Below are 72,089 nucleotides of genomic sequence, written 5' to 3'. Positions count from 1 at the left end.
TGATGCTGCCACCACCATGCTTCACCGTAAGGATAGTGCCAGGTTTCCTCTAGACGTGACTCTTGGCAGTCAGGCCAATGAGTTCAATCTTGGTTTCATCAAGCCAGAGACTCTTGTTTCTCATGGTCTTAGAGTCTTAACCTCTCTAGTGTAGGGGGGCAGTATTTGCACGGCCGGATAAAAAAACATACCTGATTTAATCTGGTTATTACTACTGCCCAGAAACTAGAATATGCATATAATTGTTTGATTTGGATAGAAAACACCCTAAAGTTTCTAAAACTGTTTGAATGGTGTCTGTGAGTATAACAGAACTCATATGGCAGGCAAAAACCTGAGAAGATTCCAAACAGGAAGTACCCTCTCTGACCATTCCTTGGGCTTCTTGGCTCTGTTTATTGAACATTTAGGATCTTTGCTGTAACGTGACACTTCCTACGGCTCCCATAGGCTCTCAGAAGGCGGCAGAACATTGAATGATGACTTTGCAGGCCATGGCTGAAAAACACTAGCGCATTTGGATAGTGGTCGTTCTGAGAACAATGAGACTGGGGGCGCGTGCACGAGCCGACACCATGTTTTTATTTTTTCGTCTTTGAACGAAAACAGGGTTTCCCGGTCGGAATATTATCGCTTTTTTACGAGAAAAATGGCATAAAAATTGATTTTAAACAGCGGTTGACATGCTTCGAAGTACGGTAATGGAATATTTAGATTTTTTTGTCACGAAACGCGTCGGGCGCGTCACCCTTCGTCACCCTTCGGATAGTGCCTTGAACGCATCGAACAAAACAGAGGATATTTGAACATAACTATGGATTATTTTGAACCAAACCAACATTTGTTATTGAAGTAGAAGTCCTGGGAGTGCATTCTGACGAAGAACAGCAAAGGTAATCCAATTTTTCTTATAGTAAATCTGAGTTTGGTGAGGGCTAAACTTGGTGGGTGTCAAAATAGCTAGCCCGTGATGGCGAGCTATCTACTCAGAATATTGCAAAATGTCCTTTCACCGAAAAGCTATTTTAAAATCGGACATAGCGATTGCATAAAGGAGTTCTGTATCTATAATTCTTAAAATAATTGTTATGTTTTTTGTGAATGTTTATCGTGAGTAATTTAGTAAATTCACCGGAAGTTTGCGGTGGGTATGCTAGTTCTGAACGTCACATGCTAATGTAAAAAGCTGGTTTTTGATATAAATATGAACTTGATTGAACAAAACATGCATGTATTGTATAACATAATGTCCTAGGACTGTCATCTGATGAAGATCATCAAAGGTTAGTGCTGCATTTAGCTGTGGTTTGGGTTTATGTGACATTATATGCTAGTATAGTATAGTATATATGCTAGTATGAAAAATGGGTGTCTGATTATTTCTGGCTGGGTACTCTGCTGACATAATCTAATGTTTTGCTTTCGTTGTAAAGCCTTTTTGAAATCGGACAGTGTGGTTAGATTAACGAGAGTCTTGTCTTTAAAATGGTGTAAAATAGTCATATGTTTGAGAAATTGAAGTAATAGCATTTCTAATGTATTTGAATATCGCGCCACGGGATTCCACTGGCTGTTGAGTAGGTGGGACGATTTCGTCCCACATACCCTAGAGAGGTTAAGGTGCCTTTTGTCAAACTCCAAGCAGGCTGTCATATGCTTTATACTGAGGAGTGGCTTCTGTCTGGCCACTGTACCATAAAGGTCTGATTGGTGGAGTGCTGCAGAGATGGTTGTCCTTCTGGAAGGTTCTCCCATCTCCACAGAGGAATTCTGGAGCTCTGTCAGAGTAACCATCAGGTTTTTGGTCACCTCCCTGACCGAGGCCCTTCTCCCCTAATTGCTCAGTTTGGCCGGGTGACCAGCTCTAGGAAGAGTATTCCATTTAAGAATGATGGAGGCCACTGTGTTCTTGGGGACCCATCCCCAGATCTGTGCCTCGACACAATCCTGTCTCGGAGCTCTACAGACAATTCCTTCGACCTCATGGCTTGGTTTTTGCTCTGACATGCACTGTCAACTCTGGGACCTTATATAGACAGGTGGAAACAAGATGCACCTGAAAGCAATTTTGAGTCTCATAGCAAAGGGTTTGAATACTTCAGTAAATGAGGTATTTTTGTTTTTTTACCTGTTTTCACTTTGTCATTATGGGCTATTGATGACACCCCTCTGAAATAAGAGCCTAACCATCAGAAAAAAAACCTCTTCCTTAGCCTACTCCTCCCGCTGCTGCTTGCCTTCGTAAATTTTGATGTTATGCTCCTAACGTTTCTGGTGATGGTGATGCATTGTGCAGACCTCACTACCCTCTGGAGAGCCTTTCGGTTATGGGCGGAGCAGCTGCCATACCAGGCGGTGATACAGCCCGACAGGATGCTCTCGATTGTGCATCTGTAAAAGTTTGTGAGTGTTTTTGGTGACAAGCCGACCATTACACTGGATAATCGCAGCTAGCTAGCTGCTACCGAGTGGCCCAGCCTCGAAGCTAGCCTTGAGCCAGGCCCATCTCCCAGCCTGCTCAGTGGACCCTATGATCACTCGGCTACACAGCTGATTCCTCCCAGACTCTTCACTAAGACGACTAGAAGCCAATACATCACCGGATTCCTGCCGTAAGCTCTGGACCTTTGCACCAGATTGGCTATAGTGGCTAACTCCCTTGTCCCGAAGCTAGCACCAGTTAGCCTCGAGCCAGGTGCTTCTCCCGGCTAGCAAACAAAATTACTCCAGCTACAATAGCTATTTTGCCACTTGGCCTGTACCCTTTGTCAACACGGAGCTCCACCGATCCATCACGACTGGTCTGCCGACGTAATTCCGTCCGATGTGCCCTCAACCGGCCTTTGCAGGACGTCGGTGACGCCCTTGTCCCAAAGTTAGCACCAGTTAGCCTCGAGCCAGGCGCATCTCCCGGCTAGCGTAGTAACGACTACCTAACTGCTTCCCTGTTTCATATATTCCTGTTCACTGAACCCTATGATCACTTGGCTACATAGCTGATGCCTGCTGGACTGTTCATTAATCACGGTACTCCATTTTGTTTGTTTTGTTTATCTGTCGGCCCCAGCCTAGAATTCAGGCCCTGTGTGTAGTTAACTGACCCTCTCTGCCCATTCATCGCCATTTTACCTGTTGTTGTTGTCTTAGCTGATTAACTGTTGTTGTCTTACCCGTTGTTGTCTTAGCTAGCTCTCCCAATCAACACGGGTGATTGCTTTTTGCCTCTCTTTATGTCTCTCTAATGTCAATATGCCTTGTATACTGTTGTTTAGGGTAGTTATCATTGTTTTATTTTACTGCGGAGCCCCTCGTCCCACTCAACATGCCTCAGAGAGCTCTTTTGTCCCACCTCCCACACATGCGGTGACCTCTGTGGTGGTTAATTTCTTTACTATCAAATGAGGAGAGACAAACTTCACACAAGTTAGAGTTATACTTAAACTAAATCTTTAATAATAAGATCTTTACAATAGCAATGACTTATCAACGATTCACCATTTTCTAATGATCCGTTGAGAGTGGCAAAACAAAAGTACAAATATCTTTTATAGCCAAGATACACCCCTTTCAACCTACATGACGAACAACAGATACATAGAATGGTCACAAGGTTAACATTTGTATGAAAGATATCTATAATACATAGCAGACAGCATCTGCTGTGTCAGCAGTTTTCATTGTAAAGACCAGTGTCTGGTCCTCCTACTCCAAACTGGAACCGTCTCTTCCTGGTACGGTATAGAATAGAACCATTAACTCATGTTCTCTGGAATGCTCTTTAGGTTTTATCACCCAAAGACATCGTAAATCTTCTGTCCGTGTTACCTCATAGAGGCCCATCCTCAGTAAAACACACACAATAGTTAACAAAATACTCTATTCTGTCAAATAAAACAACCATTATAATGCAATACAAGCATTATAACATAATCTTGCAATTTCCCTGACACCTCACCTAGCATAACTGGTGCCTCCAGAAATGCAACCTCTCTTATCGTCACTCAATGCCTAGGTTTACCTCCACTGTACTCGCACCCTACTATACCCGTCTGTACGTTATCCCTTGAATCTATCCTACCACGCCCAGAAATCTGCTCCTTTTATTTTCTGTTCACAACGCACTAGATGACCAGTTCTGATAGCCTTTAACCGTTCCCTCATCCTACTTCTCTGTTCCTCGGGTGATGTAGAGGTTAAGCCAGGCCCTGTGTGTCCCCAGGCGCTCTCATTTGTTGACTTCTGTAACCGTAAAAGCCTTGGTTTCATGCATGTTAACATCAGAAGCCTCCTCCCTAAGTTTGTTTTACTCACTGCTTTAGCACACTCCGCCAACCTTGATGTCCTTGCCGTGTCTGAATCCTGGCTTTGGAAGGCCACCAAAAATTATGAAATTTCCATCCCCAACTACAACATTTTCCGTCAAGATAGAACTGCCAAAGGGGGAGGAGTTGCAATCTACTGCAGAGATGGCTTGCAAAGTTCTGTCATACTTTCCAGGTCTAAGCCCAAACAGTACGAGCTTCTAATTAAAAAATTATTCTCTCCAGAAATAAGTCTCTCACTGTTGCCGCCTGTTACAGACCCCCCTCAGCTCCCAGCTGTGCCCTGGACACCATATGTGAATTGATTTCCCCCATCTATCTTCAGAGTTCATTCTGTTAGGTGACCTAAACTGGGATACCTGGTTGTTCTTTAAAAGTAATTTCCTCACCACCTTAAATAAGCACGGCCCTTTCAAAAATGGTAAAACTAAGAACAGATATAGCCCTTGGTTCACTCCAGACCTGACTGCCCTCGACCAGCACAAAAACATCCTGTTGCGTACTGCACTAGCATCGAATAGTCCCCGCGATATGCAACTTTTCAGAGAAGTCGGGAACCAATACACAGTCAGTTAGGAAAGCAAAAGCTAGCTTTTTCAAACAGAAATTTGCATCCTGTAGCTTTAACTCAAAAAAGTTTTGGGACACTGTAAAGTCCATGGAGAATAAGAGCACCTCATCCCAGCTGCCCACTGCACTGAGGCTAGGAAACACTGTCACCACCGATAACTCCACGATAATTGAGAATTTCAATAAGCAATTATCTACGGCTGGCCATGCTTTCCTCCTGGCTACCCCAACCCCGGCCAACAGCTCCGCACCCCCCGCAGCTACTTGCCCAAACCTCTCCAGCTTTTCCTTCACCCAAATCCAGATAGCTGATGTTCTGAAAGAGTTGCAAAACCTGGACCCTCTCTTTCTAAAATTATCCGCCGCCATTGTGGCAACCCCTATTACTAGTCTGTTCAACCTCACTTTCGTATCGTCCGAGATTCCTAAAGATTGGAACGCTTCCGCGGTCATCCCCCTCTTCAAAGGAGGTGACACTCTAGACCCAAACTGTTACAGACCTATATCCATCCTGCCCTGCCTTTCTAAGTTAACAGATCACTGACCATTTTGAATCCCACCGTACCTTCTCCGCTGTGCAATCCAGTTTCCGAGCTGGTCACGGGTGCACCTCAGCCACGCTCAAGGTACTAAACGATATCATAACCGCCATCGATAAAAGACAGTACAGCCGTCTTCATCAACCTGGTTAAGGCTTTCGACTTTGTCAATCACCGTATTCTTATCGGCAGACTCAACAGCCTTGGTTTCTCAAATGACTGACTCGCCTGGTTCACCAACTACTTCTCAGACAGAGTTCAGTGTGTCAAATCGGAGGGCCTGTTGTCCGGACCTTTGGCAGTCTCTATGGAGGTACCACAGGGTTCAATTCTCGGACCGACTCTTTTCTCTGTTCAACGATGTTGCTCTTGCTGCGGGTGATTCCTTGATCCACCTCTACGCAGATGACACCATTCTGTATACATCTGGCCCTTCTTTGGACACTGTTAACAATCCTCCAAACGAGCTTCAATGCCATACAACACTCCACCCGTGGCCTCCAACTGCTCTTAAACGCTAGTAAAACTAAATGTATGCTCTTCAACCGAACACTACCCGCCCGTCCAGCATCGCTACTCTGGACGTTTCTGACTTAGAATATGTGGACAACTATAAATACCTAGGTGTCTGGTTAGACTGCAAACTCTCCTTCCAGACTAATATTAAGCATCTCCAATCGAAAATTAAATCTAGAATCGGCTTCCTATTTCGCAACAAAGCCTCCTTCACTCACGCTGCCAAACATACCCTTGTAAAACTGACTATCCTACCGATCCTTGACTTCGGCGATGTCATTTTCAAAATGGCCTCCAACACTCCACTCAGCAAACTGGATGCAGTCTATCACAGTGCCACCTGTTTTGTCACCAAAGCCGCATATACCACCCACCACTGTGACCTGTATGCTCTCGTCAGCTGGCCCTCGCTACATATTCATCGCCAAACCCACTGGCTCCAGGTCATCTATAAGTCTTTGCTAGGCCGCCTTAACTCAGCTCACTGGTGACCATAGCAACACCCACCCATAGCACGTGCTCCAGGATGTATATCTCACTGGTCATCCCCAAAGCCAACAGCTACTTTGGCCACCTTTCCTTCCAGTTCTCTGCTGCCAATGACTGGAACGAATTGCAAAAATCGCTGAAGTTGGAGACATATATCTCCCTCACTAACTTTAAGCATCAGCTATCTGAGCAGCTTACCGATTGCTGCAGCTGTACACAGCCCATCTGTAAATAGCCCATCCAACTGCCTACCTCATCCCCATGTTTTTATTTACTTTTCTTGCTCACAGCAGTATTTCTAACTATGTGTTGTTGTATGTGTCACACTGCTTTGCTTTATCTTGGCCAGGTCGCAGTTGTAAATGAGAACTTGTTCTCAACTGGCCACCTGGTAACCTGTTGGGGCTAGGGGGCAGTATTTGTACGGCCGGATAAAAAACGTACCCGATTGAATCTGGTTACTACTCCTGCCCAGTAACTAGAATATGCATATAATTGTTTGATTTGGATAGAAAACACCCTAAAGTTTCTAAAACTGTTTGAATGGTGTCTGAGAGTATAACAGAACTCATTTGGCAGGCCAAAACCTGAGAAGATTCCAAACAGGAAGCGCTCTCTCTGACCATTTCATGGCCTTCTTGATCATCTCTAACCAAAACAGGGGATCTCTGGCATGACGTGACATTTTCTAACGCTCCCATAGGCTCTCAGAAGGTGCCAGAAAGCTGAATGGTGGCTTTGCAGGCCCTGGCTGAAAAACATTAGCGCATTTTGTAAGTGGTCGATCTGAGAACAATGAGACTGGAGGCGCGTGCCCAAGCCGACACCATGTTTACTTTCTCTCTCTTTGAACGAAAACAACGACTCCCGGTCGGAATATTATCTCTTTTTTACGAGAAAAATAGCATAAAAATTGATTTTAAACAGCGGTTGACATGCTTCGAAGTACGGTAATGGAATATTTAGAAATTTTTGGTCACGAAACGCGTCGGGCGTGTAACCCTTCTTTACCCATCGGATAGTGTCTTGAACGCACGAACAAAACGCCGCTATTTGAATATAACTATGGATTATTTTGAACCAAACCAACATTTGTTATTGAAGTAGAAGTCCTGGGAGTGCATTCTGACGAAGACAGCAAAGGTAATCAAACTTTTCTAATAGTAAATCGGAGTTTGGTGAGTACCACACTTGGTGGGTGTCAAAATAGCTAGCCTGTGATGGCCGGGCTATCTACTCAGAATATTGCAAAATGTGCTTTCACCGTAACTAGTGGTTTCCTCATTACCAGATATACTACATCCATAACTAGTGGTTTCCTCATTACCAGATATACTACATCCATAACTAGTGGTTTCCTCATTACCAGATATACTACATCCATAACTAGTGGTTTCCTCATTACCAGATATACTACATCCATAACTAGTGGTTTCCTCATTACCAGATATACTACATCCATAACTAGTTGTTTCCTCATTACCAGATATACTACATCCATAACTAGTGGTTTCCTCATTACCAGATATACTACATCCATAACTAGTGGTTTCCTCATTAGCAGATATACTACATCCATAACTAGTGGTTTCCTCATTACCAGATATACTACATCCATCACTAGTGGTTTCCTCATTACCAGATATACTACATCCATAACTAGTGGTTTCCTCATTACCAGATATACTACATCCATAACTAGTGGTTTCCTCATTACCAGATATACTACATCCATAACTATCGGTTTCCTCATTAGCAGGGAGGAGTTTCTACAATCAAATTGCCCTCGTGCCGCAATTTTATTAAACACAGAAAGGGGCCTATATTGGAGACCAGACGTCGTCTGGCACACTGCTTAGAGTTTCAACAACATGAATAACTTATTTCTAGCCTACAATAATCGATTTCACTACTATAGTGAATACTATGACAATTCTTGCTCATTTTAAGACATTTGTCCAACAATTTTAACATGACATTCATGACAGACGTCAATTGTTGTACAACAACATCATGGCTCCGCTGTTGGCATCACCTTTTACAGTGGATTTCTGCTGTTGTGGGCCTTTAATCATCTGTCTGACTTTGTTGTTCACACAGGAGAGAGACGTGACTATCGTGGATCCTCTGGGGAGCCTCAACAACCTCATGATGCTGAAGAGGCAGAGAAGAGTTGCTCCAGATCAGAACACCTCAATAAACACCTGCAGACATCCACAGGGAAGAGAACTCACTGCTGCTCTGACTGTGGGAAGAGATTCACCTCCTCATCAGGCATTAAAATTCATCAGAGAATTCACACAGGAGAGAAATCTTTTAGCTGTGGTCAATGTGGGAAGAGTTTTACTTGGTCAACCAGCCTGATATCACACCAGAGAATCCACACAGGAGAGAAACCTAATAGCTGTTATCAATGTGGGAAGAGTTTTACTTCATCTAGCCATCTGACTCGACACCAGAGAACACACACAGGAGAGAAACCTTATAGCTGTGATCAATGTGGGAAGAGTTTTACAACATCTGACCATCTGACTCGACACCAGAGAATACACACAGGAGAGAAATCTTATAGCTGTGATCAATGTGGGAAGAGTTTTGCTTCATCTAGCCATCTGACTCAACACCAGAGAACACACACAGGAGAGAAACCTTTTAGCTGTGATCAATGTGGGAAGCGTTTTTGTCAATCTGGACAGCTGACAGTGCACCAGAGAACACACACAGGAGAGAAACCTTATAGCTGTCATCAATGTGGGAAGAGTTTTGCTGATTCTGGCTATCTGACTCGACACCAGAGAATACACACAGGAGAGAAACCTTATAGCTGTGATCAATGTGGGAAGAGTTTTACAACATCTGACCATCTGACTCGACACCAGAGAACACACACAGGAGAGAAACCTTATAGCTGTGATCAGTGTGACAAGAGATTCTCCGGTAAAAGACATCTGATCAAACATCAGAAAATACATGAATGAGTTGTTTTATGATATCAATGATATAATCTCACAATGTAGAAAGTTTTAACATTGTACTAGGAGTATTTTAATAGTGTCACAATGTAGAACCCTAAACGTTTGCCCCTGTTCTATTGATTTCAACATGATATGGATATTAGCCTCAGGGGGAAAATCCAGGCTCTGAATTGAAAGAGTTACTATTTATGTGATTTAATAAAAAGTGACTAACAAAAAAAGAGTTGTAACACTTACCATGTTGGTGACCCACTGGAATCAAAATGCAACACTTCAAAATGTAGCGATCTGTTTTCTACAAATTGTCCTCTAACCAGGGGTGTACACATTATTCCCAGATTCCGTGTGATTTTTGAGCTGTTAGTTTTAACAGGACGTGCAACCTCATCTCCCTCCTCTCACACAATTGATTTCAACATGATATCGATGAGTTATGACAAATAAGTGTTGTTCCTTTGTTTAGGGACCCCTAAATTTAAATGCATCACTCCAAAATGTAGCTGACTGTCTTCTGCAGGTTGTCCTCTAACCAGTGAGGTAAAATATATCTCCATTTCCATGTGTTTTTTGTTTTGTTGTGTTAGTTTCAAGAGCAGGTTCAACCTGATTTCCCCCCTGATCGATATAAGATTTGTGTTTTGCGTTTAGCTAGTGCGTTGCTATGGATCTTTATTTATTTTGACTGCACGTTTTTCCGTATTGGAGATGAGTTTTGTTTGGGCTCGTTCCAAGTGGACCAGAGTTCTAGAAGCTAGTGAGTTTTAGGAAGACGAGAGTTCTAGAAGCTAGTGAGTTTTAGGAAGACGAGAGTTCTAGAAGCTAGTGAGTTTTAGGATTCTATAGAAAGAAAAAGGAGAAACAAAGAATCCTATTGTATATTATTATTTAGAAATACGTGTTTTTTCTTGTTTTTAATTGTTGACATCCAGTAGACACCATGTTTATATTGGTGAAGGTGAAGCATTGTAGTTGATTATAATGAGAAATGGAAGTTGTTTTCTGTTGGTGGTGAGCAAACTTTTCCAACAAAAATATAGGATATATTTGTTGTCTTAAGGTGTTACAGGCTTTGGTTTTTCCATTTATGTTTTGAGGTTGGACTTTAGCACGTCTAGCTCGTTAGCACGTCTAGCTCGTTAGCACGTCTAGCTCGTTAGCACGTCTAGCTCGTTAGCCCGTCTAGCTCGTCAGCCCGTCTAGCTCGTTAGCACGTCAGCCCGTCTAGCTCGTTAGCACGTCTAGCACGTCAGCCCGTCTAGCTCGTTAGCCCGTCTAGCTCGTTAGCCCGTCTAGCTCGTCAGCCCGTCTAGCTCGTTAGCCCGTCTAGCTCGTTAGCCCGTCTAGCTCGTTAGCACGTCTAGCTCGTCTAGCTCGTTAGCCCGTCTAGCTCCGTTAGCCCGTCTAGCTCGTTAGCACGTCTAGCTCGTTAGCACGTCTAGCTCGTTAGCCCGTCTAGCTCGTTAGCACGTAGGACGCACTGATTGGTGTCACCTCGTTAGTCAGTATGTGTTACACCTGTGCTGGCTTGTCCATCTCGTTAGTGGGAAGGTGTTTCACCTGAGCTGGTCCAGGTTCTATTTAAGAGTGTCTGGCCCAGTGCTCCAGTTGTCTTGATACATGTGGAGAGTCAACACCTTTAGTTGTTCCACCTTTTTGGTTTACTTCCTGTCTTTAAGTTTGGTGTGGGTTTTTCTTTTGTTTTCCTCTTCTTGGGCAGATTTAGTGGGTCTCATGGTGGGTGTCTTTTAGGTCCCAGTTGTTGTTACTAGTCAACTTTCAGTGGACACTGAGAGCAAAATTGCAAGATTATGTTATAATACTTTTATTGCATCAAATGTTTGTTTTATGCAACACAATAGAGGGTTCTTAAAACTATTGTGTCTGTGTTCTACTGAGGATGGGCCTCTGGGAGAAAACACTGACAGGAGATTTACAATGTCTTTTGGGTGATAAAACCTAAAGAGACTGCATTCCAGAGCATGAGTTAATGTTTCTGTTCTATATGGTACCAGGGAGAGATGACCCCAGGGCCAGACCCTGGTCTCTACACAAAGAGTACTGTTTTTACAGCAGATACTGTCTGCTGAGAATTATAAGTATCTTTCATACAAATCTTAACCTTGTGACCCGTTCTATACATCTGTTGTTGGTCATGTAGGTTGAAAGGGGTGCAAAAGACCTTGGTACTTTTGTCTCATGGCTCTCAATGAATCATCTGGGGGTGATTCGTCGACCAGCCATCATTATCGTAGAGCACTCAATTGATTCACTTTATAATTGTATGTTGTATTGACCTGCTCCCTTATTATTAATTGAATAAAGATTTAGTTTAAGTATAACTCTGACTTGTGTGATAAGTTTGTCTCATTTGATATTAAAGAAATTAACAACCACATTTGGCGATGGGAACGTGAATCTTGACTTGGTGACTGACAACCTGGGTAAATGACCTGGCTCCTGATGACCTGGGTAAATGACCTGGCTCCTGACGACCTGGGTAAATGACCTGACTCCTGACGACCTGGGTAAATGACCTGACTCCTGACGACCTGGGTAAATGACCTGGCTCCTGATGACCTGGGTAAATGACCTGTCTCCTGACGACCTGGGTAAATGACCTGGCTCCTGATGACCTGGGTAAATGACCTGGCTCCTGATGACCTGGGTAAATGACCTGGCTCCTGATGACCTGGGTAAATGACCTGACTCCTGATGACCTGGCTCCTGACGACCTGGGTAAATGACCTGACTCCTGATGACCTGGGTAAATGACCTGGCTCCTGATGACCTGGGTAAATGACCTGGCTCCTGATGACCTGGGTAAATGACCTGACTCCTGATGACCTGGCTCCTGACGACCTGGGTAAATGACCTGACTCCTGATGACCTGGGTAAATGACCTGGCTCCTGATGACCTGGGTAAATGACCTGACGACCTGGGTAAATGACCTGGCTCCTGATGACCTGGGTAAATGACCTGACGACCTGGGTAAATGACCTGGCTCCTGATGACCTGGGTAAATGACCTGGCTCCTGACGACCTGGGTAAATGACCTGGCTCCTGATGACCTGGGTAAATGACCTGGCTCCTGACGACCTGGGTAAATGACCTGGCTCCTGACGACCTGGGTAAATGACCTGGCTCCTGATGACCTGGGTAAATGACCTGACTCCTGACGACCTGGGTAAATGACCTGGCTCCTGATGACCTGGGTAAATGACCTGGCTCCTGATGACCTGGGTAAATGACCTGACGACCTGGGTAAATGACCTGGCTCCTGATGACCTGGGTAAATGACCTGACTCCTGATGACCTGGGTAAATGACCTGACGACCTGGGTAAATGACCTGGCTCCTGACGACCTGGGTAAATGGTGCACGAGGGATCCCTCTAACTTGGGATCTGAGGGAGACCACACTTGGGGAACAGAGCAGATGGACCCACCTTTAATCTGAGTGGATACCACAACTCAAACCTAGTTTTTTTTTTTAAGAATGAGGTGAGCAAAACATGCAAGTGCAGGCTCAGAGTGTGTATTCCTGTGTGTGATATATTTAGGCTGAATATCGATATAAGATATATATCCTGATAAAGTGAGAGCAAATGTTCAGTCAAAGTCAAAGCCAGATATGACATGTCTCAAGTAGTTTTATTGAAAGCGGCTATTTCAGTGAACAGTTGAAAAATCAAATGAATAAATAATAAACAGGGCTCTTCACCTGGTTCAGATTAAATGCTCAGCTGTTCAAATAACAACAACATGTAAACATAAACACTGTAGACCAACAGGACGACCTTTTTGGAAATCAAAGCTCCATAAGGTGCACATTTAAAATTAAATAAAAATATCTTAAACAAAAATAGCCTATAAAATAAAATAGGCCTATCTTTTTCTGAAATAAATATTATATATATTTATGAGAAAAGTCAACTTTTTTTTAGTTTGACAACTTTAAATGGCTTATTAAAATCAAATTACAGATTTCTTCTCCTTTCTAACAAATCCACAGATGCAAATAACGAACATTACAAAATAATAAAATATGACAAACCCTAGTAAGGGCAGCAATTATATATAAATAAAGAACAAAATAAAGTGCTCAGTTTGAGAAAATGTGTTTTAAACATCAGCCTGAGATTACCATTTGCTTTTTGTTAACTCCATTTCTTATCTGAACAGCCTCAACCAGTTGCACAAGAAACAGACTATCAACTCAATAAACATTTTCCCCCTCTTTTTACTTTGATAAACAGTAATGCTGTCTTGAGGTAGACATTAGAAGACAAGCGTGTCCTCCTTCGTTTAAAGATTTTGTGCGAGAAACACCAGCCTGTCAACGGCATCCGGCTTCAGAGATGCTCTGTGGCAGGTCACGATATTGCCACTGCAGCTGAAAACCCTTTCGGAGGGTGAACTGGTAGCTGGTACCAAGAGATACTTTTTTTGCCAGGTGGCTCAGAGCTGGAAAGACAACTTCATGATCCTTCCACCACTTGAGGGGATCAGTGTCACTCTCCACACTTGCTGACTGCAAGTAACTTGACAGTTCATTTTCAATAGCCTCCCTCTTGGTTGGTGGCGCAGTGGTGGTGGCTGTGCGCTGCTTGAAGAAGCTTGCCACTGTCTTAGCTTTTGGTGCCACTGCTGCTTCTCCATCTGCAGGCTCAGGCACAGTTGGCACACGTAGGTAAGGCGGTTGACAGCTGCTCTGATCAGCCAGTAGCGTCTCCACCTCCAAGACAGCTCTGTGCTTCAATGCATCAACTTTTTCACTTGGGATATAGGTGGCCCTGAAGCGTGGATCCACAAATGAAGCCATCTCCAATAAGTGGCTGGGTCAGAATACTTGCGGTTGAGGTACTCAACAATGCTGGTCTTGATCGATTTGCAAAGCTCGCTATCACCCTCTTCACATGCCAGGAGACTGTCGTTAAAAAGGTGCAGCACAGGTTTTACATATGATAGAGTGACGTACTCCTCACCTGACAAAGCATCGGTAAAGTCCTGGAGAGGTTTCAGGACCTTTTGGACTGCTTCTAGGACCTCTAAGTCCTGCCAGGTAGGGACAAGGTGCCTGGTCTTTTTGTCATTAGACAGGACTTTGGCCAGTGCTCCTTCCTGCTCCAGGACTCTCTCTATCATCTGCTGCCTTGATCCCCAGCGTGTGGCAGACTCGGTTATGAGTTGGTGACTTGGCAGACCCAGCTGAATCTGGACTTCAGCAAGATGTCTCCTTTTCTTCCAGCTGTACCAAAAACAGCTTACAATTCTCTTGCACAGAGAAATGGCCCAGGTGACGCGCTTGTCATTCATGCCATGTCCTGTCAGAATCATAAAAAAACTATTAAACAAATGTGCTTATGCGAGAAATTTGACTCCGTTTTCACTTTAACACACTCATACAACTAAGTGCTTTCCAAAATCAAGCTTTAGAAATATTCTACATTAATATTTTCTTGTTTCATAGTTTATTTTTTAAATCAACGCCAGTCCTAACCATAAATATCAAATATTATAATCATTTATTTTGTGAATTTGAATCCTGTAAGTGATTTTTTATGTATTATTATTTGTGTATAATTTATAAATGATGACTATACTGTATGTACATTTACTGATGTTTCGTTCTTGTTGTTGTTCTTAGTATTTATGTTTAGTATTTAATGCTACTTCATATTTCTACTCCACTAAAAACTCCACAATGTTTAGGCCTACCTACGTGTCAACATTAGTTTCTAGTTACTTTGCAGTTGGCTCTTCAATCCAGAGAAAAAACTATAGTCTATCATAATAACTAAATATGTTACCTTGATGATATCAACAGGCTAACCAGCATTTTAAAGTCATAATTACCTCACCTTTACCAGCTGTAACATTAAAGTGGTAAACACATCAATGCATCACTAATTCTTATCCAATAACCTAATAAATATGGTTCTGAAATCTACCATCCTGTATTGTAAGTGATTTTACTTTTAGCACTTTATGTTTTGTGTTTTATTAATCCATTTTTGGCCAAGACAGCAGCATAAAACAAAAAAGTTGCAGACAGACACAAAGGAAAATAATGAAAAACTAATATTTTAATATGTTTTTTTCTTTAAAGTAAAATATGTGAATAGTCCTTAATAAAACACTGCACTCCCCAATAGCCAAGTGTAGTCTGACCGAAGCACTGCATCCTCATCGTTCAGCTCCACCGCTCTGACCACGTCGCTCCCGTTGGCGGTTGTTATAGCAACCGGATGCTTTTCTTGGAGTTTCCCAGCTTGCGTCCTGCGAGGCCTCAGCTATATGCTCACCGGTGTGATCCTGGGGGAAATAACTTGTTTTGGAGACACGACGCTGTTTTCATCTCCCCAGTCGTTGAATGAAGTGAACATGTCACGCTTCATGTAAAGGCTCACATTGTCCTGCTCGACCCACATATCGCTGGTCAACGCCAAAATGGGTCCCGTTAGCGAGCCGGTCAGCAAGGCTCTGCCTGACTTCAGTGGACATTTGTGGCAGTGCTTCTCGTGTAAAGTAGTTGGGAAGCTCATATCTCGGGTCCATAGTTTTCAGTAGCTTTTTTGAATCCGACTTGTTCCACAGTTGCAACAGGGACCATATCTTTAGCAATGTGATAGGACACCGCTTTAGTTATAGTACACCACTTGCCAATTTTCTTTTCATAAAGGCACACTGCGGGAAAATGAAGTTTGCAGTGAGCTTTGTTTCGGGGCTTTTTCGGGTTGTCGACGGCTTGCGGCTGGGGCTTCTGCAGCGCGCAGTTTCACACACTCTTCGTATTGCAGTTTGTGCCACTGTTTTAGGTGGTGAAAAAGATTTGTAGTGCTTCCACCCCTGGCTGTAACTTTTTTATGGCACTGCCTACATATAACGTGATTTTGTTGCTCATCTGATACTTTGAATCCGAACCATCTCCAAATTACTGAGCCAATGCTTTTTCTTTTACTAACCAATTCCTCGTCAAAACGCTCCGCAGACGCTGTTGCTTCCTCCATGTTTGTTGAAGTGTCTGTTCCTGCCCCTCCGCCCTCTGTGCATGAAAGAGGAGGCGCGGGGAGCAGCGCAGAGAGCTCCGGGTCTGCAGCTTGCTTGGAGCAAGGATCAAAGCGTACATTTGAACTATATCGATATATGCGAAATGGTCTAATTTCATATCACATTTAAAATATATATCGATATATTTTTTTATATCGATATATCGCCCAGCCCTAGTCAGGCTGATAAGAACAATTCTTATTTTGTATAACGGGTCACTTACGCTTCGAACACACCGACTGCGTCATTGCATCACTGCTACGTAACATTTTGCGCAGCTACGCAACTATACTGACGCTTCGAACACACCGACTGCGTCATTGCATCACTGCTACGTAACATTTTGCGCAGCTAGGCAACTATACTGATGCAGGCAACTTTTGCAGATGGTCGCATGCGGTTGTACACATGGAGGAGAGAATCATTTTCGCAGTATCCTCAAAACCGTGTCTTTTTGACACAACTGCTGACAGCTACAGGGACATAAACACAAAAAATGCTGCTTGGAGACAAGTGTCCACAATAGTAGGATTGCCAGGTCAGTTTAGTAGTGAGCACGTGCTAGATGTGGCTAGTTAGCTAGCTAGCTAACCTAGCTTGCTAACCTAGCCAATGAGGTGTGTGTGTGAAAGAAATAGTCAAATAAATTATGCTAGTTACTACCCCTGATAACTTTACCAAATAATCATGTTTGAAAGAGTGAGTGTGTATGTCATAAATAGTCCTAGAAATGGTAGATACTACTGTACCCCTGATAATTTGGTCAGATAACCGTGTGTGTGTCTATGTGTACAGTAGGTGACATATCCATGATAGCTATCTAATAACTATAGGTATGCTAGGTAATGGTTTGGCTTATCATGTCTATGTAGAAGAAGACTGGAGGAGGAAGTGGAGAGGACTCAGGGACAGGTATCAGAGAGAGAGAAGGACAGAGAAAGAGAAGAAGAGGTCTGGGTCAGCAGCTTCAGGCCAGCAGCCTTGGTGCTTCTGCCACATTCTTTCTTTTCTGGATCCATTTATTGTGCCTAGGGCAACGAGTGGCAATTTTACAGCCAGACCCTCTACTACATCATCCACAAGTGTTGTCCCCACCGGTGCATCAAGACCCTCAATGTCACCTACAACTGCGACCATCGGTGCAGCGAGACCCTCTACAATGTCTACATCATCCACAAGTATGACCACCATCGGTGCTGCGAGATCCTCTACAATGTCTACATCATCCACAAGTATCACCACCATCGGTGCAGCCATGGAAGACGATGAAATGGAGGAAGCACCTCTGGATCTAGGACCACCTGAGATTATTATGAACCTCACGGAAGTGACCACTGAGGACCTCGTTGAACAGGATGTGGCCGTGGAGACAAACAGAGAGAGAAACGAAGAGGAACAACGTCACACCAGGCGTCATCGAAGGTTCCAGATCCACTCAACTCATTTCAGCAGAGGCTCCTCCAAGCCGTCGAGAGGGATGCAGCCCAACCTGATGCTCACAGGAAGGAGGATGAAGAGACCCTCTTTGCCATGAGCCTGGTGCCACAACCCTGAAGAGGCTGCCTCAGCAAAGAAAAGCAGCAGTCAAAGTTAAAATGTATCAGCTGCTTTTCCAAGCCGAGTTCAATGGTACGTTTTTTTCCTTCTCCACATCACAGGTAGTGTCATAAGTGTTGCCACAGTAAAGTAGGTCATTCTTTACAGTATACTCATGTAGGCTAATTGGTATTTCAGATCAAAGTATTAATATGAGGCAAATGTACAGCTGTTGTTTCTAGGTTAGAAAATATCCCTAAACAACAGTTTACTGTCTAAATATTTTCCTGTCATATTCATCTTTATCTCTGAAATACAAATTCCATGAGTAAACAGCAAGTATTACCAACTTTACTGCACTGTTCCAATATTTATGCCTCTAACTACACTATACAAGCAGTATTTAATTAACATAAATCTCACCTTTTATGGTTTTCTATTATGTTAAGCTTGTATGTGTTGTTTTTCTCTTCCCTTCCAGAGATGGAGTCCATTTAGCCGAGCAGCTCACAGGAAGGACAGGAAGAGGAGAGGAGTTGTCTGGTTGTTGTTCCCTTCCAGAGATGGAGTCCATTTAGCCGAGCAGCTCACAGGAAGGACAGGAAGAGGAGAGGAGTTGTCTGGTTGTTGTTCCCTTCCAGAGATGGAGTCCATTTAGCCGAGCAGCTCACAGGAAGGACAGGAAGAGGAGAGGAGTTGTCTGCTTGTTGTTCTTCCCTTCCAGAGATGGAGTCCATTTAGCCGAGCAGCTCACAGGAAGGACAGGAAGAGGAGAGGAGTTGTCTGGTTGTTGTTCTTCCCTTCCAGAGATGGAGTCCATTTAGCCGAGCAGCTCACAGGAAGGACAGGAAGAGGAGAGGAGTTGTCTGGTTGTTGTTCCCTTCCAGAGATGGAGTCCATTTAGCCGAGCAGCTCACAGGAAGGACAGGAAGAGGAGAGGAGTTGTCTGGTTGTTCTTCCCTTCCAGAGATGGAGTCCATTTAGCCGAGCAGCTCACAGGAAGGACAGGAAGAGGAGAGGAGTTGTCTGGTTGTTGTTCCCTTCCAGAGATGGAGTCCATTTAGCCGAGCAGCTCACAGGAAGGACAGGAAGAGGAGAGGAGTTGTCTGGTTGTTGTTCCCTTCCAGAGATGGAGTCCATTTAGCCGAGCAGCTCACAGGAAGGACAGGAAGAGGAGAGGAGTTGTCTGGTTGTTGTTCCCTTCCAGAGATGGAGTCCATTTAGCCGAGCAGCTCACAGGAAGGACAGGAAGAGGAGAGGAGTTGTCTGGTTGTTGTTCTTCCCTTCCAGAGATGGAGTCCATTTAGCCGAGCAGCTCACAGGAAGGACAGGAAGAGGAGAGGAGTTGTCTGGTTGTTGTTCCCTTCCAGAGATGGAGTCCATTTAGCCGAGCAGCTCACAGGAAGGACAGGAAGAGGAGAGGAGTTGTCTGGTTGTTGTTCCCTTCCAGAGATGGAGTCCATTTAGCCGAGCAGCTCACAGGAAGGACAGGAAGAGGAGAGGAGTTGTCTGGTTGTTGTTCCCTTCCAGAGATGGAGTCCATTTAGCCGAGCAGCTCACAGGAAGGACAGGAAGAGGAGAGGAGTTGTCTGGTTGTTGTTCCCTTCCAGAGATGGAGTCCATTTAGCCGAGCAGCTCACAGGAAGGACAGGAAGAGGAGAGGAGTTGTCTGGTTGTTGTTCTTCCCTTCCAGAGATGGAGTCCATTTAGCCGAGCAGCTCACAGGAAGGACAGGAAGAGGAGAGGAGTTGTCTGGTTGTTGTTCTTCCCTTCCAGAGATGGAGTCCATTTAGCCGAGCAGCTCACAGGAAGGACAGGAAGAGGAGAGGAGTTGTCTGGTTGTTGTTCCCTTCCAGAGATGGAGTCCATTTAGCCGAGCAGCTCACAGGAAGGACAGGAAGAGGAGAGGAGTTGTCTGGTTGTTGTTCCCTTCCAGAGATGGAGTCCATTTAGCCGAGCAGCTCACAGGAAGGACAGGAAGAGGAGAGGAGTTGTCTGGTTGTTGTTCTTCCCTTCCAGAGATGGAGTCCATTTAGCCGAGCAGCTCACAGGAAGGACAGGAAGAGGAGAGGAGTTGTCTGGTTGTTGTTCCCTTCCAGAGATGGAGTCCATTTAGCCGAGCAGCTCACAGGAAGGACAGGAAGAGGAGAGGAGTTGTCTGCTTGTTGTTCTTCCCTTCCAGAGATGGAGTCCATTTAGCCGAGCAGCTCACAGGAAGGACAGGAAGAGGAGAGGAGTTGTCTGGTTGTTGTTCTTCCCTTCCAGAGATGGAGTCCATTTAGCCGAGCAGCTCACAGGAAGGACAGGAAGAGGAGAGGAGTTGTCTGGTTGTTGTTCTCTTCCAGAGATGGAGTCCATTTAGCCGAGCAGCTCACAGGAAGGACAGGAAGAGGAGAGGAGTTGTCTGGTTGTTGTTCTTCCCTTCCAGAGATGGAGTCCATTTAGCCGAGCAGCTCACAGGAAGGACAGGAAGAGGAGAGGAGTTGTCTGGTTGTTGTTCCCTTCCAGAGATGGAGTCCATTTAGCCGAGCAGCTCACAGGAAGGACAGGAAGAGGAGAGGAGTTGTCTGGTTGTTGTTCCCTTCCAGAGATGGAGTCCATTTAGCCGAGCAGCTCACAGGAAGGACAGGAAGAGGAGAGGAGTTGTCTGGTTGTTCTTCCCTTCCAGAGATGGAGTCCATTTAGCCGAGCAGCTCACAGGAAGGACAGGAAGAGGAGAGGAGTTGTCTGGTTGTTGTTCCCTTCCAGAGATGGAGTCCATTTAGCCGAGCAGCTCACAGGAAGGACAGGAAGAGGAGAGGAGTTGTCTGGTTGTTGTTCTTCCCTTCCAGAGATGGAGTCCATTTAGCCGAGCAGCTCACAGGAAGGACAGGAAGAGGAGAGGAGTTGTCTGGTTGTTGTTCCCTTCCAGAGATGGAGTCCATTTAGCCGAGCAGCTCACAGGAAGGACAGGAAGAGGAGAGGAGTTGTCTGGTTGTTGTTCCCTTCCAGAGATGGAGTCCATTTAGCCGAGCAGCTCACAGGAAGGACAGGAAGAGGAGAGGAGTTGTCTGGTTGTTGTTCCCTTCCAGAGATGGAGTCCATTTAGCCGAGCAGCTCACAGGAAGGACAGGAAGAGGAGAGGAGTTGTCTGGTTGTTGTTCTTCCCTTCCAGAGATGGAGTCCATTTAGCCGAGCAGCTCACAGGAAGGACAGGAAGAGGAGAGGAGTTGTCTGGTTGTTGTTCCCTTCCAGAGATGGAGTCCATTTAGCCGAGCAGCTCACAGGAAGGACAGGAAGAGGAGAGGAGTTGTCTGGTTGTTGTTCCCTTCCAGAGATGGAGTCCATTTAGCCGAGCAGCTCACAGGAAGGACAGGAAGAGGAGAGGAGTTGTCTGGTTGTTGTTCCCTTCCAGAGATGGAGTCCATTTAGCCGAGCAGCTCACAGGAAGGACAGGAAGAGGAGAGGAGTTGTCTGGTTGTTGTTCCCTTCCAGAGATGGAGTCCATTTAGCCGAGCAGCTCACAGGAAGGACAGGAAGAGGAGAGGAGTTGTCTGGTTGTTGTTCCCTTCCAGAGATGGAGTCCATTTAGCCGAGCAGCTCACAGGAAGGACAGGAAGAGGAGAGGAGTTGTCTGGTTGTTGTTCCCTTCCAGAGATGGAGTCCATTTAGCCGAGCAGCTCACAGGAAGGACAGGAAGAGGAGAGGAGTTGTCTGCTTGTTGTTCTTCCCTTCCAGAGATGGAGTCCATTTAGCCGAGCAGCTCACAGGAAGGACAGGAAGAGGAGAGGAGTTGTCTGGTTGTTGTTCTTCCCTTCCAGAGATGGAGTCCATTTAGCCGAGCAGCTCACAGGAAGGACAGGAAGAGGAGAGGAGTTGTCTGGTTGTTGTTCTCTTCCAGAGATGGAGTCCATTTAGCCGAGCAGCTCACAGGAAGGACAGGAAGAGGAGAGGAGTTGTCTGGTTGTTGTTCTTCCCTTCCAGAGATGGAGTCCATTTAGCCGAGCAGCTCACAGGAAGGACAGGAAGAGGAGAGGAGTTGTCTGGTTGTTGTTCCCTTCCAGAGATGGAGTCCATTTAGCCGAGCAGCTCACAGGAAGGACAGGAAGAGGAGAGGAGTTGTCTGGTTGTTGTTCCCTTCCAGAGATGGAGTCCATTTAGCCGAGCAGCTCACAGGAAGGACAGGAAGAGGAGAGGAGTTGTCTGGTTGTTCTTCCCTTCCAGAGATGGAGTCCATTTAGCCGAGCAGCTCACAGGAAGGACAGGAAGAGGAGAGGAGTTGTCTGGTTGTTGTTCCCTTCCAGAGATGGAGTCCATTTAGCCGAGCAGCTCACAGGAAGGACAGGAAGAGGAGAGGAGTTGTCTGGTTGTTGTTCCCTTCCAGAGATGGAGTCCATTTAGCCGAGCAGCTCACAGGAAGGACAGGAAGAGGAGAGGAGTTGTCTGGTTGTTGTTCTTCCCTTCCAGAGATGGAGTCCATTTAGCCGAGCAGCTCACAGGAAGGACAGGAAGAGGAGAGGAGTTGTCTGGTTGTTGTTCCCTTCCAGAGATGGAGTCCATTTAGCCGAGCAGCTCACAGGAAGGACAGGAAGAGGAGAGGAGTTGTCTGGTTGTTGTTCCCTTCCAGAGATGGAGTCCATTTAGCCGAGCAGCTCACAGGAAGGACAGGAAGAGGAGAGGAGTTGTCTGGTTGTTGTTCCCTTCCAGAGATGGAGTCCATTTAGCCGAGCAGCTCACAGGAAGGACAGGAAGAGGAGAGGAGTTGTCTGGTTGTTGTTCCCTTCCAGAGATGGAGTCCATTTAGCCGAGCAGCTCACAGGAAGGACAGGAAGAGGAGAGGAGTTGTCTGGTTGTTGTTCCCTTCCAGAGATGGAGTCCATTTAGCCGAGCAGCTCACAGGAAGGACAGGAAGAGGAGAGGAGTTGTCTGGTTGTTGTTCCCTTCCAGAGATGGAGTCCATTTAGCCGAGCAGCTCACAGGAAGGACAGGAAGAGGAGAGGAGTTGTCTGGTTGTTGTTCTTCCCTTCCAGAGATGGAGTCCATTTAGCCGAGCAGCTCACAGGAAGGACAGGAAGAGGAGAGGAGTTGTCTGGTTGTTGTTCCCTTCCAGAGATGGAGTCCATTTAGCCGAGCAGCTCACAGGAAGGACAGGAAGAGGAGAGGAGTTGTCTGGTTGTTGTTCCCTTCCAGAGATGGAGTCCATTTAGCCGAGCAGCTCACAGGAAGGACAGGAAGAGGAGAGGAGTTGTCTGGTTGTTGTTCCCTTCCAGAGATGGAGTCCATTTAGCCGAGCAGCTCACAGGAAGGACAGGAAGAGGAGAGGAGTTGTCTGGTTGTTGTTCCCTTCCAGAGATGGAGTCCATTTAGCCGAGCAGCTCACAGGAAGGACAGGAAGAGGAGAGGAGTTGTCTGGTTGTTGTTCCCTTCCAGAGATGGAGTCCATTTAGCCGAGCAGCTCACAGGAAGGACAGGAAGAGGAGAGGAGTTGTCTGGTTGTTGTTCTTCACCTCCCTCATTGTACCTTTCTTTTCACACACGTCTGTTCCGTTTAAATTCAGTCAATTCATAGTCATTAGTTTATAAAGTCTCGGGATAGCATTCATTATTAGTGTTACATAGATTTCTGAATTGACAGAATTGAAACTCATACACTGAAGAATTCACAGATGCTCTTTTTTAAATGTTTACACGCACACACACCTCTTTCAATAGTTGTATTTTTTTTAAAACATTTTTTACACTTACCGGTCATGTCCTTTCCTGTACTTGAATACTTATTAAATTATGTTTTCATAGTCAGTTGTTTATTAATATCTCATTTAGACTTAATCTGCTCATTTCGTCCCTACACCTTCGCAGATCTACGACAAGATGAAAGTAAAAACACATTCTCTTCCTAATTCATTCTTTTCCCACCTGTATTTTGTCAGGCCAGTGAACATGGTGTTAAACTGTACTATTTGTATGGACCCTAGGTTACCCTTTCCCTTAGTTATCATACTAACTGAATGTCCTATAACCTTAATTAGTGCTCCTGCTCACCTGATGTACCATGCCAGGTGTGTATAATACTGACGTTAATGAGAGAGGGAAGGGGTTAAGGTGTGGTCCTGCTTACCTGATGTACCATGCCAGGTGTGTATAATACTGACGTTAATGAGAGAGGGAAGGGGTTAAGGTGTGCTCCTGCTCACCTGATGTACCATGCCAGGTGTGTATAATACTGACGTTAATGAGAGAGGGAAGGGGTTTTAAGGTGTGGTCCTGCTCACCTGATGTACCATGCCAGGTGTGTATAATACTGACGTTAATGAGAGAGGGAAGGGGTTAAGGTGTGGTCCTGCTCACCTGATGTACCATGCCAGGTGTGTATAATACTGATGTTAATGAGAGAGGGAAGGGTTAAGGTGTGGTCCTGCTCACCTGATGTACCATGCCAGGTGTGTATAATACTGATGTTAATGAGAGAGGGAAGGGGTTAAGGTGTGCTCCTGCTCACCTGATGTACCATGCCAGGTGTGTATAATACTGACGTTAATGAGAGAGGGAAGGGGTTAAGGTGTGGTCCTGCTCACCTGATGTACCATGCCAGGTGTGTATAATACTGACGTTAATGAGAGAGGGAAGGGGTTTTAAGGTGTGGTCCTGCTCACCTGATGTACCATGCCAGGTGTGTATAATACTGATGTTAATGAGAGAGGGAAGGGGTTAAGGTGTGGTCCTGCTCACCTGATGTACCATGCCAGGTGTGTATAATACTGACGTTAATGAGAGAGGGAAGGGTTAAGGTGTGGTCCTGCTCACCTGATGTACCATGCCAGGTGTGTATAATACTGACGTTAATGAGAGAGGAAGGGGTTTTAAGGTGTGGTCCTGCTCACCTGATGTACCATGCCAGGTGTGTATAATACTGACGTTAATGAGAGAGGGAAGGGGTTAAGGTGTGGTCCTGCTCACCTGATGTACCATGCCAGGTGTGTATAATACTGACGTTAATGAGAGAGGGAAGGGGTTAAGGTGTGGTCCTGCTCACCTGATGTACCATGCCAGGTGTGTATAATACTGACGTTAATGAGAGAGGGAAGGGGTTAAGGTGTGGTCCTGCTCACCTGATGTACCATGCCAGGTGTGTATAATACTGACGTTAATGAGAGAGGGAAGGGGTTAAGGTGTGGTCCTGCTCACCTGATGTACCATGCCAGGTGTGTATAATACTGACGTTAATGAGAGAGGGAAGGGGTTAAGGTGTGGTCCTGCTCACCTGATGTACCATGCCAGGTGTGTATAATACTGACGTTAATGAGAGAGGGAAGGGGTTAAGGTGTGGTCCTGCTCACCTGATGTACCATGCCAGGTGTGTATAATACTGACGTTAATGAGAGAGGAAGGGTTAAGGTGTGGTCCTGCTCACCTGATGTACCATGCCAGGTGTGTATAATACTGACGTTAATGAGAGAGGGAAGGGGTTTTAAGGTGTGGTCCTGCTCACCTGATGTACCATGCCAGGTGTGTATAATACTGACGTTAATGAGAGAGGGAAGGGGTTAAGGTGTGGTCCTGCTCACCTGATGTACCATGCCAGGTGTGTATAATACTGACGTTAATGAGAGAGGGAAGGGGTTTTAAGGTGTGGTCCTGCTCACCTGATGTACCATGCCAGATGTGTATAATACTGACGTTAATGAGAGAGGGAAGGGGTTTTAAGGTGTGGTCCTGCTCACCTGATGTACCATGCCAGGTGTGTATAATACTGACGTTAATGAGAGAGGGAAGGGGTTAAGGTGTGGTCCTGCTCACCTGATGTACCATGCCAGGTGTGTATAATACTGACGTTAATGAGAGAGGGAAGGGGTTAAGGTGTGGTCCTGCTCACCTGATGTACCATGCCAGGTGTGTATAATACTGATGTTAATGAGAGAGGGAAGGGGTTAAGGTGTGGTCCTGCTCACCTGATGTACCATGCCAGGTGTGTATAATACTGACGTTAATGAGAGAGGGAAGGGGTTTTAAGGTGTGGTCCTGCTCACCTGATGTACCATGCCAGGTGTGTATAATACTGACGTTAATGAGAGAGGGAAGGGGTTAAGGTGTGGTCCTGCTCACCTGATGTACCATGCCAGGTGTGTATAATACTGACGTTAATGAGAGAGGGAAGGGGTTAAGGTGTGGTCCTGCTCACCTGATGTACCATGCCAGGTGTGTATAATACTGACGTTAATGAGAGAGGGAAGGGGTTAAGGTGTGGTCCTGCTCACCTGATGTACCATGCCAGGTGTGTATAATACTGACGTTAATGAGAGAGGGAAGGGTTAAGGTGTGGTCCTGCTCACCTGATGTACCATGCCAGGTGTGTATAATACTGACGTTAATGAGAGGGGAAGGGGTTAAGGTGTGGTCCTGCTCACCTGATGTACCATGCCAGGTGTGTATAATACTGACGTTAATGAGAGAGGGAAGGGGTTAAGGTGTGGTCCTGCTCACCTGATGTACCATGCCAGGTGTGTATAATACTGATGTTAATGAGAGAGGGAAGGGGTTAAGGTGTGGTCCTGCTCACCTGATGTACCATGCCAGGTGTGTATAATACTGACGTTAATGAGAGAGGGAAGGGGTTAAGGTGTGGTCCTGCTCACCTGATGTACCATGCCAGGTGTGTATAATACTGACGTTAATGAGAGAGGAAGGGGTTAAGGTGTGGTCCTGCTCACCTGATGTACCATGCCAGGTGTGTATAATACTGACGTTAATGAGAGAGGGAAGGGTTAAGGTGTGGTCCTGCTCACCTGATGTACCATGCCAGGTGTGTATAATACTGACGTTAATGAGAGAGGGAAGGGTTAAGGTGTGGTCCTGCTCACCTGATGTACCATGCCAGGTGTGTATAATACTGACGTTAATGAGAGAGGGAAGGGGTTAAGGTGTGGTCCTGCTCACCTGATGTACCATGCCAGGTGTGTATAATACTGACGTTAATGAGAGAGGGAAGGGGTTAAGGTGTGGTCCTGCTAACCTGATGTACCATGCCAGGTGTGTATAATACTGACGTTAATGAGAGAGGGAAGGGGTTAAGGTGTGGTCCTGCTCACCTGATGTACCATGCCAGGTGTGTATAATACTGACGTTAATGAGAGAGGGAAGGGGTTAAGGTGTGGTCCTGCTCACCTGATGTACCATGCCAGGTGTGTATAATACTGACGTTAATGAGAGAGGGAAGGGTTAAGGTGTGGTCCTGCTCACCTGATGTACCATGCCAGGTGTGTATAATACTGACGTTAATGAGAGAGGGAAGGGGTTTTAAGGTGTGGTCCTGCTCACCTGATGTACCATGCCAGGTGTGTATAATACTGACGTTAATGAGAGAGGGAAGGGGTTTTAAGGTGTGGTCCTGCTCACCTGATGTACCATGCCAGGTGTGTATAATACTGACGTTAATGAGAGAGGGAAGGGGTTAAGGTGTGGTCCTGCTCACCTGATGTACCATGCCAGGTGTGTATAATACTGACGTTAATGAGAGAGGGAAGGGGTTAAGGTGTGGTCCTGCTCACCTGATGTACCATGCCAGGTGTGTATAATACTGACGTTAATGAGAGAGGGAAGGGGTTAAGGTGTGGTCCTGCTCACCTGATGTACCATGCCAGGTGTGTATAATACTGACGTTAATGAGAGAGGGAAGGGGTTAAGGTGTGGTCCTGCTCACCTGATGTACCATGCCAGGTGTGTATAATACTGACGTTAATGAGAGAGGGAAGGGGTTAAGGTGTGGTCCTGCTCACCTGATGTACCATGCCAGGTGTGTATAATACTGACGTTAATGAGAGAGGGAAGGGTTAAGGTGTGGTCCTGCTCACCTGATGTACCATGCCAGGTGTGTATAATACTGACGTTAATGAGAGAGGGAAGGGGTTAAGGTGTGGTCCTGCTCACCTGATGTACCATGCCAGGTGTGTATAATACTGACGTTAATGAGAGAGGGAAGGGGTTAAGGTGTGGTCCTGCTCACCTGATGTACCATGCCAGGTGTGTATAATACTGACGTTAATGAGAGAGGGAAGGGGTTAAGGTGTGGTCCTGCTCACCTGATGTACCATGCCAGGTGTGTATAATACTGACGTTAATGAGAGAGGGAAGGGGTTAAGGTGTGGTCCTGCTCACCTGATGTACCATGCCAGGTGTGTATAATACTGATGTTAATGAGAGAGGGAAGGGGTTAAGGTGTGGTCCTGCTCACCTGATGTACCATGCCAGGTGTGTATAATACTGACGTTAATGAGAGAGGAAGGGTTAAGGTGTGGTCCTGCTCACCTGATGTACCATGCCAGGTGTGTATAATACTGACGTTAATGAGAGAGGGAAGGGGTTTTAAGGTGTGGTCCTGCTCACCTGATGTACCATGCCAGGTGTGTATAATACTGACGTTAATGAGAGAGGGAAGGGGTTAAGGTGTGGTCCTGCTCACCTGATGTACCATGCCAGGTGTGTATAATACTGACGTTAATGAGAGAGGGAAGGGGTTAAGGTGTGGTCCTGCTCACCTGATGTACCATGCCAGGTGTGTATAATACTGACGTTAATGAGAGAGGGAAGGGGTTTTAAGGTGTGGTCTTTACTCCCAAATGTCACTTAAATATAGCTTCCAAATGAAGAGAGACAATGATACATAAAGTCATCTGGGGAAAAAATTATATTTTATGGACAACGGTGGATGGTTCTTAAAATAACCTTTGTGTTATTGGGCTCTTCAAAGAGCTGTTTCCCCTCCACGGCAAACTGCCATGGAACTTCACCTGCTGGCGATGAGAAGTAGGTGGTCAGCTTCTCCCTCACCTGGAGTGCCTGTCTGGGGGCGTTGTTGGCACCTGCCCTGGTGACATCAGGTAGGTGACCATTTGGCGTGCCCATCTCCATCCGGAGCGGCTCCTGGAATGACCTCTGCAGGTAGTTGTGGAGAACATGTGGCCTTCACGCAGGCATCGACATTTGAGGGGCTGAGACCAAGCACTCTCCGATACATTCTCCACCGGGCTGCCAGAATCCCAAAGGCGCATTCAACAACTAACCTTGCCCTGGACAGTCGTTTGTTAAAGATCCTTACAGGCTTTGGCAATGGCAGCTGGCGTCCAGCGTAGGGCCTCATGAGGTTGGGTCTTAAAGGGAAGGCCTCGTCGCCGACGACGACGTGAGGAACAGGTCCCAGGTCTTCAGCCCCAGGGAGTGATGCAGGTGGTGGAATCTCCAGGGTGCCATCCTGAAGTGCCTGGCCAAAGGCAGAGTCCCGGAGGGTCCCGCCATCACTTCCCATAAGCACCAACATCGACAACACGGAAACAGTAGAGGCCATCTACTACAGCCAAGAGTACAACTTAATATGTACCCTTGTACACATTGTACAATTTACAATGTGACCCAGTTCAACGGGTCTGAACAGAACTGGGGATGTCAGACATGAAGATGTCTAAACACAACTGGAATATCATTAGTTTGTGATTCATTGTTAATGGATTTTCAATCAGGAACACAGAGGAACAACTTGACAACATAACAATGTGTGGGTGGGTGGAGATCTAATATTGTTTTGTGACAAACACTAAAGCATGATATTCTAATAAATCTACACCCTATTCCCTACGTAGAACACTACTTTAGACCTGGTCAGAAGCACCGTAGTGCACTACGTAGGGAATAGGGAACCATTTGGAACAGAGACAGTAATTCCCCTGAATATCTTTCTCTTCCTCATCTGGTTTGTTGAACAGCCCTTCACTCCTCCCCTCTTCCTCTTCCTCCCTTCCCATTCTATTCTATCAGCCACACCACTAGCTCACCTCCACACAATCCATTTACAAGTTAAAGACACACCTTGGAATAAATAACAAAGGAAAACTATTACTAGATGAAGTTTAGTGTTGGATTTTTTATTTCCCATCACCATAAATCATATTTAATCACTGAACAGTAGCAGACCTAACTTCATCTGTTCCTGACTCTGGATAGTGGATTAAAAAGACCATCAATCTCCAATGATATTAAAGTACTATTCTGAACATTACTGATATACTGGACCCTACTACAGTTTAACCAGCTCAGCTATAGACTACACCAGCGTGACTAGTATCTATGCTGACCCTACTACAGTTTAACCAGCTCAGCTATAGACTACACCAGCGTGACTAGTATCTATGTGGACCCTACTACAGTTTAACCAGCTCAGCTATAGACTACACCAGCGTGACTAGTATCTATGCTGACCCTACTACAGTTTAACCAGCTCAGCTATAGACTACACCAGCATGACTAGTATCTATGTGGACCCTACTACAGTTTAACCAGCTCAGCTATAGACTACACCAGCATGACTAGTATCTATGTGGACCCTACTACAGTTTAACCAGCTCAGCTATAGACTACACCAGCATGACTAGTATCTATGTGGACCCTACTACAGTTTAACCAGCTCAGCTATAGACTACACCAGCATGACTAGTATCTATGTGGACCCTACTACAGTTTAACCAGCTCAGCTATAGACTACACCAGCATGACTAGTATCTATGTGGACCCTACTACAGTTTAACCAGCTCAGCTATAGACTACACCAGCATGACTAGTATCTATGTGGACCCTACTACAGTTTAACCAGCTCAGCTATAGACTACACCAGCATGACTAGTATCTATGTGGACCCTACTACAGTTTAACCAGCTCAGCTATAGACTACACCAGCATGACTAGTATCTATGTGGACCCTACTACAGTTTAACCAGCTCAGCTATAGACTACACCAGCATGACTAGTATCTATGTGGACCCTACTACAGTTTAACCAGCTCAGCTATAGACTACACCAGCATGACTAGTATCTATGTGGACCCTACTACAGTTTAACCAGCTCAGCAGTACCAGAGAGCATAAACCCAGGATAGAGGGGCTGAGTGAATGTGGTCTGGACTCTGTGGAGGAGGGTCATTGTGTCAGAGACACTGTAGAAGGACAGAGTACCTGCCTTGTGATCCAGGTACACTCCTACTCTGGAGGACTGAGGGCCTGATACTTTAGTCACAACATTATTGTGGCTGAAATAATAATCACCTCTACAGCACAGTAAACTCCAGGACTTGTTATTGTATCCAAATCTATTATCTGTCCCTGTTCTGCTGATGTCTTTATATGAGACTGCTGTATAAACATTACCAGTCCACTCCACCTCCCAGTAACAGCGTCCAGACAGACCCTCTCTACACAGAACCTGGTACCGGTTGGTGAATCTGTCTGGATGGTCAGGATATGGTTGGACTTGGTCTGTACAGGTCACCTTTCTGTTCCCTTCAGACAGAGAGAGGCGTGTGTATGCTGTGTTTGGGTCCAGTGTGAGCTGACAGGAATCTGGGAGAAGAGCAGAGACCAATGAGGGGAGTCAGAACAATAAGTTAAGTCAGATACTGTATCTACCCTGTCTTTGATTAGAGCACAGCAGAGATCAAATCAGAGAAATATGAGGAGTCAGATAGATACCCAGTCTTTGATTAGATCTACTATTGCTATATATTTCTAGAGGGATTGTTAGGAGTGGCAGTAAAAAGAGACTGTTAGTTACTTCACAATAAAGAGACTCACATTGTAACAACTGTTCTCTGGTCTTGGGCTCTGGAGGCAGAACAACCTCCACTATATTCACTACAGACACACAAACACATTGACAGAGAGAGGGAATGTTATCATCATACCATATTCCACATGTATATGACTAGTAGGGAACTTTCAATGGTCTAAAGTTGATGTTCTGATTGTTTTCAACACACCTGTAGTGGAGATCTTGGTCCATTCTCCTTTAAGGAAGTCTTCTAGTTTCTCTCTCAGTTCAGACACAGTCTTACTCACATCTCCAAAGTACTGAAGAGGACGGACAACGATGCTGGGTAAGTCTGAAGATACACTGATACTGGAGAGAGACTGATAACTCTGGAGAGAGAGAGACAGAGACAGAGAGAGAGACAGAGAGAGAGACAGAGAGAGACAGAGAGAGAGACAGAGAGAGAGACAGAGGAACAGAGGGACAGAGAGAGAGAGGAGGGACAGAGAGAGAGACAGGGAGAGAGAGAGAGACAGAGACAGAGAGAGAGGGAGAGAGAGAGAGAGAGGGACAGAGGGACATAGAGAGAGACACCGAGAGAGACAGAGAGAGGGACACAGAGGGACACAGAGGGCCAGACAGAGAGAGGGACACAGAGAGAGGGACACAGAGAGAGGGGGGGACACAGACAGAGGGACAGGGGGACACAGACAGAGGGACAGGGGGACACAGACAGAGGGACAGGGGGACACAGAAAGCGGGACACAGAGAGAGGGACACAGAAAGACACAGAGAGACAGAGGGAAAGAGAGAGAGGGACAGAGAGAGAGAGAGGAGGGACAGAGAGAGAGAGAGGAGGGACAGAGAGAGAGAGAGGAGGGACAGAGAGAGAGAGAGAGAGACAGAGAGAGACAGAGAGAGAGAGAGAGAGAGAGAGAGGGACAGAGAGAGGGACAGAGGGAGAGAGAGAGGGACAGAGAGAGAGAGAGAGACAGAGAGAGAGAGGGAGACAGAGAGAGAGAGAGAGACAGAGAGAGAGAGAGAGACAGAGAGAGAGAGGGACAGAGAGAGAGAGAGAGAGAGAGAGAGAGAGAGAGAGAGAGAGAGAGAGAGAGAGAGAGAGAGAGAGAGAGAGAGAGAGAGAGAGAGAGAGAGAAGGGAACAGACAGGACAACATAAGATGAATAGTTTCACATGAAGTTAATTTCATATCACATGTAACAAGACAGTTTAGTTACCTGGAGGAAATGGATGTGATCCTCTGTGTGTGAGAGCTGCTCCAGCTCAGTGCTTCTCTTCCTCAGCTCAGCTATCTCCTGCTTCAGTTGCTCCAGGACTCCTTCAGCTTCACTCACTTGATCCTTCTCTTGGGCTCTGATCAGCTCCTTCACCTCAGAGCTCCTTCTCTCAATGGAGCGGATCAGCTCAGTAAAGATCTGATCACTGTCCTCCACTGCTGCCTGTGCAGAGCGCTGTTAAGAGAGAGAGAGAGAGCGAGAGCGAGAGCGAGAGAGAGAGAGAGAGAGAGAGAGAGAGAGAGAGAGACAGAGAGAGAGAGAGAGAGAGAAGACAGAGAGAGAGAGAGAGACAGAGAGAGAGAGAGAGAGAGAGGGACAGAGAGAGAGGGACAGAGAGAGAGAGAGAGAGAGAGAGAGGAGAGAGAGAGAGAGAGGGACAGAGAGAGAGAGAGGGAGAGAGAGAGAGAGAGGGACAGAGAGAGAGAGAGGAGAGAGAGAGAGAGGGACAGAGAGAGAGAGAGAGAGACAGAGAGAGAGAGAGAGAGAGAGAGGGACAGAGAGAGAGAGAGAGGGACAGAGAGAGAGGGAGAGAGAGAGAGAGAGGGACAGAGAGAGAGAGAGGGAGAGAGAGGGACAGAGAGAGAGAGAGGGAGAGAGAGAGAGAGAGAGGGACAGAGAGAGAGAGAGAGAGGGACAGAGAGAGAGAGAGAGAGAGGACAGAGAGAGAGAGAGAGAGAGAGAGAGAGAGAGGGAGAGAGAGAGAGAGAGAGGGACAGAGTAAGAGAGAGGGACAGAGTAAGAGAGAGGGACAGAGTAAGAGAGAGAGACAGAGTAAGAGAGAGAGAGAGAGGGACAGAGAGAGAGAGAGAGATAGCAGTTAGTTAATAGTATCTCTTCTTGCAAATTCATCTTCTGCACATCTATCACTCCAGTGTTTAATTGCTAAATTGTAATTATTTCGCCACCACGGCCTATTTATTAACTTACCTCCTTTATCTTACCTCATTTGCACAACTGTATATAGACTTTTCTATTGTGTTATTGACTGTACGTTTGTTTATTCCATGTGTAACTCTGTGTTGTTGTTTGTGTCACACTGCTTTGCTTTATCTTGGCCAGGTCGCAGTTGTAAATGAGAACTTGTTCTCAACTGGCCCACCTGGTTAAATAAAGGACTTGTTCTCAACTAGCCCACCTGGTTAAATAAAGGACTTGTTCTCAACTAGCCCACCTGGTTAAATAAAGGACTTGTTCTCAACTGGCCCACCTGGTTAAATAAAGGACTTGTTCTCAACTGGCCCACCTGGTTAAATAAAGGACTTGTTCTCAACTAGCCCACCTGGTTAAATAAAGGTTTCATTAAAAAGTCTGGCAATAACTTAACTTTTCATTATTTAGACAGACTCCTCTAAATAATAAATATAATAAAATAACAAAAAAAAACAGTTAAATGGTAAGTACTATACATAGGTTTATTTAAAAAATAACAATAGAACCTATTTAGTACTATAATGGTATTTACTAACATAATATTATTACTATAATAGTTTCTAAAGGGGTTCTAGGCTACCCTACCCTAGAATTAGGGTTCAGGATAAAACAGGTTATACGTAGGGTTAGAGTTTCTGTACAGCACTTTGTGACATCTGCTGATGTAAAAAGGTCTTCATAAATACATTAGATTGATTGTTAGGTTCAGGGTATTTAAAGAGATAAACTGTATGGGTTTATATCTCTCTTGCTCCTCCCTGTGGTCTTCTGTGGGAACTACATACCTCATTCACCACACTTGATAGGCTCATAATCTGAGGTAGCAACTGAGTCAGAGCTACAAATCAATGATCTCCACCTATCCATTAGGTTTACAACTCAGTGAACCTGCGCAGCATTCTCTCTATTTGATGTCTACGAACCAACAGATTTCAACGATTATCATATTACCCAGCAGCCATTTAGAAACAAATAAAATAAGGTTAGTTAATAATCAGTTACCTGAGGTAAACCTACAAGGAGAGTTAATAATAAGTTACCTGAGGTAAACCTACAAGGATAGTTAATAATAAGTTACCTGAGGTAAACCTACCAGGTTAGTTAATAATAAGTTACCTGAGGTAAACCTACCAGGTTAGTTAATAATAAGTTACCTGAGGTAAACCTACAAGGTTAACGCGGGCTGGAAGAGAATTACTTCAAAACCACAGCAAACAGCTGGGACATATAGTAATATTATATATATAATATTATATCACTGGGCTCCTCTGTGCTAACAAACCCTGTGTACCACCCCTCCCCTGTTTAACCTTGAATTTCGTTCAGATAAACACTTCCACATTTAGCAAAACGAACCAACTCTTTACGGATCTGTTCGGTGGTAATAAACGGAGGCAGATTAGACACCACTACTCTTGTCGAAATCAGCACCAACACAACCCCTCACATAAATCATACTGGTAACTAGCCGGGTAACAAGACTCACCTTTTACATTACCACAACCACCGCCTTGTTCATTCTGGATACAGAGTGTATATGTTCCTCTCCCACCTGTTCACCGACCAGGATCAATAATTCCTCCACACCATTCTCCACAACGCACCTGAAGAGACAGCGTTTCTTCTCCACTCGGTTGAGGACATCAAACTATCCTACTCCCTCCTCAACTCTAACCGATAAACAGAGGAAACCGATAAACAAACCCTCCCACCATGACAAAATACATTTGGAAAATAGGCAAAAGAATAGCTGCACTCTTCACGAATGACAAAACCTCACGTTACCAACTTCTTCTTCTTCTTCTATGGTATAATGGCGGTCCTCAAACCAACGTTAAAGGAGCGTGGCGCCTCCTACTGTGCTGGAGTGTGTTCAATCACGGTTTACACCATTTCTAAATCCTCCTACCTAACTCAGTACTTCTGAGAAAATAAAAAAGATCCCTACTAACTTCTAATAGACCCTCCCCCATCCCCCAAATCCCTTCCAACCCCCCATCCAACCCCATCCAACCTCAATGACCCTACACTTCAATCTTTCCCTCTCTTCAACATCCTTACAACAATATAACAACACATGCTCCACCATTTCATTGACAATACCCTCCAGACACAAACCATTCACATGCTGCCAACCAGATGGAAGGACCAGTTCAATGTACAATGTCCTAAACACAATCGAGGAAACAACACCTCTTCCTTCCTAATCTGACCTTTGAACCTTGGTCCACCGACCTTTCTTTGGAGGGCATATAAATGCCGTCCCTTGTGCTCAGAGTCCCATCTCTTCTGCCACACATCTATCAAAATGTCTCTGATCTCACATTTGTCCTCACCTCTACCCAGTGGAACATTAATATATATTATATCTTGTTTTAAAGTTATTTTAGCTAACTAGTCTACAATTTCATTCCATTCCACACCCGAATGTGCTGGGACTCAGCAGAATCTCACTACTAGACCCATTCTCTCAATTCTCCATAATAACATTAATACCTCCAATAGTAGGTCACTCCTAATAGATTTACCAGATGATAAACTATTCAATACAGACAGAGAATCTGAGGATACTATAACTCTAACAGGCTGTACGTCCTCCACCCACTGGAGGACAACTATTATCACCAACAGTTCAACTGAGTACACTGACAGTTCATCTGTTAGTCTTCTACATATCTGCACATCACATTCAGGAAGGTAAACACCTGCTCCTGTGGGCCCACTATCTGGGCCCTTGGATCCATCTGTGAAAAGAGGTAAAAAAGCATAACAACTTCTACCAATGTAATTGTCAACCAGTGTCCCTTTATCACTGACTTCTGACCCAATCTTTCCTTTTGTCTACCAAGGTTAGATCAACAACAGGATCTGGGAGTAACCATGGAGGAACATCCCCTATCACCACAGAAAAGGGCCAACCTCCAACTCCCTGAAACTACTCTCATCAGCAAGCTTTCCAACTGTCCAACCAAAACCACTGCCTTGTCTACTAGTATATTCCCAACAGTCATCTAGAACAGTAGCAGTGGGATGCTCAACCTCACAGCCTTTCAACCCAATAAGCTAATGACAATTTATTACGTCGTATATCCAAAGGCATCTCACCTGCCTCAACTGGACTATAATATAAATACATGATATTATGGGATACAAAATGGGAAAAGGGGAAATTATGATAATACTAAAAAACACCCTTCTAACTAACCCTACACTCATTAAAACCCACTACCCCATTCCACTACTTTGACCCTATCTGCTCCTGCACCAGGCCAACTAACCCTACACTCATTAAAACCCACTACCCCATTCCACTACTTTGACCCTATCTGCTCCTGCACCAGGCCAACTAACACTACACTCATTAAAACCCACTACCCCATTCCACTACTTTGACCCCATCTGCTCCTGCACCAGGCCAACTAACCCTACACTCATTAAAACCCACTACCCCCATTCCACTACTTTGACCCTATCTGCTCCTGCACCAGGCCAACTAACCCTACACTCATTAAAACCCACTACCCCCATTCCACTACTTTGACCCTATCTGCTCCTGCACCAGGCCAACTAACCCTACACTCATTAAAACCCACTACCCCATTCCACTACTTTGACCCTATCTGCTCCTGCACCAGGCCAACTAACCCTACACTCATTAAAACCCACTACCCCATTCCACTACTTTGACCCTATCTGCTCCTGCACCAGGCCAACTAACCCTACACTCATTAAGACCCACTACCCCATTCCACTACTTTGACCCTATCTGCTCCTGCACCAGGCCAACTAACCCTACACTCATTAAGACCCACTACCCCATTCCACTACTTTGACCCTATCTGCTCCTGCACCAGGCCAACTAACCCTACACTCATTAAAACCCACTACCCCATTCCACTACTTTGACCCTATCTGCTCCTGCACCAGGCCAACTAACCCCACACTCATTAAAACCCACTACCCCATTCCACTACTTTGACCCTATCTGCTCCTGCACCAGGCCAACTAACCCCACACTCATTAAAACCCACTACCCCATTCCACTACTTTGACCCTATCTGCTCCTGCACCAGGCCAACTAACCCTACACTCATTAAAACCCACTACCCCATTCCACTACTTTGACCCTATCTGCTCCTGCACCAGGCCAACTAACCCTACACTCATTAAAACCCACTACCCCATTCCACTACTTTGACCCTATCTGCTCCTGCACCAGGCCAACTAACCCTACACTCATTAAGACCCACTACCCCATTCCACTACTTTGACCCTATCTGCTCCTGCACCAGGCCAACTAACCCTACACTCATTAAGACCCACTACCCCCATTCCACTACTTTGACCCTATCTGCTCCTGCACCAGGCCAACTAACCCTACACTCATTAAAACCCACTACCCCATTCCACTACTTTGACCCTATCTGCTCCTGCACCAGGCCAACTAACCCCACACTCATTAAAACCCACTAGCCCATTCCACTACTTTGACCCTATCTGCTCCTGCACCAGGCCAACTAACCCTACACTCATTAAAACCCACTACCCCCATTCCACTACTTTGACCCTATCTGCTCCTGCACCAGGCCAACTAACCCTACACTCATTAAAACCCACTAGCCCATTCCACTACTTTGACCCTATCTGCTCCTGCACCAGGCCAACTAACCCTACACTCATTAAAACCCACTACCCCCATTCCACTACTTTGACTCTATCTGCTCCTGCACCAGGCCAACTAACCCTACACTCATTAAAACCCACTACCCCATTCCACTACTTTGACCCTATCTGCTCCTGCACCAGGCCAACTAACCCTACACTCATTAAAACCCACTACCCCATTCCACTACTTTGACCCTATCTGCTCCTGCACCAGGCCAACTAACCCTACACTCATTAAAACCCACTACCCCATTCCACTACTTTGACCCTATCTGCTCCTGCACCAGGCCAACTAACCCTACACTCATTAAAACCCACTACCCCATTCCACTACTTTGACCCTATCTGCTCCTGCACCAGGCCAACTAACCCTACACTCATTAAAACCCACTACCCCATTCCACTACTTTGACCCTATCTGCTCCTGCACCAGGCCAACGGCCTGGGAGGACGGGACACCACCACTCAACACACCCTGGAACTCTTCTGAAGTCAAATCTAGTATGACCAAATACTTCTCTGCAGCTGCCACCAAAACATATTTTTTTTCAGTGATTTACATTCCATTTCTGCGGTACAGTTGATAACCATTTGCTATGAACACTAAGAAGCCAACCTTACTGAAGCATATATCACTGGTTGGCCCATCCCTCTGTGCTGTCACAGATCTACTACTCACAGGGATCCTCTCAGGATCCTTCAGCCTTGACCCATCCTCCTCTACTTTCTTCACTGCCTCAGCAGTGACAACCTGTTCCCAACAGTGGGGTCAGTGGGATTGGATAGGGGCCCCTCTACCTCTCTCTCTCTCTCTCTCTCTGACTGGAGGAGACAGGGTGAAATGGTGTGTCTCCTCTGGTCAACAATACTCACCTTGAGAGACTCCACAGCCTGTTGGAGCTCCTTCAGCTCCTTCTCTCTCTCCTGGAATCTCTGCTGGACCTTCTGCTGACTCATCCCCAGCTGCCTCTGTGGAGAATCACTCTTCAATGAGCTATCAAGCTTTATTAGTCCAGTAGATCAATAGTATAGTAATGTGACATAGGGCCCATAGAGAGGAAGGTCTAAAAAATGGATGGTCCATTTACTAAATGATATTTATTTGTTGCTATGTGAATGATTATAGTTTTTATGGTAGGACTACATGTATCAACAGGTTGAGACTGAACTTTGGACTCATAAAAGGGCATTCAGAATGATAATAGTGTTTGACATTATAAAATGGTGATACATTTAGAGAATCTGGGTTGACATATCAATATACTCAAGGTTTGTGTTCATATTTGTTCTGCTGAGGATTCATTTCATTTGAATGATCTCATATTCAAACAGCCTTAGTTCCTACTGTATCTTTAATTCTTTGTTTATCAGACAGTCACCAACAAGTTGTTCTGGTCTTACCTGTTTCTCAGTCCTCTCTGCTGCAGCTGACACTGTATCATGGCCTTTATGTTCATCCATCACACACTGATAACAGATACCCTGCTGATCGGTACGACAGTAAACCTCCAGCAGTTTGTCATGATGAGAGCAGATCTTCTCCTGTAGTTGTGCGGTGGCTTTGACCAGCTTGTGCCTCTTCAAAGCAGGAGATTCGTAGTGAGATTGGAGGTGAGTCTCACAGTAAGAGGCCAGACACGCCAGACAGGACATGAGGGCTTTCTGCTTTCTGGTCCCAGTGCAGAAATCACACGCCACATCTCTAGGTCCAGCATAGCACAGAGCAGGAGGGGGAGCAGCCTGGAGTCCTGTCTTCTTCAGTTTCTCCACCACCTCAGCCAACATGTTATTTTTCCTCAGAATAGGCCTTGGAGTGAAGGTCTCTCTGCACTGAGGACAGCTATAGACCCCTTTCAGAACATCCTGATCCCAGCAGCCCTCAATACAGCTCCTACAGTAACTGTGTCCACAGGGGATGGTGACTGGTTCCTTCAGTAGATCCAGACAGACAGAACAACAGAACTGGTCCTGGTCCAGCAGAACTCCCTGTTGAGCCATTTGGACGGTTGTTCACTCTCACACAGACAGACGACACAGAGACTCAGATCAGTTTCGTTTCCTCAGAAGAGAGTTTGTGGGAGGGGGAGGGATTTCCTGGTTCTGCCAGAGGGGTGGGGTTAGAGGGAGGGAGGGGTTAGAGGAATGCAGGAAGAGAGAGAGGAACTGCATGCAACAGCAAGAGGGAGACAAATAGTCTTGTTCCTTGGTTAGAGCCCTTAACATGGAATAAATGAAATAATGAATCTTAAAATGTGAGTTATTAGAATATAAATGGTAACAGTTTCTATGAAGTACATATTATAATTATTTTAATGACCTTTATAATGCCTTATAATACACTTATGTGTTCTAATAAGCAATAAGGCCTGAGGAGGTGTAGTATATGTAAGGAATGCGGACCTGGTGGCAGTGAAGTCAGACGCAGGAGAGCAGAGATAGGTAATAGCCGGAGCAGTTTAATACAAAACGAACCTACATGGGTACAAAACCCGATGCGCACCAGTAACAGAGTACAAGCACTTACAAACAAACAATTCCACACAAGGACATGGGGGGAACAGAGGGTTAAATACACAACAATTCATGATGGAAATGGAAACCAGATGTGTAAGAAAACAAGACAAAACAAATGGAAAATGAAAATTGGATCGACAATGACTAGAAGACCGGTGACGCCGACCGCCGAACAAGGAGAGGAAATGACTTCGGTGGAAGTGGTGACAGTATATGGCTAATATACAGTACCACGGCTAAGTGCTGTTTTTAGGCACGACGCAAAGCGGATTGAGAATTATGTAACACTTTCAAAAAATACAATCAAATAAAAATGTTATTGGTCACATACACATATTTAGCAGATGTTATTGTGGGTGTAGTGAAATGCTTGTGTTCCTGGTTCCAACAGTGCAGTAGTATCTAACAATACACCCTAATGTAAATGTCACAGGTGTCGTAGGGTTTAGACCAAGACGCAGTGGGAAAATGTACACTCATCTTCTTTTATTAAAGGACAAAGAACAGGCCAGTAAGGCACAAAGCTATACACAGCAACAATCTGCCACAAAACCCCCATGACAAACAAACTCCTAATTATAGGACCTTCAATCAGAGGCAACGATAACCAGCTGCCTCCAATTGAAGGTCCAACCCCAATTAACTAAACAAAGAACTACAATAGACAAGACAGAACATAGAAATACACTAACATAGAACATAGACTAACAAACCCCGGACCACATAAACCAAACACCCCTCTACCTAAATACATAGCCCGAACCACATAAACCAAACACCCCTCTACCTAAATACATAGCCCGAACCACATAAACCAAACACCCCTCTACCTAAATACATAGCCCGAACCACAGGATGCCTATTTAAAAACACTTTTTCAACATTTCAAGATAGCAGTTAGTTCAGTTTGATCTTATTAAAGACAGCTGTATCATTTTTTTATTCATTTTGACATATTTTTTGGGACCACTTTTTTTGCACTATGTTTGAAGGCTGTCAGCTTCTTCTCAGGAAGAGAATCACTTAGCCTTTCAACTAATTTTCAAATGATAGGATGCCTATTTTAAAACACTTTCTCTACATTTCAAGATAGCAGTTAGTTAATTTTGAGCATATCAAAGACAGCTGCAACTTTATTTTATTAATTTTCACAATTTTCTTTTTTTTACCCCAAATTATTCTAAGTCCACAGTCTCTGTCATTGAACTATGTTGAGCCGTGTGCCTGGTGATTGAACAGGTTACCAGGTGGGTTTTTGAATATAGTTCTTAATGGCTTCAGTGGTGTGCTGGGGTCCATTGCTTGCTAAGGGGGAACCTCCCACCCGGGTTCAGCCAACAGGGGGCGCACCCAACCCCTCTAGTAAAACTGAATGTCTCTCTCTCTCTCTCTCAGGCTATGAAAAAAAGCCCCACCTCCTCTCGCTCAGCCATTCTAACAGTGGAAGCCAGGATCTGTGAGAAACTATGATAATAAACTGTGAACAATAATGAAGCCATGTTTGTCTTGTGTGAGTGAGGATGTATTATTTAATTGTGTGATAAAGTTATCACAGAATTAAAGTTATGTAATACATCCTCTGTTTCCTAACTGAATAAACATTTTAAGATAGCAGTTGGTTCAGTCTGATCATCTCATGTACTGTTGGAACTTTATTTTAATCCTTTTTCACTATTTTAGTATTTTTTTTAAATGACAAATTCCAGAGCCTCTGTATACATTTTTACACAGTTTTTCCCCCACTCTCTACTTTGTACAATGACAGAGAAAGTGGGACTGTCGTTTTTCTGACAAGTTCTCTCATTGATCTCAGGTTCAGCCACCAGGGGGCACCCACCCTCCATGAAAACTTTCATAGGCTCTCTTTCACTCAGTAATCATGTAACAAGTCGACAGGCTCCCAGAGGCAGGGCAATCAAAGGCTCCAAGTCACTGAAGTGCCCATCAGCCCAGCCATTGGTATTATTCATACTGTTTAAATAAAAACAGAGGTCTTTAAACTCTTGAATATCTGAACTTGATACAGAGAAAAACAGGATGAGAGAAAGGAGGTTATGAACAAGACAAAACTATTTTTTATAGCATCATAAAAATGTTATTTTTATTTTTTTATTTACAGTCAATTCTCTAAAAAACCAAAAGGGAATTGAGCACAAGGCAGATTAGCCGTTCTCCCTCCCAACAACATAATCCAATTATTTTTAGGGACTTTTCATCGTATATAATATTTATTTATTTATTTATATATATATATATATATATATCAGTGGCGTGTGTTCATTTACAGGTCAGAGCTTAAGGCAAGAGCCACATTCCAGCACCTTTAAAATGTACCCCCGCCCTCCCTCTCTTCCTTCCCTTCCCTCCTTCCTTCCCTCTCTCCCTCCTCTCTTCACTCATCCTTCCTCTTTTCCCCTCGTTCCTCTCCTTCCTTCCCTCTCTCCCTCCTCTCTTCACTCATCCTTCCTCTTTTTCCCCTTCCTTCCCCCCTCTGCCTCCTTCCTTCCCTCTCTGCCTCCTTTCTTGAAATAATCAATGAATCAGATATGACTGAAAAAATGGAGTTCAAGCTTTTACACTTTCAAGTTGTGTCAAGTCAGTGATGTCACAAAGGACAAGGAGAGTAAGAAGGAAGGAAGGAAGGAAGGGTGCTTCTTTATAGTGCTGGGGTGTGACCCGGTGTTCATCTTGCTGTCCGGAGAGAAACTGAACCCATCTCAGAGGATAAGTCCCAAATGGCACCCTACTCCCTATATAGCGCACCACTTTTGATCAGATCCCCATGGGCCCTGGACACAAGTAGTGCACTATATGAAGGCAATAGGGTGCCCTTTTGGGACGCAAACATGGTAACACACACAGCCGGCCCACTTCTCCCTCCCCATCTCCTCACCCACCCCGCTTAATAAAACCCAACATCAAAAAACAGGGAGAGAAAAATTCTAGATTAAGAGAGAAATGAATCAAAGAGAAAGAAGTCTGTCCATCCTCTCGTTCGCTCGGCCCTCCCTCTCGCACGTTAGAAGGTGTTCACATCTTCTTTCTCCATTAAACCCTCTTTTTATTCTTTATGTTCAGGTAATAGTTCTCAGTCCTCCCCTCCTCCCTCCGGTTTCATTTCAGAATACAAGAGGAGTTCACATATCTGTTTATCCATAGGTATCCGCTTTCACCATTGCCCACGGCAACAACCAATCATCAACGATAAACGGGCAGTTAGACACAAAAACGCATCTGAAATTGCAAAAAGTGGAAGTTGTACTCCCGGTCCCCACCGCTAAGGGGGGCTTCTCCTTATTACTGTACCTCACCTCAGTCTCCTTCAAGTCTCTGGAGCTCACATCCTGGTCTGGGGTCTCTAATCAGAGGGGAGGGAGGGAGGGCTACTCCTTATTACTGTACCTCACCTCAGTCTCCTTCAAGTCTCTGGAGCTCACATCCTGGTCTGGGGTCTCTAATCAGAGGGAGGGAGGGAGGGCTACTCCTTATTACTGTACCTCACCTCAGTCTCCTTCAAGTCTCTGGAGCTCACATCCTGGTCTGGGGTCTCTAATCAGAGGGAGGGAGGAGGCTTCTCCTTATTACTGTACCTCACCTCAGTCTCCTTCAAGTCTCTGGAGCTCACATCCTGGTCTGGGGTCTCTAATCAGAGGGAGGGAGGGGGGCTACTCCTTATTACTGTACCTCACCTCAGTCTCCTTCAAGTCTCTGGAGCTCACATCCTGGTCTGGGGTCTCTAATCAGAGGGAGGGAGGAGGGCTACTCCTTATTACTGTACCTCACCTCAGTCTCCTTCAAGTCTCTGGAGCTCACATCCTGGTCTGGGGTCTCTAATCAGAGGGAGGGAGGGAGGGCATCTCCTTATTACTGTACCTCACCTCAGTCTCCCTTCAAGTCTCTGGAGCTCACATCCTGGTCTGGGGTCTCTAATCAGAGGGAGGGAGGGAGGGCATCTCCTTATTACTGTACCTCACCTCAGTCTCCTTCAAGTCTCTGGAGCTCACATCCTGGTCTGGGGTCTCTAATCAGAGGGAGGGAGGGAGGGCTTCTCCTTATTACTGTACCTCACCTCAGTCTCCTTCAAGTCTCTGGAGCTCACATCCTGGTCTGGGGTCTCTAATCAGAGGGAGGGAGGGAGGGCTACTCCTTATTACTGTACCTCACCTCAGTCTCCTTCAAGTCTCTGGAGCTCACATCCTGGTCTGGGGTCTCTAATCAGAGGGAGGGAGGGAGGGCTACTCCTTATTACTGTACCTCACCTCAGTCTCCTTCAAGTCTCTGGAGCTCACATCCTGGTCTGGGGTCTCTAATCAGAGGGAGGGAGGGAGGGCTTCTCCTTATTACTGTACCTCACCTCAGTCTCCTTCAAGTCTCTGGAGCTCACATCCTGGTCTGGGGTCTCTAATCAGAGGGGGGTGGGTGGGCTACTCCTTATTACTGTACCTCACCTCAGTCTCCTTCAAGTCTCTGGAGCTCACATCCTGGTCTGGGGTCTCTAATCAGAGGGAGGGAGGGCATCTCCTTATTACTGTACCTCACCTCAGTCTCCTTCAAGTCTCTGGAGCTCACATCCTGGTCTGGGGTCTCTAATCAGAGGAGGGAGGGAGGGCTTCTCCTTATTACTGTACCTCACCTCAGTCTCCTTCAAGTCTCTGGAGCTCACATCCTGGTCTGGGGTCTCTAATCAGAGGGGGGAGGGAGGGCTTCTCCTTATTACTGTACCTCACCTCAGTCTCCTTCAAGTCTCTGGAGCTCACATCCTGGTCTGGGGTCTCTAATCAGAGGGAGGGAGGGCATCTCCTTATTACTGTACCTCACCTCAGTCTCCTTCAAGTCTCTGGAGCTCACATCCTGGTCTGGGGTCTCTAATCAGAGGGAGGGAGGGCATCTCCTTATTACTGTACCTCACCTCAGTCTCCTTCAAGTCTCTGGAGCTCACATCCTGGTCTGGGGTCTCTAATCAGAGGAGGGAGGAGGGCTACTCCTTATTACTGTACCTCACCTCAGTCTCCTTCAAGTCTCTGGAGCTCACATCCTGGTCTGGGGTCTCTAATCAGAGGGAGGGGGAGGGCTTCTCCTTATTACTGTACCTCACCTCAGTCTCCTTCAAGTCTCTGGAGCTCACATCCTGGTCTGGGGTCTCTAATCAGAGGGAGGGAGGGCTACTCCTTATTACTGTACCTCACCTCAGTCTCCTTCAAGTCTCTGGAGCTCACATCCTGGTCTGGGGTCTCTAATCAGAGGGAGGGAGGGAGGGCATCTCCTTATTACTGTACCTCACCTCAGTCTCCTTCAAGTCTCTGGAGCTCACATCCTGGTCTGGGGTCTCTAATCAGAGGGAGGGAGGGCATCTCCTTATTACTGTACCTCACCTCAGTCTCCTTCAAGTCTCTGGAGCTCACATCCTGGTCTGGGGTCTCTAATCAGAGGGAGGGAGGGAGGGCTTCTCCTTATTACTGTACCTCACCTCAGTCTCCTTCAAGTCTCTGGAGCTCACATCCTGGTCTGGGGTCTCTAATCAGAGGGAGGGAGGAGGGCATCTCCCTTATTACTGTACCTCACCTCAGTCTCCTTCAAGTCTCTGGAGCTCACATCCTGGTCTGGGGTCTCTAATCAGAGGGAGGGAGGGGAGGGCTTCTCCTTATTACTGTACCTCACCTCAGTCTCCTTCAAGTCTCTGGAGCTCACATCCTGGTCTGGGGTCTCTAATCAGAGGGAGGGAGGGCTTCTCCTTATTACTGTACCTCACCTCAGTCTCCTTCAAGTCTCTGGAGCTCACATCCTGGTCTGGGGTCTCTAATCAGAGGGAGGGAGGGAGGGCTACTCCTTATTACTGTACCTCACCTCAGTCTCCTTCAAGTCTCTGGAGCTCACATCCTGGTCTGGGGTCTCTAATCAGAGGGAGGGAGGGGGCATCTCCTTATTACTGTACCTCACCTCAGTCTCCTTCAAGTCTCTGGAGCTCACATCCTGGTCTGGGGTCTCTAATCAGAGGGAGGGAGGGAGGGCATCTCCCTTATTACTGTACCTCACCTCAGTCTCCTTCAAGTCTCTGGAGCTCACATCCTGGTCTGGGGTCTCTAATCAGAGGGAGGGAGGGAGGGCTACTCCTTATTACTGTACCTCACCTCAGTCTCCTTCAAGTCTCTGGAGCTCACATCCTGGTCTGGGGTCTCTAATCAGAGGGAGGAGGGAGGGCTACTCCTTATTACTGTACCTCACCTCAGTCTCCTTCAAGTCTCTGGAGCTCACATCCTGGTCTGGGGTCTCTAATCAGAGGGAGGGAGGGAGGCTACTCCTTATTACTGTACCTCACCTCAGTCTCCTTCAAGTCTCTGGAGCTCACATCCTGGTCTGGGGTCTCTAATCAGAGGGAGGGAGGGAGGGCTACTCCTTATTACTGTACCTCACCTCAGTCTCCTTCAAGTCTCTGGAGCTCACATCCTGGTCTGGGGTCTCTAATCAGAGGGAGGAGGGAGGGCTACTCCTTATTACTGTACCTCACCTCAGTCTCCTTCAAGTCTCTGGAGCTCACATCCTGGTCTGGGGTCTCTAATCAGAGGGAGGGAGGGAGGGCTACTCCTTATTACTGTACCTCACCTCAGTCTCCTTCAAGTCTCTGGAGCTCACATCCTGGTCTGGGGTCTCTAATCAGAGGGAAGGGAGGGCTACTCCTTATTACTGTACCTCACCTCAGTCTCCTTCAAGTCTCTGGAGCTCACATCCTGGTCTGGGGTCTCTAATCAGAGGGAGGGAGGGAGGCTACTCCCCTTATTACTGTACCTCACCTCAGTCTCCTTCAAGTCTCTGGAGCTCACATCCTGGTCTGGGGTCTCTAATCAGAGGGAGGGAGGGGCTTCTCCTTATTACTGTACCTCACCTCAGTCTCCTTCAAGTCTCTGGAGCTCACATCCTGGTCTGGGGTCTCTAATCAGAGGGAGGGAGGGAGGGCTACTCCCCTTATTACTGTACCTCACCTCAGTCTCCTTCAAGTCTCTGGAGCTCACATCCTGGTCTGGGGTCTCTAATCAGAGGGAGGGAGGGGAGGGCTACTCCTTATTACTGTACCTCACCTCAGTCTCCTTCAAGTCTCTGGAGCTCACATCCTGGTCTGGGGTCTCTAATCAGAGGGAGGGAGGGCATCTCCTTATTACTGTACCTCACCTCAGTCTCCTTCAAGTCTCTGGAGCTCACATCCTGGTCTGGGGTCTCTAATCAGAGGGAGGAGGAGGGCTTCTCCTTACTTACTGTACCTCACCTCAGTCTCCTTCAAGTCTCTGGAGCTCACATCCTGGTCTGGGGTCTCTAATCAGAGGGAGGGAGGGAGGGCTACTCCTTATTACATGTACCTCACCTCAGTCTCCTTCAAGTCTCTGGAGCTCACATCCTGGTCTGGGGTCTCTAATCAGAGGGGGAGAGGGCTACTCTTATTACTGTTACCTCACCTCAGTCTCCTTTAAGTCTCTGGAGCTCACATCCTGGTCTGGGGTCTCTAATCAGAGGGAGGGAGGAGGGGCTGACCCTTATTACTGACCTCACCTCAGTCTCCTTCAAAGTCTCTGGAGCTCACATCCTGGTCTGGGGTCTCTAATCAGAGGGGAGGAGGGAGGGCATCTCCTTATTACTGACCTCATCAGTCCTTCCTCTGGAGCTCACATCCTGGTCTGGGGTCTCTAATCAGAGGGAGGGAGGGAGGGCTACTCCTTATTACTGTACCTCACTCAGTCTCCTTCAAGTCTCCCGAGCTCACATCCTGGTCTGGGGTCTCTAATCAGAGGGAGGGAGGAGGCATCTCCTTATTACTGTACCTCACCTCAGTCTCCTCAAGTCTCTGGAGCTCACACATCCTGGTCTGGGGTCTAATCAGAGGGAGGAGGGCATCTCCTTATTACTGCCTCACCCAGTCTCCTTCAAGTCTCTGGAGCTCACATCCTGTTCTGGGGTCTCCTAATCAGAGGGAGGGAGGGCATCTCCATATTACTGTACCTCCAGTCTCCTTCAAGTCTCTGGAGCTCAGCATCCTGGTCTGGGGGTCTCTAATCAGAGGGGAGGAGGGCATATTACTGTACCTGACCTCAGTCTCCTTCAAGATTCTCTGGAGCTCACATCCTGGTCTGGGGTCTCTCTAATCAGAGGAGGGGAGGGCATCTCCCTTATTACTGTACCTCACCTCAGTCTCCTTCAAGTCTCTGGAGCTCACATCCTGGTCTGGGGTCTCTAATCAGAGGGAGGGGAGGGCATCTCCTTATATCACTTTTCACCTCAGTCTCCTTCGTCTCTTGAGCTCACATCCTGGTTCTGGGGGTCTAATCAGAGGAGGGGGAGGGCTTTCTCCTTATTACTGTGCCTCACCTCAGTCTCCTAGTCTCCTGGAGCTCACACATCCTGGTCTGGGGTCTCTAATCAGAGGGAGGGAGGGAGGGCTACTTTCCTTATTACTGTACCTCACCTCAGTCTCCTTCCCAAGTCTCTGGAGCTCACATCTGGACATGGGGTTCCTAATCGGAGGGAGGTATCGGCGTCATTTGTAGTCTGCAAGTCTGCGGGAGCTCATCGTTTCTAATTAGATGGAGGACTGCTCATTTGCACCTGCACCTCAGTCTCTTCGAGCACAATCCTGTGGGGACTCTTATCAGAGGGAGGGAGGGAGGGCTACTCCTTATTCACCATGCCTCACCTCAGTCTCCTTCCAGTCTCTGGAGCTCACTCCTGGTTCTTGGGGTCACTCTAATCAGAAAGGGAGGGAGGGAGGCTACTCCTTATTACTGTACCTCACCCTCAGTCTCCTTCAAGTCTCTGGAGCTCACTCGGTCTGGGTTCTCTAATCAGAGGGAGGGAGGGCTTACTCCTTATGCACTGTACTCTCACCTCAGTCTCCTTCCAAGTCTCTGGACACATCCTGGTCTGGGGTCTCTAATCAGAGGGAGGAGGGCTACTCCTTACCACTGCCTCACCTCAGTCTCCCTTCCAGAAGTCTCTGGAGCTCTTCCTGGTCTGGGGTCTCCTAATCAGAGGAGGAGGGAGGGCATCTCCTTATCTGTACCTCACCTCAGTCCCTTCAAGTCTCTGGAGCTCATATCCTGGTCTTTGGGGTCTCTAATCAGAGGGAGGGAGGAGGGCACTCCCTATTACTGTTTACCTCACCTCAGTCTCCTTTCAAGTTTCTGGAGCTCACACCTGGTTGGGGGTGCAATCAGAGGGAGGGAGGGAGGGCTACTCCTTATTACTGTACCTCACCTCAGTCTCCTTCAAGTCTCTGGAGCTCACATCCTGGTCTGGGGTCTCAATCAGAGGGAGGGAGGGAGGGCTACTCCTTATTACTGTACCTCACCTCAGTCTCCTTCAAGTCTCTGGAGCTCACATCCTGGTCTGGGGTCTCTAATCAGAGGGAGGGAGGGTGTTGTGTGTGAAATCCCCAGCCATGGTGGGATAAGGTAGAGTTCATATCTCTTTCTCTCCCTCTCCTCCTTTCTCAATCTCTCTCTCCAGAAAAGGTTCTCTTCAAAGATGACCATCAAGTCGCTCTGGAAGTTGATGTCAATGGTGTCCGCCATCTGTAGAGAGGGGGATGAGAGACAGAGCGAGAGAGAGAGGAATTAGATGCAGTGTTAATCTTTCCCATCTCTTCTCAGCTAAACTACCTCTCCTCTGTATTATTGTAATATAACTGAATATACATAATATAACAAGAATATACATATATTAATACGTATCTTTATGATGATTCTCTCCTCCTCTCTCCTGCTATACTAGTATAACATGTTAGTATTATAGTAGTATTACTGCTATAGTATTACCACTCGCTAAACATATGTTAGTATTATAGTAGTATTACTGCTATAAAGTATTACACGCTCTCTCCTACTATACTAGTATAACATGTTATTATTATAGTAGTATTACTGCTATAAAGTATTACCACCTCTCTCCTGCTATACTAGTATAACATGTTAGTATTATAGTAGTATAACTGCTATAAATAATACCGCCTCTCTCCTACTATACCAGTATATCATGTTAGTATTATAGTAGTATTACTGCTATAAAGTATTACCACCTCTCTCCTGCTATACTAGTATAACATGTTAGTATTATAGTAGTATAACTGCTATAAAGTATTACCGCCTCTCTCCTACTATACCAGTATATCATGTTAGTATTATAGTAGTATTACTGCTATACTAGTATAACATGTTAGTATTATAGTAGTATTACCGCCCTCTCCTGCCATACTAGTATAACATGTTAGTATTATAGTAGTATTACTGCTATACTAGTATAACATGTTAGTATTATAGTAGTATAACTGCTATAAAGTATTACCACCTCTCTCTGCTAGAAAAGTATATTATGTTAGTATTATAGTAGTATAACTGCTATAAAGTATTACCACCTCTCTTCTGCTAGAAAAGTATATTATGTTAGTATTATAGTAGTATAACTGCTATAAAGTATTACCACCTCTCTTCTGCTAGAAAAGTATATTATGTTAGTATTACAGTAGTATAACTGCTATAAAGTATTGCCACCTCTCTTCTGGTAAACTAGTATTTTATGTTAGTATTATAGTAGTATAACTGCTATAAAGTATTACCGCCTCTCTCCTGCTATACTAGTATAACATGTTAGTATTATAGTAGTATTACTGCTATACTAGTATATCATGTTAGTATTATAGTAGTATTACTGCTATAAAGTATGACCACCTCTCTTCTGCTAAACTAGTATTTTATGTTAGTATTATAGTAGTATAACTGCTATAAAGTATTACCGCCTCTCTCCTGCTATACTAGTATAACATGTTAGTATTATAGTAGTATTACTGCTATAAAGTATTACCAACTCTCTCCTGCTAAACTAGTATTTTATGTTAGTATTATAGTAGTATAACTGCTATAAAGTATTACCGCCTCTCTCCTACTATACTAGTATAACATGTTAGTATTATAGTAGTATCACTGCTATAAAGTATTACCACCTCTCCCTACTATACTAGTATAACATGTTAGTATTATAGTAGTATTACTGCATAAAGTATTACCGCCTCTCTCCTGCTATACTAGTATAACATGTTAGTATTATAGTAGTATTACTGCTATAAAGTATTGCCACCTCTCTCCTGCTATACTAGTATAACATGTTAGTATTATAGTAGTATTCCGCCTCTCTCCTACTATACTAGTATAACATGTTAGTATTATAGTAGTATTACTGCTATAAAGTATTACCGCCTCTCTCCTACTATACTAGTATAACATGTTAGTATTATAGTAGTATTACTGCTATAAAGTATTACCACCTCTCTCCTGCTATACTAGTATAACATGTTAGTATTATAGTAGTATCACTGCTATAAAGTATTACCACCTCTCTCCTGCTATACTAGTATAACATGTTAGTATTATAGTAGTATTACTGCTATAAAGTATTACCACCTCTCTCCTGCTATACTAGTATAACATGTTAGTATTATAGTAGTATTACTGCTATAAAGTATTACCACCTCTCTCCTGCTATACTAGTATAACATGTTAGTATTATAGTAGTATTACTGCTATAAAGTATTACCGCCTCTCTCCTGCTATACTAGTATAACATGTTAGTATTATAGTAGTATTACTGCTATAAAGTATTGCCACCTCTCTCCTGCTATACTAGTATAACATGTTAGTATTATAGTAGTATTACCGCCTCTCTCCTACTATACTAGTATAACATGTTAGTATTATAGTAGTATTACTGCTATAAAGTATTACCGCCTCTCTCTACTATACTAGTATAACTTGTTAGTATTATAGTAGTATTACGCTATAAAGTATTACCACCTCTCTCCTGCTATACTAGTATAACATGTTAGTATTATAGTAGTATTACTGCTATAAAGTATTACCACTTCTCTCCTGTTATACTAGTATAACATGTTAGTATTATAGTAGTATTACTGCTATAAAGTATTACCACCTCTCTCCACTGCTATACTAGTATAACATGTTAGTATTATAGTAGTATTACTGCTATAAAGTATTACCGCCTCTCTCCTACTATACTAGTATAACATGTTAGTATTATAGTAGTATTACTGCTATAAAGTATTACCACCTCTCTCCTGCTATACTAGTATAACATGTTAGTATTATAGTAGTATTACCGCCTCTCTCCTGCTATACTAGTATAACATGTTAGTATTATAGTAGTATCACTGCTATAAAGTATTACACGCCTCTCTCCACTATACTAGTATAACATGTTAGTATTATAGTAGTATTACTGCTATAAAGTATTACCTCTTTGCTATACTAGTATAACATGTTAGTATTATAGTAGTATTACTGCTATAAAGTATTACACCTCTCTCCTGCTATACTAGTATAACATGTTAGTATTATAGTAGTATTACTGCTATAAAGTATTACCACCTCTCTCCTGCTATACTAGTATAACATGTTAGTATTATAGTAGTATTACTGCTATAAAGTATTACCACCTCTCTCCTCCTCCTTTCCTGCTCGCGGCGTCTCGCCAGCTCCCTCTGCTGGTCCATGGCGTTCTGCTGCGGCCGAGGGTGTGGCCTGTTGAGTGGGAGGGCCTGTGGGGAGTCGGCGGGAGGGGTTGAGGCGAAAGTTGCTCCTGGCGACGGCGAGTGTCCTCCTGGACACGCCCCTCCCCTGCTGCTCCACAGAGTCCTCGTCGTCACGGCTACTGGAGAAGAGAAAGTGGAGTGTCAGAGGGGGATGAGCTTAGATGGGGTGCTAGAATGACCTTCTCCCTCTCCTCCTCCTCCTCCCTTTCCCTCCCTCTATCCTTCCCTCTTACCGTAGTTTCTCCTGCTCTCTCCTGGCCTGTGCTTTTAGCTGTTTCTCTCTCTCCCTTCTCTCGGGCGACGCGACGGACCTGTTCGAAGCTGTCGCTAGAGGAGCGGACAGCGGAGGTGGACTGAGAACGCTGGGCCAAGAACCCATGTTCTTTAACTTCACATCCTGGGAGGGAGGGAGAAAGTGTAGTGGGAGGGGAAGAGTGCCACACAGACATTTCGTTAACACCCACTTTTTAAAGACATTTCACCTCCATTTTAATAACACTGCCTTACAGGAGAAGTTCTTTTTTTTAAACAACTAAATCTATTTTATTAAGTTGAATTTCATAGTAAGGGTCCAGACACTTTTTTTTTGTGATTTCACATGCTTTTGAGAAACTTACCCCAACCAGCAAATCATGTTTTTGGGAAACCCGAGCAAATCACATCCTCATTTTGTAGTTTTGTTTCATTAAAGCCTATTTATTTTTGTTACAAGCCGTGTTTCATTAAAGCCTGTGTAAAGTTAATTTGTTTCAATGTACCGGTAGGCACCTGCGGCTTATAGACATGTGCGACTTATTTATGTTCAAAATAATACTTTTTTTAAAATTCAGTGGGTTCGGCTTATATTCAGGTGCGCTTATTAGTCCGGGAAATTACGCCCAGTTGTTCTGTATAGACGCATAAACACTCCCGTCTACAGACTTCCTTTGGACCGACCGATATCTAATGAGGCTTTGGCTAGTTGTTCTGGACGACCGATATCTAATGAGGCTTTGGCTAGTTGTTCTGGACGACCCGATATCTAATGAGGCTTTGGCTAGTTGTCCTGGACGACCGATATCTAATGAGGCTTTGGCTAGTTGTTCTGGACGACCGATATCTAATGAGGCTTTGGCTAGTTGTCCTGGACGCACCGATATCTAATGAGGCTTTGGCTAGTTGTTCTGGACGACCGATATCTAATGAGGCTTTGGCTAGTTGTCCTGGACGACCGATATCTAATGAGGCTTTGGCTAGTTGTTCTGGACGACCGATATCTAATGAGGCTTTGGCCCCTGAAAAAGGGGAGAAATAATCACGAGAGTGATACGGTATTGTTTCCTCACTGAGAACTTTTACTGCAAATCATTTTACCAAAGTAACACATTTTACAAAACAACAGATCTACAGGAAAGAGCTAGTGTTGTAGGGTACAAGGCTTATTCAAGTCACAACAGTATACACTGTAATTCACTGAAACATACACTCATTTCCAATATAACTGTCAAGCACAAAGCTTTAACTCAGTAAACCATAACTCAATTTATCAACAGTCAATAAAGTGTTTGAAAAACCATTATACAAATAACACACGCAAAATATCTTATTAAAACCTCTTGAGGATACCCCTAGGATAGGGGCGCCACAGCGCATTTTGAAAAAAATCGTTCCCATTTTCAACGGCCTACTAATCAAACTCAGAAGATAGGGCATGCATATACTTATTATATATGGATAGAAAACACTCTAAAGTTTCTAAAACTGTTTGAATGGTGTCTGTGAGTATAACAGAACTCATTTGGCAGGCAAAACCCTGAGACATTTTCTGGACAGGAAGTGGATACCTGATGTGTTGTATTGACTTTAAACCTATCCCATTGAAAAACACAGGGGTTTAGGAATATTTTGGCACTTCCTATTGCTTCCACTAGATGTCGCCAGTCCTTTCACAGTGGTTTGAGCCTTATAGAGTCAAAACTCAGTGAATGACAGGAGTTTGAAATTGGTCACAGGGGATGGGCCATCACCATTATGACGCCGGCGGCCATGTTCTCGCCCCCCACCTTTGGAAACGGTTTTAAAGGCAATGAAATCATCCCCCTCGAATCTTATTGGCTCTCTTGGTGTTAGAGGCCCTGAACATTTATTTTATACAACGTTTGACATGTTTGAACGAACCTACATGCGCGAGGATTGCTTTCAGTATGAAGTGCAGAGCTGCGTTTGGAGAGAGCCATAGGACGCCGCTACCAACATCAGGCTAATGGAACGTGAAGTATGGACTTTTTGACCGAAAATACATCTGTTGTGGACCTGGGATGCTTTCTGATGAAGACAACTAAAGGTAGGCGATTATTGACAATATTATTGAAGATGAGATGGTTCATACTGTTCGTCCAAGATGGCGCGCCGAGCACTGTATATTAGCTGATTTTCTGAGTATCGCATCTCCTTTTATCGCAAAAGTGTGATTACCAGTAAGTTAATTTAAAATCTGGTATGACGGGTGTTCTCAAGAGATATTCATCTATAAATGTTAGATTGACAATATACATTTAAAAAAATCGTTATAGTATAGCAATTTATTGAAACGTAGCATTGTTTACCGGGACGCTTTTGAGGGGGAAATTAGGTAGTCAACGTCAGACAGAGATGTAAAATGCTGTTTTATATATAAATATGACCTTTATTGAACAAAAGAATGCATGCATTGTATAACATGATGTCCTAGGGTGCCATCTTGATGAAGTTTGTAAAAGGTTAGTGCTACATTTAGCTGTTTATTGATAATATGTGATGGAAGTGGTTGGTCGGAAAATGGCTATGAAGCTGCTTTTACGATGGACTCATCAAATAATCTAATGATTTGCTTTTCCTGTAAAACCTTTTTGAAATCGGACGACGTGGGTCGATTCAGGAGAGGTGTATCTATAAAAAAAAATATATATATTTTTATTTTTGTAAAAATTACGATAATTTTTTAATGCTAATTGGCGATATGATTTTTCGCTGGATTTTGATCCCGCTAACGGGATCAGATGCTCAAGAGGTTTTAATAACAACGCACATGTTCATTGGACGATCGACATAAAATGGCAGCTACTCTCCAGTACGAAGCCTTCGCTGCAAACGAGAGCAGGGCTCATATTACTCTCTGCAAACTGAACTCGAACTACCTCAAGATGTTACTAAGACACAGCTTAAACACTCTTGACATGTTAGCGAGTTATTACATTTAAAATGACTCTGTTTTATCATCAATAACGTACCTGGAAAAGGGGAGAAATAATCCCGGAGTGTGATACGTTATTGTTTCCTCACTGAGAACTTTTTTACTGTAATGAGGAAAGACCGCGATTTCCCCGCGAACTTGGCTGGAGACCAGAGCAATCGAATCTCAGGCTCATAGATTAAAGAGCATTTAGTAGATCACAGATTAACACTTTTCCCTTCAATTTGGCACCACAAAATAAAGTAATCAATATAACGGTTTACACATTCCTTTTTACAATTCTTACCTTTTGTACGCTTTGATGGATTTTTTACTTTTTAACACAATTATATGAATGTTATCCATCTCTACCAACTAATACAGAATGCATGATATTTTTAACCTTAGATGTTTTAAGATCCTCACATACTATGAACTTACTAATACTTTTTAATGTATAACCAGGCTATGAGTATTTCCTGTAACCTGTCACATATACAGGGGGTACCAGGTAGTAATGAGGCTATATACAGGGGGTACCAGGTAGTATGAGGCTATATACAGGGGCCAGGTAGTTGAGGCTATATACAGGGGGTACCAGGTAGTAATGAGGCTATAACAGGGGGTACCAGGTAGTAATGAGGCTATATACAGGGGGTACCAGGTAGTAATGAGGCTATATACAGGGACCAGGTAGTAATGAGGCTATATACAGGGGGTACCAGGTAGTAATGAGGCTATATACAGGGGGTACCAGGTAGTAATGAGGCTATATACAGGGGGTACAGGTAGTAATGAGGCTATATACAGGGGGTACCAGGTAGTAATGAGGCTATATACAGGGGGACCAGGTAGTAATGAGGCTATATACAGGGGGTACCAGGTAGTAATGAGGCTATATACAGGGGGTACCGGGTAGTAATGAGGCTATATACAGGGGGTACTGGTGGTAATGAGGCTATTAAGGGGTACCAGGTAGTAATGAGGCTATATACAGGGGGTACCAGGTAGTAATGAGGCTACAACAGGGGAGCGGTAGTGAGGTTATATACAGGGGGTACCAGGTAGTAATGAGGCTATTTCCGGGTAGTAATGAGGCTATATACAGGGGGACCAGGTAGTAATGAGGTTATATACAGGGGGTACCGGTAGTAATGAGGCTATACAGGGGTACCAGGTAGTAATGAGGCTATATACAGGGGTACCGGGTAGTAATGAGGCTATATACAGGGGGTACCGGGTAGTAATGAGGCTATATACAGGGGGTACCGGGTAGTAATGAGGTTATAACAGGGGGTACCGGTAGTAATGAGGCTATATACAGGGGGTACCGGGTAGTAATGAGGCTATATACAGGGTGTACCGGGTAGTAATGAGGCTATATACAGGGGTACCAGGTAGTAATGAGGCTATATACAGGGGGTACCGGGTAGTAATGAGGTTATATACAGGGGGTACCTCCTCTCCTCTCTGACTAATGACTGACTCCTGGAGGATCCTGGGAGCGTCCGCGGACAGGATGGCGTGCGTGCACACGGCGATGATCGTCCCCGCCCCCTCTCTCCTCAGCATCTCCGCTGCCGCCACGAAACCCACCGCATCATCGATGATGTCATCCTGACACACACACACACACACACACACACACACACACACACACACACACACACACACACACAGAGACTGATAGATTATGGTAAAGGTTCTGAGGACAGGGTACTAACCTACCCAACCCTCTAACGGGGTACTAACCTACCCAACCCTCTAACGGGGTACTAACCTACCCAACCCTCTAACGGGTACTAACCCACCCAACCCTCTAACAGGGTACTAACCTACCCAACCCCCAACAGGGTACTAACCTACCCAACCATCTAACGGTACTAACCTACCAACCCTCAACGGGTACTAACCTACCAACCCTCTAACAGGGTACCAACCTACCCAACCATCTAACGGGTACTAACCTACCCAACCCTCTAACGGGTACTAACCTACCCAACCCTCTAACGGGTACTAACCTACCCAACCCTCTAACGGGTACTAACCTACCCAACCTCTAACGGGTACTAACCTACCCAACCATCTAACGGGGTACCAACCTACCCAACCCTCTAACGGGGTACTAACCTACCCAACCCTCTAACGGGTACTAACCTACCCAACCCTCTAACGGGTACTAACCTACCCAACCCTCTAACGGGTACTAACCTACCCAACCCTCTAACGGGTACTAACCTACCCAACCCTCTAACAGGGTACTAACCTACCCAACCCTCTAACAGGGTACTAACCTACCCAACCCTCTAACAGGGTACTAACCTACCAACCCTCTAACAGGGTACTAACCTACCCAACCCTCTAACGGGTACTAACCTACCCAACCCTCTAACGGGGTACTAACCTACCCAACCCTCTAACGGGTACTAACCTACCAACTCTCTAACGGGTACTAACCTACCCAACCCTCTAACAGGGTACTAACCTACCCAACCCTCTAACAGGGTACTAACCTACCCAACCCTCTAACGGGGTACTAACCTACCCAACCCTCTAACGGGTACTAACCTACCCAACCCTCTAACGGGTACTAACCTACCCAACCTCTAACGGGTACTAACCTACCCAACCCTCTAACGGGGTACTAACCTACCCAACCCTCTAACGGGTACTAACCTACCCAACCCTCTAACGGGTACTAACCTACCCAACCCTCTAACGGGTACTAACCTACCCAACCTCTAACGGGTACTAACCTACCCAACCCTCTAACGGGTACTAACCTACCCAACCCTCTAACGGTACTAACCTACCCAACCTCTAACGGGTACTAACCTACCCAACCCTCTAACGGGGTACTAACCTACCAACCTCTAACGGGACAACCACCCAACCCTCTCGGGTACTAACCTACCCAACCCTCTAACGGGTACTAACCTACCAACCCTCTAACGGGTACTAACCTACCCAACCCTCTAACGGGTACCAACCTACCCAACCCTCTAACGGGTACTAACCTACCCAACCCTCTAACGGGGTACTAACCCACCAACCCCCTAACGGGTACTAATCTACCCAACCCTCTAACGGGTACTAACCTACCCAACCTCTAACGGGTACTAACCTACCCAACCCTCTAACGGGTACTAACCTACCCAACCCTCTAACGGGGTACTAACCTACCCAACCTCTAACGGGTGCTAACCTACCCAACCCCAACGGGTACTAACCTACCCAACCCTCTAACGGGTACTAACCTACCCAACCCTCTAACGGGTACTAACCTACCCAACCTCAACGGGTACTAACCTACCCAACCCTCTAACGGGTACTAACCTACCCAACCCTCTAACGGGCACTAACCTACCCAACCCTCTAACGGGTACTAACCTACCCAACCCTCTAACGGGTGCTAACCTACCCAACCCTCTAACGGGTACTAACCTACCCAACCCTCTAACGGGTACTAACCTACCCAAACCTCTAACGGGGTACTAACCTACCCAACCTCTAACGGGTACTAACCTACCCAACCCCTAACAGGGTACTAACCTACCCAACCCCTAACAGGGTACTAACCTACCCAACCCTCTAACTAACAGGGTACTAACCTACCCAACCCTCTAACAGGGTACTAACCTACCCAACCCTCTAACTAACAGGGTACTAACCTACCCAACCTCTAACTAACAGGGTACTAACCTACCCAACCCTCTAACTAACAGGGTACTAACCTACCCAACCCTCTAACGGGGTACTAACCTACCCAACCCTCTAACAGGGTACTAACCTACCCAACCCTCTAACGGGGTACTAACCTACCCAACCCTCTAGCGGGTACTAACCTACCCAACCCTCTAACGGGTACTAACCTACCCAACTCCTCTAACGGGTACTAACCTACCCAACCCTGCCTTTAGGGAACTGTGGTTGTGGGTAGTGTAGTCCTACCTCCTCTGTATGACTGCAGTGGAGGTTGTGGGTAGTGTAGTCCTACCTCCTCCTGTACATACTGCAGTAGGAGGGGGTTGTGGGTAGTGTAATCCTACCTCCTCCTGGATGTACTGCAGTAGGAGGTTGTGGGTAGTGGTAGTCCTACCTCCTCCTGTATGTACTGCAGTAGGAGGGGTTGTGGGTAGTGTAGTCCTACCTCCTCCTGTAGATACTGCAGTAGGAGGGGTTGTGGGTAGTGTAGTCCTACCTCCTGTATGTACTGCAGTAGGAGGGGTTGTGGGTAGTGTAGTCCTACCTCCTCCTGTACGTACTGCAGTAGGAGGGGTTGTGGGTAGTGTAGTCCTACCTCCTCCTGTTTGTACTGCAGTAGGAGGGGTTGTGGGTAGTGTAATCCTACCTCCTCCTGGATGTACTGCAGTAGGAGGGGGTTATGCAAATTAACTGAATCCCCCCCAAAAACGTTCCACTGCATTTCAGCCCCTGCCACAAAAGGACCAGCATGTCAGTGATTCTCTCGTTAACAGGTGTGAGTGTTGACGAGGACAAGGCTGGAGATCACTCTGTCATGCTGATTGAGTTCGAATAACAGACTGGAAGCTTCGGGTGTACACCGTTAGTTTATACTGGATACCCTGGTGTACACCGTTAGTTTATACTGGATACACCTGGTGTACACCGTTAGTTTATACTGGATACACCTGGTGTACACCGTTAGTTTATACTGGATACACCTGGTGTACACCGTTAGTTTATTCTGGATACACCGGGTGTACAACTTTAGTTTATACTGGATACACCGGTGTACACCGTTAGTTTATACTGGATACACCGGGTGTACACCGTTAGTTTATACTGGATACACAGGGTGTACACCATTTAGTTTATACTGGATACACCGGTGTACAACTTTAGTTTATACTGAATACACCGGGGTACACCGTTAGTTTATACTGGATACACCGGTGGGTTAGTTCTTCTTGAGAGAACTAACCCAAAATTAGTCGAACTAACCCAAAATTAGTTGAAAGGCTAAGGGATTCTCTTCCTGAGAAGAAGCTGACAGCCTTCAAACAGAGCAAAAAAAGTGGTCCCAAACAATATGTCAAAATGAATAAAAAAATGATACAGCTGTCTTTAATAAGATCAAACTGAACTAACTGCTATCTTGAAATGTTGAAAAGTGTTTTTAAATAGGCATCCTATCATTTGAAAATTAGTTGAAAGGCTAAGTGATTCTCCTCCTGAGAAGAAGCTGACAGCCTTCAAACATAGTGCAAAAAAGTGTCACTGAGAAATAGGATAATTATGAAACATGAAAACTATATTGTCTGACTCAGCTACTATGCATGTTGGTTGGACAACACGAACACTTCGCTCGGCTACATGTGAAAATTAAAAAGGATGGTTAGGATACTTAGCATGTTAGCTAACCCCTCCCTAACCACTAGCCCAGGGGTTCTCAAACTTTTTTGTGATAGCAAATTCATCAGTGACCCCTCATAATCAGAACACAACTCGAGTGAGATAAAAATATCATACAAGGAGTTTTACCATGATTTCGTGGTGCAAGGCCGGACAAACCAAGTCTCGGGCCCTGGGAATGAACATTTTAAAGGTCTGCCTCTTGGAGGGAAAAAAACTTGCCTAATTTCCTGCATTCTACACATTTTGTCATGGGGCAGAGAAATGTTTCTTGTTGCAACTATAACGCTAATATCCTGCAGTTCTACACATGTTGTCATGAGGCAGAGAAATGTTTCTTGTTGCAACTATAACGCTAATATCCTGCAGTTCTACACATGTTGTCATGAGGCAGAGAAATGTTTCTTGTTGCAACTATAACGCTAATATCCTGCAGTTCTACACATGTTGTCATGGGGCAGAGAAATGTTTCTTGTTGCAACTATAACGCTAATATCCTGCAGTTCTACACATGTTGTCATGGGGCAGAGAAATGTTTCTTGTTGCAACTATAACGCCTAATATCCTGCAGTTCTACACATGTTGTCATGGGGCAGAGAAATGTTTCTTGTTGCAACTATAACGCTAATATCCTGCAGTTCTACACATGTTGTCATGGGGCAGAGAAATGTTTCTTGTTGCAACTATAACGCTAATATCCTGCAGTTCTACACATGTTGTCATGGGGCAGAGAAATGTTTCTTGTTGCAACTATAACGCTAATATCCTGCAGTTCTACACATGTTGTCATGAGGCAGAGAGAAAACGACTGTGTAACTTGAAGACGCTGTGAGTTGAGAAGCAGGTGAAACGTTTAATAAAACAACAAACGAGACAACATAACAGTAGCGTCTTTGCATGTACACAGGATCAATACTGACTGGGGAAGGAACCTAAGGGAGGGCCAGATATAGGGGTGGTAATAAGTAAGGTAATGGAGTCCAGGTTTGCCTCATGACAACGTGCAGGTGCTCGTAATGATGGATCCCAGGACCGGCGGTTAGTATACCGGCGACGTCAAACACCGGAGGGGAGGAGCGAGAGCAGACGTGACAGACTGCCACCTCTCATTGAAGCCATGGAAGTTCACGGCCGACCGCACCACTGCAGGCATTGTTAGCAGAAAACAGGATCCCCCATAATAGTGAAATAAATAAATAGAAAGTCAATCATGGTACCAATAAATGCTTCTAATACACCAGATGTATGTCCTTGAACCCGATTATGTTTAAATCTCATTTAAAAAGCATTTTTGAAACGGTCTGTTTGAGATACAAGTTTGAGGTGGCTTTTTTAAAGTATTTTTTCTCCAATTAATGCTTCGGCCACAAATACGAAGTATAGTCAAAATTATTTGGGTATGAGTTAACAGAACATTAACTTTTAAAAGTTTGATTTTCACTGGACAATTACTTTAAATTACAGTGCATTTATGTAAAAAAATATAGTATTGAAGTATTGAGATGGAAAATGTATAATAGGTGGAGTACTGTGGATACCAATAGGCTCATGTTGCCCAAGGTTTAATAACAAACATTGTAGATTAATAATATTACATTGTATTGTATTACACCCTCTAAACTTCCACGGATCCCTGGGGCAAAATGTGTTTTTTTCAGTTGTTGGATCCCCCGCTCCCTTTTTGCCCTCAGAACAACCTCAATGCGTTGGAGCATGGACTCTACAAGGTGTCGAAAGCATTCCACAGGGATGCTGGCCCATGTTGACTCAAATGCTTCCCACAGTTGTGTCAAGTTGGCTGGATGTCCTTTTGTCTTGCCCATTTACCTTCTGAATGGCACACACATACACAGTACATGTCTCAATTGTCTCAAGGCTTAAAAAACCTTCTTTAACCTGTCTCCTCTCTTTCATCTACACGGATGGAAGTGGATTTAACAGGTGACATCAATAAGGGATCATATCTTTCTCCTGAATCCCCTGTTTTCAATACAGGTATAACGACACTGAGCTTTTTTTTCGAAAATGTTTTATGAGGTTGGAGAACACATTTGGGAGGGATCTTGAAACTTTGCCGCAAGTGGATCTTTTAGCAAGACAATAACCCCAAGCACACATCAAAATCCACAAAGAAATGGTTCATTGACCACAAAATCAACATTTTGAATGGCCGTCTCAGGATTTGATCCCCATTGAAAACCTGTGGTTTGAATTGAAGAGGGCAGTCCATAAACGCAGACGAAGGATATCAAGGATCTGGAAATATTCTGTATGGAGGAGTGGTCTAAGATCCCTCCCAATGTGTTCTCCAATCATCATTAAAAAAGTGTTTGAGGCTGTGTTGTTATCCTCGCAAGGGGAGGATGCTAGAGTATTAAAAACAGGGGTGCCAATCATTTTGATAATTTTGTATTACTTGTTTAACAAAATCTCTTGCTCTGAGCACTTGCATTAGTATAAAATAATATAATTTTCCCTTTTTTGCATTCAAATACTGTAGAATTAGTAGTATTTGTATTATATATTTTATATAGTATTTTTGCTCATCTTTCTCAAGGGTGCCAATAATTTGGGACTTGACTGTATGTAATCAAATAGTCCATATTTCAGAGGTACCTTTTGTATGAGGTAAGATGTTCCTTCTAAATCTTGTTATTGCGTAACATTTTTATGCTTGTCTTTGAAACGAATAGTCCAAGAGTACCCAATGTTTCAGAACCAGATTTTGGTTTCAGCTGACAACTACATACCTTTGCCTTTCAATCTCCTACACAATATCCCCTTGACTGGTGTGCATGAAGATATCAAGAGAGACAGACATCTAGCAAGAAAAAGTCAATTGGAGGGAACACTGACAGATCAGCGCAACAAGACCATGGATTTTTACACTGGCTGCAGTGAGCAGAAAGCAAGAAAACTCAATAAAAAATGTGAATGTGGAAATGCCTAAAATAACATTGTGAATCCGACTGAGTGAAAACAATTCACAATTCTCCTACATTTACAGTCCTAGTTATCATTGCCCAAAACAAAGGGAATCATTTCAAACATCTCACACATTTTTGCTTATTGTGTCCATTGACTAGAATTCATATATATTTGGGTTAAAAGACCAATTCAGTGGAAAAACAAAATGGGGTAAAATAGCCCAGCCCAGTTAATATTGACTGCAGCTGCAGCTCCTCAGGCAGCAGCACTCCCACTTCATCTTACGTTAGGGACACAGATCAAGGGTTCTCCAGGGACTGACAGTATTCTTCAAGCTAATTACATCCAGTTTATTTGGGGTGTCAGGTAGCCTAGTGCCTAGTGGTTAGCGCATTGGGCCAGTAACCGAAAGGTTGTTGGATCGAATCCCTGAGCTGACAAGGTAAAAAATCTGTCATTCTGCCTAAATAAGGCAGTTAACCCACTGTTCCCTGGTAGGCTGTCATTGTAAATAAGAATTTGTTCTTAACTGACTTGCCTAGTCAAAATAAAAGGTTAAATTGACAGCACCTTGTCTCTGCAAGCCAAGTAGGAAGGTTAGTTCACCTCACAAACCAGAGTCCATTTTTTGTTGTTGTTGATTAACATCGAGGATGAGTGCCATGGGAACTATCGGTATGGCCCAGCAGGACCAGCCTAAGTGACAGGCCTCACATGTTTAATATAATGCACACAAAATAATGGAGCCCTTAACCTTCACGGCACATTCAACGTTTTTTTTGCTCTCCATGCAATCCTCGCACGCAGACGTATGTGTGTGTGCAACAGGCTGAATGAAGCTAATGAATCCAACATGGACAGAGAGGCTGCATTGTTTTGTTCATCATGAACCATGCCTATAGACCAATCACCATGACTAATTAGCTCAACTAAGAGCAGCAATCTACTCTACAGGCCATAATGGGAGGTGGAAGCTCAACTTGCAATATTTAATGCTCTTATATAATGACACATAACCAGTGGTGTAAAGTACTCAAGTAAAAATACTTTAAAGTACTACTTAAGTCATTTTCTGGGGGGGTATCTGTACTTTACTATTTATATTTGACAACTTTTACTTTTACTTTGCTACCTTCCTAAAGAAAATAATGTACTTTTTACTCCATACATTTTCCCTGACACCCAGAAGTACTTGTTATGTTTCGAATGCTTAGCAAGACAGGAAAAAGGTCAAATTCACACACTTATCAAGAGAACATCCCTGGTCATCCCTTCTAACTCTGGCAGACTCACTAATCACAAATGCGTTGTTTTTAAATGATGTTCGAGTGTTGGAGTGTGCCCCTGGCTATCTGTAAAAAAAAAAAAGGCAATAAAAAAATGGTGCTGTCTGGTTTGCTGGGAGTTAAAAAAATGAACCCCAAAAGGTTCTTTGAGGAACCATGATAAGGGGTTCTTCGAAGAACTTTATAGGAGTTCCCACAAAATGTTCTTCAAATAACTTTTAGGGGTTCCCCCACAGTTCCAATTTGAAGAACCCCTAAAGGATACTCCAGGAACCTTTACTTTTTAGAGTCTATATTGATAAAAGTCACCTGGTCCGAGAGACATTTACATAGTTATACACAGCCCAATTTGGGATGATTATTTTAGGGTGAAATAGTGGCCACAACAGACAGACCTGAAATCGACCATAATTCGACGTCCTTGGACGTCATGTGCTGACTGGGTATGACCAAAAGTTATTCTGTTTAGCTACACTTTGTAGTACATTTTTACACTATAATTAATGTTTCTGATGCCACATCGCCTGTTTTCAAAGGGAGTCGTTGGTTTTTAGGGGCAGTCGCTTTTTAGCTTTTTGTCTGAAAGTATTTTCTCAACTGCGATACCAACTCCACTCTATAAGGAATGTGAAATGATTTATACCTGTACTTTTAATACTTAAGTATATTTTAACAATTACATGGCGCTTTATTCCTGAATCCAGCTATCCGTAGATCTATAGGTGACTCCTCGCTTGCTCTGTTGATCTTTGTTGTGTTTGTTAACCATGTACAGTAGTCTCATCGTTCTACTCCCTGTCAATATACTGTGGTCTCAATCACACTCATCTAATGAACAGGCACCCCACCCAGAGCACGTCACTCCATCAACTGTCCTGCTGTCTGCAGCTAGGGAGAGCCAGCAGCACAGGACTTAGTGAACAAAGCAACACATATTGTGAGTGTGACTGTATCTGTGTGTACGGTATGAGAAGAGCGATACAGAGACACAGAACGTCATTGTTCTCTACACTCAATCATAAAAGTTCACTTTCCAAAGCACATCTTTGTTTTTTGTTTTTTACCTGGAAGCCATATCAAATATATCTCAGATTATAAGTAAATGCATAGTAACAGCTCATTACCACAATTAAACTAAACAACACAGCCTCTGTCGACACATCATCTGGCTTCAGACAGAAGCTGTTGAATATTTTTTACCGCAAACATAACATACAGTCTGCAAGCGTATGAAATATACATAACTCGGCATCTAGTAGATATTCAGTTTTCCCGATTATAAACAGATAGAAATGCCATGCACCACAAGTGATTCATTTCAATAAAAGGCTTACTTCAAGTCTAGCAAACCAAACACTATAATTTCAGTACAACATGCAGTTGAACACATGTACAGTATATAAACTATCAAGAGAATCTCACCTGCATTGTCACTGCACTTGTTAAAAGTCCACCTTTAGTGCCTGCAATATTGTGGAGAAGTATATGGTCCAATGGTCATTGATGCCCTTTTCGGAGTAAATCCGGCTGATAGGAGACAGGAAATGTATAGTCCTTTGTATCACGCTGCCTCCACAGAATTCGTACACCTACAGTAGACAGAGAAGCACTGCGTCACTGTACTGTCTTTCTTGCATTCTTTATTTACTTCACTCTCTGTGTTTCAGCCTTCGCTATCTGTCTGTCTCTCTCTCACTCTCTCTCAACCTCTTTTGCTTTCTCTCTCTCTCTCTCTAGTAGTCTCTGAGTCTCTCTCACATGAGCACGCTTTCTCGCTCTTCCACAATTACAGCTGCAAGCTACAGTCCACACAGAGCAGCTTCTCTCTCCCAGTCTCTTTCCCCCACACTTTCCCTCCCCTTCTGTCTCTCACCACTCCAAGCGACTTATATGCCCTATGTCTTGTGCGCTCTCTACACTCATAAAAAGGTGCTATCTGTCCCCATAAGAGAACCATTTGACTAACCTTTTTTGGTTCCAAGTAGAACACTTTTGGTTCCTGATAGAACTTTGAGGTTCCATGTAGAACCATTTCCACAGAGGGTTCTACATGGAACTAGTGCTGAGCGATAAGTGTTTTTTTGAGCTCGATTCGGTTTTGGGTTCGATTATAAAAAATAATTATGTTTTTTTATTTTGTTTACGATAATTTTTTTTCAAAATTAAATGCATTATGAAATAATGACATTCAAATGATTTTAGAGCTTTTTAATTGAAATTCTAAAGCCAACAACAGTGAACATTCACATTCAATTATTTCTGTCAGGTCCACATTGGGTTGACATCAATAGAAAAATTGGAAATTGCTATGAAATAATACAATATTTCAGTTGTGTATATTACTTAGTTTTATTTGATGGCTTTATTATTTTTAATTCCTTAAAGTCATCATCTCATCTCTGCTCAGGCAGTAGCAGCTAGCCAGACAAAGTTATCTCTGCGCACCCTGTACTGTACTGTCTTTAGTCATCCTATTCAGCTAGGCAAGCCTGCCTAATATGTTGCAGAGCTGTCTGACAAAATTATTTGACTAGCTCTTCAAAGTAGATAACCAACCTGGACTGGGGGTAGATGTAACTTAGTAAACGAAATCTGGGACACTTCAATTATACTGAACAAAAATATAAATGCAATGTGCAACAATTTCAAAGATTTTACTGAGTTACAGTTCATATAAGGAAATCAGTCAATTTAAATAAATTCATTAGACCTAATCTATGGATTTCACATGACTGGGAACACAGATATGCATCTGTTGGTCACAGATACGTAAAACAATATTGGCCTCATTATGGGCCTCAGAATCTTCGTCACGGTATTTATGTGCATTCAAATTGCCATTTTTTTGTTGTCTGTATTTTATGCCTACCCATACCATAACCCCACCGCCACCATGGGGCACTATGTTCACACGTTGACATCAGCAAACCTCTCGCCCACACAACGCCATACACGTGGTCTGCGGTTGAGAGGCCGGTTGGTCGTACTGCCAAATTCTTTAAAGCAACGTTGGAGGTGGCTTCTGGTAGAGAAATTAACATTAAATTATCTGGCAACAGCTTTGGTGGACATTCTTGCAGTCAGCATGCCAATTGCACGGTCCCTCAAAACTTGAGACATCTGTGGCATTGTGTTGTGTGACAAAACTGCACATTTTAGAGTGGCCCTTTATTGTCCCCCAGCACAAGGTGCACCTGTGTAATGATCATGCTGTTTATTCAGCTTCTTGATATGCCACACCTGTCAGGTGGATGGATTATCTTAGCAAAAGAGAAATGCTCACTAACAAGGATGTAAACAAAATGTGAGAGAAATAAGCTTTTTGTGCGTATGGAACATTTCTGGGATATTTTATTTCAGCTCATGAAACATGGGACCAACACTTTACATGTTGAGTTTATATTTTTGATCAATGTAGTATGATGTTACGAATTACAATTGTATGATATGTTGCTAATTGCAATTTGTTATGAATGTGCAAATAATGCAATATGTTATGAATTTGCAAAACTTCAAATTTGTTGTGGCTAACGTTAGCTGGGTGGCTAACACTAACCTTAACTAGGTGGCTAACGTTAGCTAGGTGGCTAACACTAACCTTAACTAGGTGGCTAACGTTAGCTAGGTGGCTAACACTAACCTTAACTAGGTGGCTAACGTTAGCTAAGCTTAGAGGATAGGGTTAGGGGTTATTGTTAGGGTTAAGGTTAGGGTTGAGGTTAGGAGTTTGGTTAAAGGGATAAGGTTAGGGGATTTTTAGCTAACATGCCAAGTAGTTGCAAAGTAGCTAAAAAGTAGTTGCAATTAGCAAAAATGTTAAAGTTGTACATGATGACATTCAAATACACAACCTTTGGGTTGCTAGACCCAACCACCCCGACCAACCACCCAACTTTTGTTTTTGCCATAATTAACCTTCTGTCTTATGTAACCATACCAAACATAACACATCATACTAATTTGGAGGTCCCGGATTTACATTTACTATGTTGACATCTAGTCTAGTGAGACCAGGCTGAGTTAAGGCATACTTTCACAAACTGTCTCTATCCCTCTCTCATTGTTGTGTTGTGTACATCTCCTATGTGGTTTATGCGGTCTGTGTGTATCTAACCTAAAGTAGCAGGCGTAAAAGTTTCTCTCTGTCCGAGCTGGAAAGAACAGCCAGCTTGCAGAGGTGCAAAATGTACTCAATAGTCATAGTTGAGTAAAAGTAAAGATACCTTAATAGAAAATGACTCAAGTAGTAGTGGAAGTCACCCAGTAAAAATACGACTTCAGTAATTAGATTTTTATTTTAATTTAACTAGGAAAGTCAGTTAAGAACAAATATTTATTATTTACAATGACGGCCTACCCTGGTCAAAACCGGACGACGCTAGGGCCAATTGTGCGCTCACCCTATGGACTCTCAATCACGGCCGGATGTGATACAGCCTGGATTCAAACCAGGGACTGAAGCTGACACCTCTTGCACTGAGATGCAGTGCCTTAGACCGCTGCGCCACTCAGGAATAAAAGTCTAAAAGTATTTGGTTTTAAATATCACTTAAAATAAATGGAATTGCTAAAGTAAAAATAATTTCAAAATACTTATATTAAGCAAACCAGATGGCACAATGTTTTTGTGGATAGCAAGAAAGACATCTGCCTCACCTGCCCTGAATGACGGGTTGCCACTGGCTAGTACACACATGATTCAATTATTTTGGATAAGATATTTGTATTTGTCAAAAGGGCAGTTGAGCATCGTGTCACCAGAATAAGACCCTCGATATTTATTGGAAAGGAGCACCAAGCTCATCACCGTGCACTTTCAACACTGTGAAATTCATCATAATATACTTAATCTGTTGCCTAAGAAACTGCATGGTTTCCTGAGTAGTAGTGGGAGGGCCACACTCAATATCATCGCGTGACAAGTTTACTTCGATATGATGGAAATGACATAAATATTTGAGCATAAAGGCGTTTCCACCGCCATTTCTCGCATAATTAATTTTACAGACAAAAATATCCCACCATGTCGAACGAACAAATTAAAAACTGTTGATAAAAACGTGGTTAATGTAGTTAATTACGACATTTCTGCGCTGAACTAGGTTGAATATTTGGTTAATGAAAACTACAACTCCCTTCAGCCCAGTGTCCCACATAGTTCTTGACTTGATTTCTCTCGTGAATGATTTGATTTCTCTCTGGAGAAACGGCGCTTGGGATCACAGAAATAACGAACTAAATGGAATTCAAGTCATTGAACCCACATCGGTCAATTAGTTGTTGAATAACCGGAGAAAAAAAATACGAAATTTCGGTTAATCGCTCAGCACTTGCCCTCTCTCCAGTGCTTAATTTTAGCCGGATCCTACTGGAACAGGATCTGGCACCTCTCCGTCTTGGAACAGTTTCGTTTTGTCCGGATCCGTACCTCTTCTGGCATGAAAAATAATTGTCACTTTTTGCAATGTAAAGATTCTAATAAACGTGATCAAAGTTCTTTGGAGTTGCCTCTTCTTTAATCCCCCCCATCTCTCACTACAATGAGATTCACTTTCTATTATCTCTCTCCCGCTCTCTACTCCGATAGACATGAGCCTGCAACTCTCATCTCCAGCATTGCAATTCATAATGTCCTTATAGAGCCGCGCAAAGGGTTGAAATACATTTTGACAAAGTTATGGTTACTGCTGTCTGTTGAGAAATAAATTAAATAGGCCTAGGCTATTGATGGATTCAATGTCGTTTTCATTGATCTCAGATTCTCAGTTTGTCCGTGTCTAA

At 44.5% G+C, this 72,089-nt stretch overlaps 1 long non-coding RNA gene across 1 annotated transcript; it reads right to left on the bottom strand.

Moving 5' to 3' along the window:
* Positions 1-62,927: 62,927 nt before the first annotated feature.
* On the bottom strand, positions 62,928-67,859 carry LOC123735054 (uncharacterized). Its single transcript, XR_006765233.1, has 2 exons — positions 67,731-67,859; positions 62,928-63,237 (listed from the first exon to the last, which is right to left on the bottom strand). It is a non-coding gene; the product is annotated as an uncharacterized lncRNA (long non-coding RNA).
* Positions 67,860-72,089: the final 4,230 nt, after the last annotated feature.

Source organism: Salmo salar, unplaced genomic scaffold (genome assembly GCF_905237065.1).
Source record: "Salmo salar unplaced genomic scaffold, Ssal_v3.1, whole genome shotgun sequence".
In the NCBI taxonomy this organism is placed as follows: domain Eukaryota; kingdom Metazoa; phylum Chordata; class Actinopteri; order Salmoniformes; family Salmonidae; genus Salmo; species Salmo salar.
Note: the sequence above shows the minus strand (reverse complement) of the source record. Positions and strands in the feature narration are given on the sequence as shown.